Source organism: Lagopus leucura, unplaced genomic scaffold (assembly GCF_019238085.1).
Source record: "Lagopus leucura isolate 7727_CA_CO unplaced genomic scaffold, USGS_WTPT01 Super-Scaffold_100009, whole genome shotgun sequence".
NCBI classification, from domain to species: domain Eukaryota; kingdom Metazoa; phylum Chordata; class Aves; order Galliformes; family Phasianidae; genus Lagopus; species Lagopus leucura.
The window spans coordinates 12,864,873-12,925,820 of record NW_024962266.1 but is presented as its reverse complement, the minus strand read 5'-3'; the positions used below and the strand labels follow the sequence as shown (position 1 = coordinate 12,925,820).

Here is a 60,948-nt window from a genome sequence, read left to right as displayed (position 1 = left end):
AAAGCATTAGTATTTTAATAAGGAACTCATTCAGTGGTTTTCAACCTGAGCTTCATAGTGTGAATATTTCAGTCAAGTTCTTTCTAATGTCTTCTTACCAAATCTAGTAATAGGGCTTGCTTTGTGATGTAGTAGTTTTAATCATTCACATTAGTTTGTCTTTAAATGTCATCCCACTTTCACTGAACAATGGTGAGTACACATGCTGGAGGGTATGACATTGTTTAATGTAGTTGCTGAAGTAATCATGTGTTCATAGGTTTTGAAAGCACAATGCTGTTGCCTGACTCTTTCGGTGCTAGTGAATTCAGATTAGCATTCAGAGGCAATCTTGTTCTTGTAGTTCCTTCTGTGCTTTCCAAATATTGAATCTTTGCTCCAGTGATATAATTATGAACAGAGGGGATGAAACCACGTGACATGCAGTCAAGAGATATTGAGACATCATCTCCAAGTGAACAGATCTGTCATAACTGTGAGTGAAAAAGATGTGGGTATGGGCCCTTTGAGCAAGTTACTAAATGCCTCTTAAATATCTTTGAGTACTCTAATCCCTGGTATGATAAAAACTAGTGAAAGCCATTTAGTTGTTGATGAAAGAGTTGTGGGTGCCTGGTTCCAACAGGCAGTTCCTGAGTAGACCTCAGCCAGGAACCTCCCAGCAACCTAGGTGTGGCACTTAAAATCCTGAAGGGTATTTTCTACTGACCTTAATGGGTCATTTCTCAGGGCACAGGTTGTTCAGTTGCTGTTTAATGAGGCTCCTAAATCTTGCTGAGCACAATACAGGTAGTGTAAGTACTAGCACAGGATTCCCTGCAGCCATGGGCTGGGATGCTGTGTTGCAGCCCATCGCTCTCACTGGGGTTTTTTGAGCTGGATTTGGCCCAAAAGTCGCTGATCCAAGACCAACAGTGGTTTGGCTGTTGTGTTTTCCTTCCTGGTGTTGTGCTTAATAGTAAAAATGAATGTGATTAGCTGAAAGACAGCAGATGCTATTGTAATGTCAGATTTGAATAACAGATGTGAATGTGCTCTACCCTTGCTTTAAATGACATATGTTATTTATCATTAAACACTTTCTCATGCAGTGGAAACCTGGTTTCCCACTCTTTAAGAAACCACTTACTGAACAATATGCATAAAATCAGAACCGTTGTTTTATGCATATATATGACATCTAATACAGCAGTATATTTTGAAATACAGTATTATTCACAGAGCTTAAATGATAAGGTAATAAAACTGATATACTTTTGTCTTGTGTTTAGATAGAATTCAGAGTGATGCTTATTGGTTACGGGTCAACCAATAAAATGCATAAAGCTCTATTACTTTTGGTTGAGTATATGGCATTAGATTACAGATTACAATTCACTGCAGTGAAAACCACAATATTTTAGCACTTTTATTCTCACAGAAGCCACAACTGGTTTGCACTTATTGCATAGGTATTATGGTTTCAGTAAATAGTGTCTTGAAGATTTGTAGCCTTAATGAGATCTGAATAATACATAAATCACTATAAAAAGAAAACTGCAATACAAAATAAAAAATAACCAAACTTGTAGCTTGTGTCCAAGCTAACAGCTAATTTGTACCTTAGTGTGATGGAATTGTGCTTGATAATAATAAGAATAGCAAGTCTGCCTTGACAAGATTGCAATTCTAGTAAACAGAGGGGCTGCTTATGTCCCCTTAGCTATAGCAGAATGTACTCTGAAGACCCCCTTCTACTGAGTTAAGCTGTTTTGGTGGGAACACATGGAGGGAATTCACCATGAGTACCCCAACTTTCCCCGTGTCTCAGAAACCCAGTACCTTGTTTCCCCAGGTACAATGGGGTGCCTGTAAGCACGCTTACCATGGGGTAAGGGTCTAGGAGACAAGGGCAGCTGTTGAACAGGAAGGTTCAGTGAGAGGTTCTGTCGGTCCCTTCTCAAGGAGACCGTAACAAACTGGAGAAACATAAACTAGCCTCTCAAAAATGAACACATTTCTTTGGAAATTGAAAGGAAATGCTTGATTAGAAGGTGCCATTTTAAAATCAGAAACCTATTTCCATGGAGGATACATTGAATATCTCGTGGAAGTCACAAGAGAACTCTGGGGGCAGAGATGATGTTGGAGTTTGTACTGTTCTCTAATTGTAATCCGGTATCCAGTATGTCAGCAGCTCCCTCTGTGACTGCAGATGGTTCTTGTGCTTTGGTAGATGCTGCTGGTAGCTGTGCTGGGAACAAAATCTGGCATAGGCACAAGTCTATGGGGAAGAAAATTCTGTTCTTCTAGAACCAGAGGTCTGAAATGAGGGAGCCCACAAACTTAGGCTGCTTCCTTCATTGCCACCCCAATACTGTTTTTTGTGGAGTGGTTTTGGGGACTGTACTCCTCAAATAACCACCAATTCAAGATCTATCCAGGTAGCAGCATATAAAGGCAACACTGGCAGTCCTCTCTCACATAGGAATGTGACTCCAGTGCTGGCTGAGCATTTGCCATTCAATTTCAGTAACTCCTTCAAACCAGTAAAAATGCCTGAGACAGGTTTGACTGCCAAACGTTACCGGCTTTGAAGTCTGCTGGCGGGTAAAAGCTGTATGTCGGTGACCTACAAAAACATCAAAGTGTGTCAGGCAATACTGCTGCAAGAATTGGAAGCCAAAGATCCAAGAGGAAATCTTCAAAGATAATATGAATAGACTGCAAAGGTAGAAGATGTACGGAAAATCAGTAAGTGATCAAGGTCAGACAAACAAAAAAAATCTGACTAGAATACAACTTGGAAAGGAAATAGAAAGGACAAATTTGCACTGTTTCTTTATCTTCTCATGTGTACATGTTTTGTGTAAGCAACAGCTATCTTGTCTTCAGGATAAATACATCAGTACATCCAGAATATAAATAAATGCAGTTAATTCTTCAAAAGGAGACCAATAATTGATATCAGTGTCTTTTTCTTCATGTACAAATGTAGCGCACTACAAGTTTTTAAATAATCTGGTATATAGCAGTGTTAAAAATATCTGTTGTTAAAAGGCATCATCATCATAGATCATCATAGATCAGATTCTTCATGTAACTTGCCAGAATCCAAGTGTGGAACCTACAAGTCTTGGTGTAGGAAACTTACTGGGATGTGGATTAATCTCACTAGTAAGTCTATCACTTCTGGAGCCTTATCTCTCAAGTAAGGAATTTTCAGCAATGAAAGTGTAACGTGAGAAAATAAAATTACGTAGAAGGAACTTTGGAATGGAAGATAACAGGAACATAGGAATGATCAGGCTGGGTAAGATCAAGAATTCAGTAATACCAATATTTTGCATCTCATAATAATAATGTTAAACTAATGTTTAAGGAAGGTAATAAGGACTGGACAGGAATATCTACCATTTTCCTTGAGCTTCGTGCCATTTGCAGCTAAGAAATGTCTAGAGCCAAGCATTATTTCTGTATATTTAGTAATTGTCATGGAATTCTTCTCCTGTGGACTTTTGCAGCCATCTGCTGAGATCATGTAAACTTCTAGAAACACCAAAATCTTAGCAGGGAGCTTCACAGCTTAAAAAAAAAAAAGTGTTGTGTTTTTTAGTTATTTGGGGGGCATATAGGTGGGAGAGGAAGGGTATTATTTTTGTTTTGACACTTGAGGATCACAGCTTTGTACTGAAATTCAGCCTGGGTTTCTGAATCTGGCTCCTGCTGCAAAACCTGATCTGTGAGTACAAGCTCTGCCAGAACAAGCTGCAGGAATGGGGCCTCCACCATTGCCAATGCACAGTGAGTGAAACCAATCAGTAAGGAGAAGAAATTAACAGCAGTGTATGACCCTGCACATCAAAATGACCAATGGAGGATATTTTCAAAATGCGAAATGGGACATTTTGAGTGCTGTGTGTGGCTTAGTATGGTGCCACAGGGCTTTAGTTAAAATTCCATTGTTTTTGTTCTTTTTTTTTGCTTTTGTGAAGTTCTGTTTTCAATTTTCAATGTAGCAGTGTTACCAAATATGGGATAATCTGCTGCCGCTCTGGACATGTGTCACTGTTTCTGCACTGGAGATGGAAACCAGAAATTGATTCTTCCCTTGCCCCGTGGGAAGTACTGATTCCCTGTAGCTTTTGTAGCAGAGACAGAGAAGCTTATAGGCAGGTGTTATGTTAAATCAGAACTTTCCTGGTTTGCACTCATAGAATTTAAAAATAGAAAGATTGAATACAACAGACAAAGCTGGAAAGGGTTAAGCTGTTCAGATTGTCTGCTTTAGGTGGAACATAAAACCTTTTTTTTCCTTAAAGAGGAAAATAAACAGTTCACTTATCCCTAGGGTGGTAGCAAGCCCTAACAAGGAAAAGCAGGACACATTCCTTCCTTCCTTTACAACTAGTCACTGAATTGCTCCCAACACATTCCAGATCTGGTAGGATAACTTAATTGTCTTCACCTGCAGGCCAGTGCCTGAATTCCTGACAGTTAATATAACACCTATGGAGTGAGGCACCACAATTTCTTTCTGATGAAAGTTTGTTATGCACCCACTCCCATGGTTGTTAGTATTTTCATAGGTTCATTTGCATCTGAAGACTTGGGAGTTTCTTGGGTGGAACTGTGTCTATGAAAGTTTGAGCCTAGTGCTGTCATCAGACGAAATTTCTCACCGGAGACTTAGAACAGATATACGAAAGGAGAATTGTTTATTGTAGTAAGTTGTGGTTAGGAGTGAAATTTTTAATTGCTTCCTTTACAGTGAAAGATCTGTATGGAGAAGGGAATGCTGCTGGTTTGCTTTCGCTGGTGGTGAAACAGGAACATTTCTGTAATGATTCCCCATCAGGTGTGCAATGTTTTCCCATAAAACAGGTGAAATTTTGCAAATTTGTTCAGGCAGATTAAGACCATAATTGCTGTCCCAGAATATCCTCAACTTGTGCTCTGGATTACAGTGCCACTTTTCTGCAGAATGTCAAGAAGGGTCCCACAGTGCAAATCTCAATGAAACGTAGATCAGGAGCACACCAGGAAGCTTATGCCTTTTCCCAAGCAAAGAGCTAAATAATTAAACAAGGAAAATAAAACACTTGAGTGTACCAACTCAAAGCAATTTGTTATGTACTTATCCCACTTCTACCGTCACTTCTGAAGCGTTTTATCAAATGCTTTGAAACACCATCGTGGCAAACAGATGTAAATGTTTCAGGTAAAGACTTAGCAGCTGTTTTCAGTGATATTCCATGCTAGGAAACATTCTGATAGTTTTGAGGAGGCATCAGGAAGCTCCCCTATACTGTGCTAGCACAATAATCAGTGTTAGCTCCAGCACAGAGAAGAGGCAGTTCTTTATTTGTAGAAATGAATACAAAGTAAGAGCAGAAGGTCTTTACGGCTTGAAAATGGTGGTGAAGGTAATTTTGAAAGAAGTAAAAATGTGCATGATTGTAACTAGGATGATACTCAAAGGAGTGAGAACATTAGCAATATTTTTACATATGTTTACTTACTGATAAATCTTATTGAGTGGAATAATGGTTTAACATTACTTTTGTCAACTTAATGAAATAATTGCATTATTGGGAGACAAGAACAGAGGGAAGTTAGGGAGGGGGGAAAAAGTTCTGAATACAGAAGAGCACCTGTATTATCCTGATATGCCTCCAGGCGTTAATCCCAATTAGACTGAAAGCCTGCATAAATCAGAGCCTTGAGTTCCCATTGATAAACATATTCCCAAAAACTGCATCTAGTTTTCACATATTGTGTACTCTTGTATATTTTGTGTATCAGTAAGTCTGTATTTTGAGCAATGTTTGGAGATATTGCCAGTTCCTGTAGTTAGTTTCAATCTGAGACAAGAAGAATCTTAAACATGTGTAGGACTCTTGCTGGAGTGAAATTAATGGTACCATTTTCATCTTAACTTTATAAGGTTAACATGTGTGATGCCCAACAAAAAACGTCTGTCAGTAGCAGTCACTTTAATTTTATGTTACTGTTAATTCTCTGAATAATTAAATGAACTATTTCAGTTACGTGGGCTTTCTCAGGAATGCTTTGGGGGTATATATAAACAGTTCCAACATACCACAGAAATGCAATAGCAATCTCAGGTGGCCTTTGGTCTCCTAACTACTGAAACTTTAAAGCAAATCGACAGAGACAGAGATTGCTTTAAATACGATGAAAAATGAAGGAATATGCTCTTCAAATGGATGACTGATAAAGGAAAAAATAAGCCACCTCTAATGCGTACACGAGACTTGGGACTGAAGGTGAAATGAATGCAGACTGAGAAAATAACTAACGTGACTTTAGGATTGAAATAGTCTGTTACGATTACAGCAAATTCAAAGGTTGCCCTCCGTTAATTGTGTAATACTAGAGCTCATTAGTCCCGTTGATTTACACACTTAGCATTATGGCGCCATCGTGTGGCGCAACTGATAAGTGCAGGACTCCTAGCTGCCATCAACCGGCTGTCACTGCCGCCGTGAGCGACCACAGCCAAGTTCAGAGGCTACTTGACAGCAGAGGTTTCACGTCTCTCTGGCTTCCACAGTGACTACCCTGTCTAAGTTCCTTATCCATGTGAAGATCTTTCGAAGGGGAGGGAACTTTCTCGACTGTCCTAAAATAGATTTAAATACACTGCTCAACCCATGGTTAGTACAATTAATAGAAATAAGAATAGAGGAATAGGATGTGTTTGAAGGAGAAACTCACATTGAGTGAGCTGCAAATCTGCAGGATGTGGCGATGGAGAAAACTAGAATATGAATATTGCTGCATCAATTCCATGAGAAATACTTCAAATGAGTGTGAAGTCAGGGTGGCACACGACAGGAGAGCAGGTAATACACTATCTTACTGCAAAAAGGAGGGAGAGAACAGAAGTTTTTCATCTCTGATGGGTCCTTGAATGTTGTGTGCAATGAGTGAAGGGAATGTTGCAGCTCAGATGTGTGCAATAAGAGGGAATGATGTATAATCAGGTATACAAGTAGACAAAAGTGTATTGGACTTGCAATTATGTTTGGGGGAAAAAAACCCAAGCATTTTCTAGGCAAAGGTAGTGTGACACATTACCTAAGTGATCGCTAATTATGCACACTGTGTGATGCTTAGAAATTTTTTAACCAAGTTTGCAAAGTTGATAATTTTTATAAGGGCTATAAAACAGGCAATGAACTGGTTAAAAGTGATAAGGCGTTGAACAATTTTTGGGAGGTGAATCCAGGATAAAAGAAAGCTATCAAACTTTAACGTAGTTATTAGTGACCCTGACATGAATGTTATCAGTGTTTTGTTGACCAAAAACTAGAAGGTATCATTAATATGGAGGAGAGATGGGGTAATTATGCACAGGGAAAAACAAGGTTCACCTCAAGAAATGGAGACATCAAAACAGAATGAAACTCTAATTATAATAATAATTATTATAATTATAAATCTCTAAACTCAGAATAAAACAATATAAACTACAGAAACATATCTTGAAGAATAGTAACGAAGAAAGTGCTATAAGATGACACTTTTTGGAAGTAGCAGAACAGGCTGATGTAGTTGACGCGTATAAAATGTGATAGAGTAAGTAAATCTTGATGTTTTTACAACCACCTGAAGTATTTTCCAGCAGAAAGAGGAGATTAACGCTGGTATGAATTCAAAATGGAATGTACAGTAAGCCCATATGCAGAAATGACTACTGAGGTGACCAAAGGAAGAAAAAGGCTGAGATTAGATGTGACATCACCATTACACATAAATGGTAAACACCAAGGATGAAGATTTGCTAAAGCGAAAGGGCAATGATGGTGAAAAACAAGTAAAAACTGGCCATTTGTAAATTAGCATCAGAATCTAGATCCTAAACCACATGAGTAAATCTCTAGAACAAATATCCACTTGGAACAAAAACTATCTGGAGGGAGACCCAGAACCATACACTGTATGCTTTCATGCATGGAACCAGTCTCTCTGGAGTGCTACGGAGTTTTCTGGTGGTTTCTCTTACAGAAATATCGAGTGTTCTGTAAGCTGCCAGCCCAGCTTTACCTGCAGTGGGTCAGGTATTGCCAAAGACTAGTTGGACATGTTAATTTATGAGAGCTGCCAGGAAGATGCCGAGTGATACCTTCAAAGCTAAGAACGCAGTTAAGAATGATATCTGTGCTGGAATGAATATACAGTGAAGAGTCACAAGTGTAGAGTAACAGTCTGTTTTGATGGCACAGGTTGAATGAGAGTTTTGTGCTATTTCAAAGTTCTTGTTTGCATTAACACTGCCTTGGGAAAGCCTACAAACAAATCAAACATGAAGAGCTAGATTAGGTTCCCAGCCCAATAATTCACTACCATGTATACAATACAGTTCTTTAGAGTTCTTTTATTAATTAGTATCTGGGAGGAAAACCCGAGCTACTGTGTTTTGGTTGTGTGTTAAAGTATTTATTTCTGTAGGAGGAGACTTTCTAGATTCAAAGTAAACTTCTGAGCATTTGTACCCCCTATTTCACGTTTGTTTGACTTCTTTTTTTCTACTATTTCTCTCACAATTTTTTTGCTGTTAGATTTCAGCTTGGTGATGGAATTCTGAGAACGGCAAATTCCAAGAGCACAAGTGGCAATAACCTTAAAATATTAGTGTGAGGCTCCCCATAGGATTGCACTTTGCATTTAAAAGGAAGATGATGAATCTAGAACACTTGGAGATGAACCTTACAGTTAGATTATTATCAAGAAGTTTGAAAGGTAAGTTAAATTTTATTGAACCACTGAAGTATATATTTTATAACCACAATTGAATGAACTTGGTCTCCATGTCTTGCTGTTGTAACTGGGAGGTCCCATTATCCACCTGGAATTTCTAGGAAATAATGGCTACGATTTTAAATTAAAAATGTAGGAACTTTTTCTTCCTTCCCTTGACCTTTTTTTCCTTGTTTTAACCCTTCTTGCTCTTCTGAGGTTTTGGTTAATACTTTGTTTCCTTTCTTTATGGAAGGCAGAAGTCACAGTGCACTGCTGCTCATAAAACCTTATTTTATTCACACATTCAATCTTTTCCTCACAAGTTGACTTCCCAGTACCAAATGCACAGGCAGTGGATGTGCTATGCTACAAAAGCCTTCATATTTTCCTTAATGTGAAAGAAAAAAATAAGAGATGTGTTTCTGAAAGTGAAGGTCCACCAGTAACTGGAACAACTGCTTCAATGTGCAACAGCAACGACAAAGCTGTTGAACACCTGCTTGAGAAACAGACATTTCAGTGGTGTCTGAAGTAACCTTTGCAAACTGCCTACAGGGACTGCTCAGTACTTACATGTCCTGATCTAGTGCTTGCTTCAAGCAACTTTATTCATCCTCCTCTTCTCAGAACTGCAGAGCTTTTTGGACTGAAAGGCATTTCAACAGTATAACCGGGACAACATAACAGCTGCTGATTTATTCAGATCATCACATAAGTCAATCCTGAATTACAATTTCAGATGTTGAAAATCTAATACACTTAAAGATTGACACAGGTGTACTTGAAGGACAAACGTATGGTGCAAAAAAATTTAGGAAAAGAACTAGAAAGATAGAGTTAGTTTCTTTTGGCTTAGTTAACATAGACCATCATTAGAGGCCTGGTCCATATCTAGTATTTGCTCACTTTGGATGCCTGTTTGTGCTATTCCCAAGTTAGCAAGAGATCAACTAGGGTGTGAACATTCAGTGCATTAACTAATATGTGATGATAACATGCAAACTTGCCCTTACATGTGGTAAAAACTCTCACTCCAGATAAGAGGGCAAATTGGCAGATGACATCTGACTTGTAGTGATGTAATTTGGATGATGATTTACTTACTAGTTAAACTGTGTATTTTCTATTTATACATTCTGCATTAAGATGAAGTTTGTGGGTTCAGTCTTGCTGAGCTGGAGCAAAGAATTTTGCCCTACCCTATAAACTCTGCCCTAGCTGGCAGGCAGGAGAGGACGAGCTTTCAGCTGTGGCTGAGGGTGTAGCTCTACGTAGGAAGGAACAGAGAATTTTCTCACGTTGGTTAGACACACAACTTTGTGCCTTAAGGCTGAAGAGTAATACGATTTCTTTCTGTTGGAATAGGATAAAACTTCACTATTTATTTTTTTTTGTATAAAGAGGATTAATTTTCTGTACCAATAGAAAAAGTTTGGCTATGTATCTGTGCATATAATATTTATGTACACATGCATATGTGTATTTTTGTCCACAGAAACTTTTGATTTTTTTTAAACATATAAAGCACCAGCCTATAAAGCATGAGGGTAACAGTCCTGATGGGCAATTACATTTAGACAGCTTTTTCATTTCTTTCACTGATTAATTCAGTTTCAGATTATAATTTTCTGTGGGCATGAGCTATACTAGAAACCATGTAAGCAGTATCGTATCTCCAGCTGCTGAACAAGTTAATGCATGTTTGACTGCAAGTGCTGTCTTGGGCACTAGTAATCTAAATAACTTAATATCTGTTGTTAAATACAGTATCAGTAGCATCACAGTACTATTAGTAGTTCCAATATGTAATATTAATAAATTTGTAATAAAGACATTATTAACATATCTTAGTAGCAATATACTAAATGTTAGTAAGTAGTAGTAATAGGAGTAGTGTAACAGTCAGGTCCTTTTACAAAAGAAACAAAAGCTATACCAGCACTCTTTCTGTGTGTCTTTGTGTCAAGTTCTGTATTTCTTTAAAAGTTTGCTGTTTTCTTCACATTCCTCAGGCCCACCTTCTGCCTTCTTCTCTGCTTCTTGATCTCATACTTAACAAAAGCACACTTGTGTCACATTTCTTATTTTTACACAAGATTACAGATTTTGATACCTATTCTACAGTCTCTAAGGAATGTGTTTCTTCCTAACTCTTCCATACAACTATGAGGTTCACCATGTTAATAATGTTATTTTCCTTTTCCCTGATCTTTTCCATTCCTCTCTTTCTATACCATCTTTGCTGAAGTCAATCTTGGATGGTCCCGAAGGTAACTTCCAGTCTTGTTCTTCAAGATTTTATGATCTTTAATAAGCAATGAAGTCTCTCTTGCTTTCCTCAATCAAAATCAAAGATTTACTACTCACCTACTTTCTATACAGTTCAGCTGAATTATTTCCTGTCATTTGACAAGTCATCAGTCATTCATGATTCACACCTTTCTTTGCTGCTTCTTACGCTGTTACTAGTGCATTCCTTTTTAAATCTGCGAATGAATTCAAACACTTACAAAGAAAGCAACTAGATCTCGTCTATACACTGATTACAGTTCTACACCAGCACCTCAGTTATGACAACTACTGAGAGTCAGAGTGAGCTGCAGAGCACTAGAAAGCCCCTGTCTTTTCCACTGGTCTTTTTTAAAAATTATTTTTTTTTCCCCTGGTTTTTTTCCTGCTTTTTTCTTGATTTTTCTTGTTTCTCACTCCCCCCAAAATGTTGCTAATTCAAATAGTTGGATTCTGCATGTGTGGAGTAATGCTGAATAAATCTGCCACAGCGGTGGTCTAAAACTGCACAAGAGCCCTGAATTGATGCTACAGCAGGATGCAGCATTTAATTACATCACTTCATACATTTTACCACTCTATTGCTGTCTCATTCAGTGAATAGGCAGTTATTTAGAGTTCATTTGAAAAATTCACTTCTAATTGCTATTTAGCTCTAGCCTTAAATGAATGCCATTCAAATACTGTTACATTTAAAAATGTATTATTATTGTATTATTTAATGTAATGTTACATTAAGAAATGTAAAAAATGCTAATTATTTAAAAAAAAAACTGTTTAAGCAAGCTCCACTTAAATTGCAACTACTTAGCAGCACAAAACACTTCTGCAAATGCATCTCTAATACACATTTCTCTTAAAAAAGGGAAAATGCATTTAATGGCCAACTTTGTGTGTGTCCTGGTGCAGCATCCTGAAGTGATTCCATTTAGCTGCCTTAGCTGCAGAACTATCATTTTGCTTCCCGTTGTCACCTACTCATATGTTGTCTCCTAAAATATTTTGTAATATATGACAGAGCAGTCCTGTAGGCAACAGCCTCCTTACCTAGACAGTCCTGATCTACTGACTAATACAGCTTCATGCAAGAGCTGCACGTGAACTTCCTGTCAAGTGTCCTACTACATCTCTACCAGAAACTGCTAGCTCAGGTGCCACAGATTCCTTGTCCAGACAGTTCCATCTCACATCTTACTAAATGTATCTTACTAAATGTAAGTACCTTCTTTCAACCTTTCTCCTTTCCAGTCAATTAACTCAAAATCCCTCCTTTCTGTTTACCACTTTAGCTCAGTGTCATCCTACTATTTCGTAACACACACCTAGTCTGATCTTCTTGCCCAACCATTTGATTCCCTCCCAATACCAGAATCATCGTTCAGCCCCTCTAATCTCCTTGCTCAACTAGTCTCCAAACCTTTCTTCCACAGGCTTCCCAATCAGGGTGTCTCAGCCTTCCTCTCTACTTACTCTAGTGCTAAGACATCTCAATTTATATGGCCTTTTTTTCACTGATTTCTTCTCAAGCAATTTGTTTTTCTTCTGGTCTCAGTATTGTCTCATCTTAATATGTTCCTTTCATCCCTTATCTGGTTTTATTCTCCAGTCATTCAGATCAATAGGATTATTCTTAAAGCCAACAACTGTTACCTATGCTCAGTTCCTGTGCCCAGCTGTGTTTTGGTGTGGCACAACCATTACAGGAAAAGCCTTTGAGCTTGTGTAGTACCTGATTAACAGATAACTGACTACTCAGTCCACAGGGAGGAAGAGTGCAGAGACTGAAAAATGTCATCTGTAAGGAAATCTGTTGTGAATGATTACTTTATAGGTTGATATACTTAGCAGGAGCTGAGAGAGATCCAAGCCTATTTCATGATGGTCTCTCCAGCCCTGCAGGCAGCTCCTGGCCAAGAACTGTCAGAAAAGGCACAGAAATCTGTTTTTCAAAAGTCAATAATTTGGCAGTGTTAAGCAAAAAAAGTGAAAAGTTTATTCAATCATATTATGAGGATGTTGTGTATGGATTGTTAGTGTATAAGCCATTAGGCTCATAGACTGTCCAGTGTCTCTAAAATAGCTAATTAAAAGTGTTGCTATAAAAATTGCCAGCTTGTGAAACAATGGGTGGAGACAGGAATTCAACTCCAGAAACCCACTTCAGTTACCACATTGTTCCTCCATTATCTGTCTTGTTTCAGCAAGGTGAGTGTGTAGCAAAACTGTAATTGAGCAGTAACAAATGCTCAACAATAAAAAAAAGTTAAGAAAAATTCTCCAAAAAGTATTGCATATGGAGGAGAAAATCTAATTATCCAAAAAAAATCTGACCCAGAAAACAATGATTAACAAATGCAGCATTGATCAAGAATGGAAGTTCAGTGTAGGTGACAGCAGTTTTTAGAAATATGACAAGGATAAGAGTTTGGCAGAGTGTAAAGACTGGACTCATTATTAATTTCTTGTAATTAAGGAAATAGAACTACACACAATGTATTAAAATCTTTCTTGTATTACATTACTATCCTTTCTACATTACCGATGTTAGAAACCAACTATAACAATTCAGGTTTCATTTAAAAACTTCTTTTCCACTTTTTGATGGAAAAAAGAATCTTTTTTTTCTTGCAAACATTATTCTAAGTACAATAGAAAACTGAAATGGATTCTTTCTGGCCTTCTATCTTCTGTATCTAACAAAACCTAAAATAATACAATATTTGAGATAAGTTAGAAATAAATGTTGAGCAGTGATGTAACATAGCCTTTGCATCTCCAGAAGCTGTACAGGTCAAACTAAGTTCTGATTCACTTCTGGAAGAAAGTAAACATGCTGAACAGGAACCATTTTTACACCTACCTCACTCGTTCCAAAGAAGATGGGCAAATTAAGCACAAAGAACTGGCACTTAATAAAAGCAGAGAACTGCATTTTGGAGGAAAAACCTAACTCTACATTTATTTCACACAGGCTGCCAAGGAGAGTGATTCATGATAGAAATATCAGCATTCCAAACATCACTGTGAACAGCACAGTGAAGGCATTTTTCCGTTACAATCTCACCATGTTATTCACAAATTTAACTTTCTGTCCTTCCCAATCTTAAGTTCCTGGGGCCATGCAGGAGGTGGGTAGGGAAAGGGCAAGAACGGTGAAGAACGAAGAAATGGAACCCCTTCCTCTCCCTGTTCAGCAGATGAAATAAAGTTTATATCCATTTCAATGCAGAGGCCCCACTCTGCAGACTAAACTCATGGTGTAATTGGCATAATATTTCAGGGAGGTGGAGGTGTGCTTTTTTTTTGAGTGGCAGATAGCATATCCGCATTACTTCACCCCCACTGGTGTTTCAAGTCATGTGAAGTGACGAAATGTGAAATGGTTCCATCTGGTTGGTATTAGTTATATTGGCCAAGTTGGCTTTGGCATAATCCATATCTTTATTCATCACACATATATACACTGATAAAAATGAGACCTAGCTCAGCTTCAGATGAATCCTTTCCTTCTGTTAAAAATCATGCAAGAAACTAATACTCTGGCACAACAGAACTGGCAAAATCTTATCATTTAACACTGATGCCTGCATTAGTAGAGTATTCATTGATCCCCCACAAACTATTTCAAATTCTAAAACTATAAACTGAAAGAGGCTGGATAAACACAAGAGAACGCAGATTTGACAGAAGACACCGTATCGGTCCCTGGAACTGACCTTGCTCTACTAGTTAGTACAAGTGAGTTTTCAAATATCACAGTAACATCAAACAAGTGAACAATCTTGCTGAATTTATATGAACTTACATGTCAGGCAAGTGCAAGTCTACAGAATGGACACCAGCACCATAGAAACTACTTTCAAACTTAACTTGTACCTTACAGCTTACATCAACTTACATAAATTAATTTCATTCCTCTGCTACCTGTCACAACACTTGTAAATTGCTCTCCCTGCTATTAATGTTACTGAGCCTACAATAAACAACATGGTTTTCATTTAATTATTAGATATGTTGTTCTCAGAAACCAGCTGGTTGCCAAGTATGCCAAGTGCCAACAGCAAATAATACAGGTTCTTCCTGTTCTAAGAAAAAAGAAATCAGAGCATCTTCTCATTTGTTAACCCAGACTCCATTTAAAATAGCTGTATTCACATGGTTACCAGTTGGACGAAATACTCCATACAAGTTTCTAGCACTCCCATCTTAAATCTATTCCCTAAAACTCAACAGGTTAAAATCAATATTGAGTCAGGATATGATTTGAGAATCTAAACCGTTTAGCAATTTTATCACTGCTTTTTATTAAACAGACATTTAATTTATGTGAAATTGAAGCACAACATATTTTGCCCAAGCAAGTATTTCAGGAGTTGCACTGCAAAAATTGTCAGGGAGTGGATCCAGATTAAAAATTAAAACCTTCCAATTTTTACCTGTCCTCCAATGTTACTTTTCTAAATTATTTCATAATCTGGTTTCATAAACCAGTATAACTGAAAATATGGCACCCTGTATGGAAAGCAGCAGCTGGGCTGAGAAGTGCTTAGGTGAGTACTTCTGCTTAACTCTTCAGACAACAGACCATAGTAAATGGTAAATATGGTAATGGTAATGTAATGGTAAAAATTTAAATAGTAAATATGCTTTTTCTATTCCTAGACATTTCAGTCTTCCATAGCACAGTCTCAAGTTTAAATGGCTTTCTCTCTGAATGTTTTTACATAGATAATGAGAAGTTTGAACCATACCATTAACCATATCAAAAGCACAGGTCTCAATTTGATATTGCTTCTTCAGGGAGGCTATGCATGCCATTATTAATACAGATGACACTCTTGGTAGTTTGCTTTGTTTTCTTCTAAGCTCTGCCTTTTACATTTGAGATACTTCTGAACTAATGTTGTCATTATCTGCTGCCTTGGAAAACTCTTCCAATTGACTTGTACCAAAAATGCTGAGAACACAAAGTGACCACAACATGTAGAGTACTGAAATACAGCATATCTCAAATTGCAGAACAAAGAAGGAACTTCTGTCACAAAAGCATCTGATCAGTGGGGATGATTTTACCACAGATATGCTCCCCCATGAGTGCTGTTGGAAACTGATTAAATAATGGATCAATAAAAGCCTCGTGTTTCGGACTAAGTTCTACTGCAAAGTTTTTTTGATAAAAAACAACATTGAAAAATGAAGACAGTAAATTGAACTGTGAGAGAACTCAATGCATGAGACAAGTTTCCTAGAAGATGGCAGGCATTTGTGAAATTATTTAAAACAAGGTAGAAGATGAATGAAATACAGGATGTGGTTCTGGGTAAACTCAAAAAGCGGGGTAAGGACAGAAGATAAATGTAGCAGAGCACAAGTCATGCAAACAACAAAGGTCAGCATGGCCTAAATAGATGGACATTGTGTGTACACAGTGTAGGGCTATATTTGAAAGATGGTTCAGTGGAAGGGTACAACCAACCTAAGTTTATGGAGGGAAAAGGATCTGTAAAAAGTCTCAATACTACAGTGCTCTTGATCCCAGCACAGACAGAGATGAAAAGTGGCAGAGATGAAAACTGTACCTCAAAGAAAATTTCTAGACTTTCCTTTTCATAATGATTTGAATATATGACATTTTATTTGATGAGAATATTACTGATTTTTAGCTTTTCCGATTTACCTACTGTCAAAATATCTGAAACTTCAAAAACAAACAAGTAAATAAAAAACCCAACAAACACCCACCAAGACAGGGCCCTCAAATCTCGGCAATGCAGAGAGCAAAATTTTGATACACAGTAAATTTCATAATGTTTTGCGACTCTGACGTATATTTTCCAGAGGATCAGAATACACATGGGTTAGTTTACACCCATGTACCGATGCTTTAAAGCACAGAGATTACCAAACCATCCGACACACACAAGTCAGTGCCAGAGAACTAGATCGAACAGCCCTTTCTCCAGCGCTCTAGAACATGCGAACAACTTGTTCTGAGACCCCAGCGTCGGCACCAAGAGACAAACTTGCCCCAGGTGCGACGACAGTGATGCCGGCCCGGGTGCTTGCGCTGGGACAGGAAAAGCACCTACGAGTAGAACAGGTTCCGCGGGGGCGGGCCGTGCGGCTATGCCCCGGCAGGGGAGGCTTTTCTATACTCACACTGGCAACATGTTCCTCTCTGTTGAAAGTTAAGCTTGGCAGCTCCTCTCAGGGCCCTAAAAGAAAGACAGTATGGCAAAACTGACATGAAAGTCTTCCTGGAAGGGTTATTTCGCGCTGCCTTTACCCGTGTACGACAGTGGGAACTCACACGGGCGTACAGCTGCGCAACGAGCCGCAGGAGCCGCCAGGCCAAGGTGCCAGAGGGAGAAGACGGGAGCCGGGCACGCCGCACCCTCGCGGCCCCTCAGAGGCGCTCTCCCGTCAGCCCATCCGTCCCCTTTCGTCCGCTGCTCGCGGGGCGGTGCGGTGGCTACCGCTGCGGGGAGATGGGAGAGAGCGCCGCCCGCCGCCCTGCAGCGCTGCCCGTTGCACGAGCTGCCGCCCCGCCGCTCTCGAGGCGAGCCCCAGCGCGGCGCCGACAGCGCGCGCCGGCAGGCAGACGGACAGCCTCCCCCCGGCCGGCGGAGGCGAGGCCGGGCGCGCCACGCCCCTCATCCCGGCATTCCCTGCGCCCGCTCGCCACGGCTCGGCTCGGCTGCGGCTCTGCGGCTGCACTCGCGCCATGGCTGCCTACAGCAAATATCTCACCGTGCGCCATTCCGCCATTGTCGGCGGCACGGCCGCCGCCTGCGCGCTGCTCTGCCTGCTCAACAAGCGGCGGGCCGCGGCCCAGCACGGGTGAGCCAGGCGGGGCGCAGCGCGAAGGGCCGGGGGCGAGCGGCGGTGGTGCGCGGGGCCGGGAGGGACGGAGCGGGGCCCAAAGGCCGGGCCCGGGGCTCTCCCTGCCGTGGGGCTCGCTGCCTCCGACCCTCGGGACCGCGTCCTGGGGAGGGGGCGGCATCCGCTGCCCCTGCCTGTGGAGCCGCGGCACGCCCCGGCTCCGCTGCTCGAATTATATTCGCTTTCTTAGCTTTCCCATCTGCGAGCTCGCGCTGAGAAAAGTTAAATGTTTAGGTTTGTCCTGTCTGTAGGGGAAATAACGGGCGCGGGTTATTCTGGTGCCCACCGACAGCTGTAGCAGAGATAGCGCCTGCTTGGGTTACCTGTGAGGGCGGCCCACCTGTGTGTGAGTGCTGGGACGGGGGTCTACTGAACCCTGAGGAGCACTGGGGTACCAGGACGTGAGATGGGTGGAGAAGGTGCTCCACGCTCAGCCCTTGCGTGGTGCTGGCAGATCTGTGGATCTCAGTTGCCGGCCGTGTGCTGAAGACCTGGCTGTACAGTTAGATATCTTGTAATTGCTATAACCCTGTCCTTGTGCTAAACACAGATGGTGAAATGGACTTGCTCAATAGACTTAAGCAATTGCATACCTGTAGTTAAGCAATGACCTAGTGTTATTTTACCTAATTCCTTTCATACAGGTGATATCTTCACAAGTTTCTGAAGTTAGGTAACTGTCATATAACATACATAAAACGTGAGCAACACAGGGCTTCTTGGAATTTGTTATGTTATGTTGTTTGCATGGGAGTGGAAACAAGATCCTGAACTGTTGATGATGGTTTGTTCTTCTGTCCAATTCATTGGGAAGGGTGATATTTTCCAGTTATCTCTGCTGAATTTAGTCAAACACCTTCTATAAAAAGGTGAAAAGCTGTATAGATGAGCTTGAAAGTGGTAAGTTGAGAGGGTTACTACAAGACTTTCCTACTTAGTGTATTGTAATGCTGTCTATAAGACTGGGCCAGGCAGACATTCTAGGAGAATCTAAGTTTGTACTTCAGACTGAATGTGCTTTTGAAGTGAACCTTTTAATTGTCCACACTTTCCTTGCTTTCTCTTTGTTGAGGAGTTCTGGGTTATGTTTGGTTTAGAGCATGCCTTCAGCTGTAGATTGAGGTCAAATGTAGTTTTGAAGTACACTTAATATACTCCTGAAATACATATAATGTGGGTCCTGGGTTGTCCCTGAACTGTGTTGCAGGTTTCTTGATGTTGATCTGCTGGACTCAACAAGAAGAGTGCCTTGAGAGTGAGAGTTGAGAGTGAATGTAATGAAACTGAATTCTAGCTTAAATGTTGGAAATTGTGTTTGGATTGTATTCCTCCTGTAGGAATCATGATTTTGCTACATACAGTGTTAAAAATCTGAGTTATTTGTACATATTAGGTGACCACGCACTATTATGTTATTGTCTGCTGTAAAGTGGAGATGATTCACACATTTAGCAGTTGAATGGAGTTGAGGTGGTCTGACCTAATATGACCTATACCTTTTTCCTCTATCTATACTACAGTTATCCTCCTACCTCTTTGTTACTGCTGTAATCTGCCTCTCTTATGCTGTTTTGCTTTTTCAAATCTATCCAGAAATGCAGTTTCTAAAATAAGTACCATGTTGCTAGCTAGTTTGTACCTATGCAACTACTGCTTTAGGCTTTTGAGGTGCTTTGTTGCATAGCTCTTAATACTGCTGTTATGCTGGGGCTGTGAATTCCAAACTCTACATCCACCATTCAGTTGTTTCATAGCCAGCTATGCTGTCCTTTTTCTGAGGGTGGTATTTGCTCATCGGTCCTCCTTCTTTTCTCCACATTTTCCTTGTGAGGCAAACCTTGCCAGGAGCATTATAAAATGCTGCCTATCAAGAAGAGGCAGTAAGCAAGTTACACTGCCTACACCACAAAAGCAACCACATATTACTGTTGCCTCATCCTCTTTTAGTCTTGTTAGTTTAAGTGTCTTTCATTTCCTAATGCTTTGTTGCTAATGTAAATTATAGCATACTTTTGGAAAGGACTGTCACTGTGCCAAATTTTTATATTCCATCATACTTGTGCTGGTATACAACACAGACATACAATGCTGACAATACAAATAAATCTGCGTGGAATAATAGTTAAAAATTTCTAAGGCCTGGCATGCCATCTAATTTTTGTGTCTACTTTGGGAAGATGGAGAAAAGTGGCTGTCCTGAATTTTACTTTTCTGTAAGGAGAAGAATTTTTTTGTCAATCTAAATAATCTAGATTGTGGCATATTTGCAGCTTGAGGCTAACTGAAGTGTGTCAGTAATGGCAAACTGTAGTGTTATGTATGTGAATGCCTTTGTTTACCTTAGTATGTAATGTGTGAAAATGTTGTCTTGTGTGTGTCACATGAATTTCAGCTTCTTGAATTCTGGAAGGTGAAATTGTATGATGTATATCAATATTGTGGACTTGAATGGAGACTAGCATTTTGCTGTGGAAGTGCAAAATGTATAGGCAGAACTTACTGTCAGTATATTTCCTTACACGTATTTCTATCTCATGCTGATATACTATTATATCATGTTTCCCTGATATAAATGTCTTTTTTTAAATGTCTACTGGAATGCTGTCGTGGTTCTCTATTACTGCTGGCCAAAATTGAGAAGTAAAACAAGATAAAATGCAAATTAAAAAAAGCAACACAAGTGACTGCCAAACATAGCAAGTCAAGTGTGTGTTTGTTGAATGTGTAACACAACAAAACAGACTTGCCTTACACAGACTTCTGAGATTGTGTGTGTTACTTTTGATAGGGAATAGTCAGCTACAGAAACTACTGTAGGAGGAACAGACAACTCTCATTTCGGCTGTCAGGCAATAGGTTCGAAGTCCAGTACAACTCCTATCAAGTAGTGAGGTATGAATAATTAAGCTGGATGTTACACTAGCCTACCTTAGTAGGTCAAAGATCATGTAATTAGTGTTAGTTGGCTTAGTCACAGCTGTTCTTCTGTAGGACCTATTACATTGCTCATCTGTTTTGCAGAGCTGAGAGGCTGTATCTCTTGCAGTTGACAATAAATTTTAACTAATTTCTAAAATCCCCCAAAATAGCCCAGTACATAACTGCTGGATTGTAGTAAGAAGCTCAGTGGTATTGCACATTGCTTTCTGTGCTTTAGTTAAGGCAGTAAAAATGCCCTGTTTTTCCATTTGTGTTGCTCTTCTCAAAATCAAGTCTGTTTCCTTGGAAAACATTTCATTACTTGGGAGGGAGGAAGTTGTTACATGTAAATGCAATAATGACCTGAGCTGTGGTGTTTGGAGTGCTTTTATAGTGGAAAAAAATATTGTCCTGTTTGGGAAACTACATAATTCTGTGTATATAGTACAGGAGAAACCAATCATGACTTTAATTTGTCAGGAGCAATTGTTACAAGTATAAAGGATTTCTGCGCTGATGGGTTTTTTGACCACTGAAAAACTCACTTCCATTTAGGGGAATTACTCACAAAAATCTGCATTAAAGACCAGTGTTTCTTTTCCCTCCACTCCCTCTGTTGAGCGTTGGAGAAAAATTTGAAGAACAGAAGAAAGAAGGAAGACCAATGGAGGTCCAATCAAGTAGTCTTTGTACTTTGTCCTCTCTCTGCTGAAATGACAGCAAAAAGTTTAATGCCCAAGACCTTGGGCAAATGTCAGTGAGCAAGATCTGAAAAGGCTGGTTTTTGGAGCTGGTGTTTTCTTTTCAGTAATAAACAGTACTGAAATAGGACTACTCAAATAATCTGTAGCATTTTCCTAACTGATGCTGTGTTCTGGTGCATTATGAGTACTATTTGGCTGCATGCAAACACAAACAGCAAATATTTCCTTTTAATATCTGCTGTTACTATGGGATAGCAATTTGTTGCTAGGAATTACTATTTTAATTGAATGCAGATGGCTTCAGATTTACTGAGAATGCATGAATGTAGTTTGTAATTTATATTTTTTGTGACATTAAAGAAACCAACCCAACCAGGGACTGAAACAGCTGTAGCAGTTTGGTTCATGTAAACTTTTTTCTTCTTTAAACGCAGACTGTAAGCTCATATTGGATACTGACAGTCAAAAAAAATGGTAAATAATGAAATAGGGTTATACACAGTATAGGACTGACTGAAAAAGGAAGGAAAAAGGAAAACCTATGCTGTATAATGCTTAAAGTAAGATGAAGTTATTTTTCATTTGCAGAAGTCTAACCCCACGTCTTACGAGCTTTGTCTTACATGTTAGACATCACTGCCTAGAACAAGAAACTTAAGATTTGGTTGCTTTAGAAATAAAACCTTAGTGGGTGGTACGTAAGTGAGCTGGTTGTTTGTGACTCTCTCACTCTAGTGGGGATTGTTCCTTAGTCTCTTTGTAGTTGGAAGCGAAGTACTTGCACAGATGGAGAGCGTATTTGGATTATTTTCAAAAAGTATTGAACACATACAGGTTTCTGCTGGAGAAGGGACCTGAAAGGAGTTTGGAGCGACGAGATTAGGGAATGAGAATAAGCTGAATATAGTAGGAACTTTTAGTATATGGAAAGTGACAAGACGTTTAGAATCTGCTCCTAGATGCAGTTGCCTTCCCCTATCACCCAGTACATCCATTAAAATCCAAGTGGATGCTGGTGTATAGAAACTTAATTTTGTATGCATTAAACCTTTGAAATCCAAGTGATTTCTCCCCCTTTTTTGAAGAAAAAAAAAAATGCTTAAAGGAAGAAAAATATTTGCCTGGAGCTTCAGAGATTGGATTGGTCCAAAGTGAGGAGTTGTTGATGCAATGAATGTCAAGCAGGCTTTTACACAGGTCAGCTTAGGTGATGTGTGACTGCTGCACTTTGCTGTCACTGGGCTTTTCAGCCTTCTTCCTCTCAGGGAGTGGAAGTTGGTGTGTGTCAGGACTGCCCTTGAACTTGACAGTGATTCATGTAAGTAAACTGGAACTGATAAAAACTTGTTCAAACATTACGAAATCTAATACAGAAGTTAAAACCTAGTGAGTGACACCTGTAACTTAAAACAAGTCTTGCTTTTTGTTATTCAGTGTTTTTTGCACTTAAGATATTATTTTCTTTCTTATTCCTTCTTTCTTTAGGCTCTGAAGATGTGTGTGTGAGGTCCATGCTTGGTACTTTGCGCATGCTTGGTACTTTGTTCCAGTGTGGAGATGCCAAGACTGACAAAAAAGGTTGAAACTGTATTGCAGCAGATGGCTAGGTTGCTTTCGTGTATGTGGAAGCTTTAAAGAGAACTTGAGCTGCACAATGGAGAGGCTAAAGAAACTATCAAGAAAGATTAGGCAGCGACAACATGGTGCTGTGAACCAGAACGTAAATGTGACTGATCAGTCCATTGCTTGCCACTTCTGTGTTAACATGAAAAACAAAACAATTCACCAAAACATACAGATGGGATTACTAGAAGATGTATCCAAAATCTGACCTTGTAGGGGGGGGTGGAAAAAAGCCTCCCTGAGGCTCAGAAAAGCTGTCTTCAGCTGGAGGGCAAGGAGACAGGAGGAGCTGGGTGACTCAGGCCTTCTCCTCGAGTTCAGACTGCATTTGTTTTGGGCCTGGGTGGCTTCTCTTTTATTAAGTTGCTGAAAATGGCTGTTCTCTAAGCCAGGATCTAGTACATGAGTGTGTGACAGTGTGCAGCAGGGTTTTTTTCATGTTGCAGGAAGGAGGACAAAATCTTTTTCTTCTGGTGTAGCTGAGGGAGAGTGACAGCCTCATCTTAGGCCAGACCGCAAGCTTATGGAAAAACAACAGCTTTAGCCTTTTTCCTTTGTCTTACTCTGTTACTGAGATGCAGGCTTATACTGAAACTGAGATTTTCCTCTAAAACAGTGCTGCTTTGTTGCCTTCTGAAGTGCTTCTAGAAACTTTCTGAGCGTTAGTGGCGCAGCAGTCAGAGCTCAGCTTCCAGTCCCTAGCTGCCTGTGACCTTTCAATCCCTTTCTGGGTCACCTGAATGCCTTCTCACATTATTTTTGGTTGTGCTGCAACTAGTTGCCAATGTTGAGCCAAGAAAATTGTTCCCTTCATTTCTGTGTGCTCTGAGGGTGCACTGTATAAATGTGCATCCTTTTGGATTGTGCCTGCTGCCCTTGACCCAAAGTAACTGTGCTGTTGCTCTCTTGCTCTGCGCTGGGTATGCAGTGTGGAGCTGTCTGTCAGTGATTACACTGGGAGGTACACGCTGTGTTTCTCAATACAGCTGTTAGTCCCTCCCACCATAAGTCTCTGCAATTGTACTCCATCTTTAGTTGTTTGAATTGCATTGTCTTTGCTGTGTCAGAGTGTGACTGAAAATGGACTGAAAATTGCACCTGTATTCATGCAAGGGCTGCAAAAAACACGCACAAAGATTGCTCAGAGGTAGCAACTGTTTGAAAAGTTCAGTTTCTCTCTATAGCAGAACCTCTTCCTTTGTGCTGGGTTTAGCAGAAGCCAGATATCCTATAGAAAGCAGGTAGCATGACGTGAACTTTGTAGCTTCTTTATAGTTAGTCACAATATACTGTTTTCAATCTCTGATTTCCACTTTGACTGTCATTAAACTGCAAGACTTACTTATCTGTCTTTATGTCTGCAATTTCATGTGGTTACAATCAGCTCAGTGTAGATTGCTTCCATGGAACTAATGAACTTTAGCCTAGAAGGAGACTGATATTTCAAGAAACTGTAATTCTTTAACTTTCCTGTTTGCTAACAAATAGCACAGAACTACATTTGCCAAGTAGTTCCCTTTATGTAACCAGACTTGATGGTCTCTGGAAGGCTTTTTGCAGTGCTTCTGAAATCACTTTCTTCTGCAGTAATACTGAGAATGATCCTTTGAGCAACCACCATTGTTGTATGTTTCTTTAAAGAGAATAGTTTTACTGATAAGGGAATGCAGAGGCAAATCCAGCACTGCTTCCTTTCAGCTGTCTGAAAATGGCTCTTGCTTCTGTAGTTCTCATTACCCTAGCCACGTCAGCCTCTGTGTGGACACTATCTAACTAGGTTTCAGTGTCACTCTGTGGTGAAGTGAGAGAAACTGGGCTAAAGACTGAAAGTAGAGCTTTTCTGCAGTTAGTGGCTGCCTGGGTGACAGTAACACTGACTGAATGGTTGTGAGACAGTGCACTAACTTGAGTTGTATCCATATCTTTTTCTTCCACATCACCAAATCAACCTTCATAGTTCTGGAGCTTCAAAGCCCACTGATGACAGGTGTACTAACTTGAATGAAGTGCCTTGTAGTGCAAACTGAAGAGTGGGGTGTGTGGGTTAAGTAATCTCTTAAATGAACACCGCAGTATGTTCCTCCTCTGGAACACTCTGTTCCCAGCAGCCCATACTCGTGCTGCTCAGACTAAAGCATGCCCCCATACCAGGAAAAGTGCAATAGAGGAACTGGGCAGCATGTAGCAGTCACCCTTCCAGCACTAAGGGCTGTGCTGCTCTAGCATTAGGTGAAGTCTGAAATAACGGGGAGCTGAATTGGCTCATATGTTGGAGTTTTCTGCTGCAACCAGATAGTCTTGCTGTATTCTTGCTGACTAACTGAGGGTGTTATTTAGTCTTTACACTCAGTGAGAATGCAACCAGAATTCTCACACAAACCTCTACAATAGGATAATGGAGTTGGGAGTAGTGCCAGCAGGTAGCAGCCTGAGAAAGTGGGACTTCTGAGAAGGAAAGTGCCTGGAACAGAATGCAGAGGAGTTACAGTGGAGTCTTTTGTTGCAAGCAAAACAGTTTTACTTCTGGAAATGACACTGGACTAATTTTGTTAATGTTGAGAGCAACTTGGATCTCTTGAGCCCTAGATGTTCTGCATCTCAGTAACCTGTAGTTAGTCTGCGGTTGCTTCATTTCTAGTGAAGGTATTAGACTTGTTGGAGCGTGCGTGATTTCTTTTTTTGGAAGAAAAACATCATTACAGCTCCATTTTCATTTACAAATATGTAATTTTTATCTTAATCTTTGTTTCTGTGATTCTGTGATTACTCTGTGAATACAAATACAAATTAAATGCAAGTTCACAAATATGGCTGTTTCTGAACAGTTGTTTTTCTTTAGTGGATAATCAGTTTCATGCGAATTCAGTTCCTTCACCTACTGAATTTCTACAGTTACTGTAGGAGAAACGTATTAAATACTTCAGGTATTCAGCTGGACTTCATAGTCTTAATATAGTATTATTTTGATATATTAGTATCTGATCATTTTAAAGCAGCAGTGGCTGTATATTGAGTGCTGTGACTTCAAACTTTGGCAGACCTTGAAGTTACAAAGGTAGGAGTTATTGTAGGGTATCTTGAAGAGCAGCATGCTTTTATTTTGCGCTTCTGCAATTCATGAATCATGCAGGAAGATAGCCACTTAGTTTGATCAGTTATTAACTCATAAGAGTAATGCTTTTCTCTTTCTCCCAAACCAGATGTGGCCATGCTCCTAAACTGATCCTTACTTTAGGGCTCTTTTTTTTTTTTTTTTTTTTTGCCTTAATAGGTCTTTTGTACTTTGAAAAATTAGATGTATCAAGAAGGAGTGAAATTTCTTGTGGCAGCAGTAGGTCGCTCCTGCATCACCAGGCTGTAGTCTCTACCTAAATTATTTCTTAGACTCTGCGTGCTGTTACCATTTCCAAATGTTTCCTTTGTGTTACATCTCTTCTGAACTTTTATTATTTCTCACTGGTCTGCCCTCTACTGTGTGTCATGTTCTTTACTCTCTATTTTGCACAAGTAGTAATAGGAGATTTTTGCCTTCTCCTTTCGAGCTTGTGCTTCATCATTACCTTTAATTAAGCTCTTCTTAAGCTGGCATCTCTTCCTTCTCACTTTCTGGTCTCCTTTTTTCATGTTCTTCTGCTGCCCTGCCTCTTCCTTCTTTGTAATTAAGTTGTTTTGCTTCATTGGTCAATGACATTGAGGTCTTCCCAATCATCATAAATTGAAGTAGACATTTTGTCCTAGGTACCCCCTTTGCAGCACTTAAAAGCACAGGTGTGAGATGATGCTGATAAAGTTGTGGATAAGTGTTTACAGGACAGTGTCTGCGCTTTGGGGGAGTTGGAGGCAGAAGGAGCAGTGCCTTGCTTACTCTCTGCTTCCCTGGGATTTCCTACCTACTGGCTTGAAACTGTTATTGTAGTTGGGCCTGCTGTAAATACTTTTATTATGATGTTGGAGAAATGTTACAATTTGGTGTGGATGGCTGTCACTTTTAAACTACATAAACGTGTAAACTCTCCCACTGTTTTCACATGCTTATTCAATGTTCAGAAAGAAAGACAAACTGTAACTGTCTTAAATGCCAGCTTGCTTTTTTTAAAGGGCAAAGACAATACTTTTGTGTTCTTGGGTGATTGTTGGTAAGTGTTTTTCCTCTAACCCCTTTGAAAATGAGGGGAGGAAAGAAAGGACAGAATGAAAAATGAAAACCAGAGCACACCTTTGCAGAGCCTTAGTTTCACAGGATCTTCTTCCCATGCAGCACAGGCTATTAAGCAAATAATCTTTATGAATAGCATAATGAGTTATTTGAAAGTCAAATATCTTGCAAAACAAATCTGTTTGGCTTATGTAGACAGTGTGAAATTGAAGTTGGTCTGCTGAACCTGCATTCAAGTAGTTTCACTTGTGGTCACTGGAGCCTTGTAGCCAGACCTACTAAGTATTTTTATTTTTTTTTTTTTTTAGAGATGTAGAAACAGTGGGAGTTGGTGGTGCAAAATAGAAGGTGAAGCAGAACTCGAGATAAGAGGGAGGCTTAATCTCCCTATATGAAACCAAATTGTAGAATGGATAACTTTTCATGTGACAGTGTAAAATTAGCAAGTAAGTTTGATACAGGTATTCCTGCTGTGAGGACGCTATGCTGCTTTGTAATAGGTGGTAGAGATGTAATCTACAGCTTTTCTGTTTGTCTCCCGTGTGTAGAGATCAAGAAAATGCACGTTAATAAAAAGTGAAATATTTTATTTTTCTTTTACAGTAGAAGAAGTGGAAAACAAGCCTTGCAGTGCAATGAGGTAATTATTTCTTCATGTTATATATATTTAATAATTGTAAGTGCTATTGATCCTCTTTTTGCTTTCTGTCCCATAATTGCAGCTTTGGTTTGGACACAGTGATGAGTATGATGCAAGTGTAGTTTGAATGACACCTTCAGACTTGTAATGGTGAAACAAATGGAAGAATCAGAGTAATCGCATATAACTGAAGTTTTTGTTAGTGCTTGATGTGTGCCATATGCTTTTTCATCTCTTTGTGCATCATGAACATTTAAGGACTAGTTCTCTAAGTTTGATCGTACTCTGAGCAATAAAGAGCTACCAGTAGAGTTCAAGCAATCAGTGGTCTAGAGAAGCAATAGGATGTGGCCTTAGGAATACTGGCAGATGATGTCTTCCAGAGACAAGCAACTTCGAGATGGCAAAGTGCTTTATAACTTGTTTTAATATTTGTTTTATATTACATTTGTTTTAATGCTTGAACTAATGATTTTGTATCATGATAACTATTTCCTATTGCACCTTGTTCTGATAGCTTAGTTCCTACTTAAGATTTCTGTTAGCTGTTAATGCATGCAATCCCAATTGCTACGTTTCTTTTAACTTGTGTGAGCAAGTCTTGAAATTGGCAGGAAAAATTGCAAAAAACTGCCGAAGGAAGATAGCTGTAAGTAATGCAGCTAGGGAGAATATCACACCATCTAAACATGTTTTACAGAAATCTCTCTTTTGTTGTTCTGCTTGTTCTATGTGGAGCAGAAAGAGGGAAAGAAGGAGCGAGCGATGGTGGACAGGTTGTTTATTGCAAGGATATGTCGAATCCTGAAAATAATGGTCCCTAGAGCACTTTGTAAGGAGGTAAGCATTGCCTTGAGTAACAAAGACAAATGGGCGTTTTTGGAGTTGTTTTCTCTTGTAATATACCTTGCTAGAATAGGGCAAAATTGTAGTGCATACTTTAAAATGGCAAAAAAACACGTAAGTATAAAAAGCTACATCCGCTTTCAGTTATTAGAGTGCTAAAATGTGATGACTTTTATCCATTTTTTAACTATTATATATCCATTTCTGTTCTAGACAGGTTATTTGCTACTTATTGCTGTAATGCTGGTACTCCGCACATATTGTGATATTTGGATGATTCAAAATGGAACAGTCATTGAAAGGTATCTATTAACTGCTTATTTTAAAATATTTTTCTTACTTTTAGCAGGGGAGGGTAGTTTAATTCAGGCACTTATTGCGTATTAATGTGCCCGAGTAACTGGCATAGTCATAATTTCATAGCTCCTATTATTTTGAAAAGGAGAAAAAAAAAATTATTGTTCTGCTCTTGGACACTATTTTTAAATCAAATGTGCCTCTTGGTAAATGATTTTGCAGTCATATTTTGTACATTGACAACTCTAAGTCTTGTGGTGATCTGAATGTCCAGGGAGGTGCTTTAGAATGGTTATGTGATGGTCCTGCAACAAATGAAGTCAATGTACAGGTGACTGCATAGCAGAACTTGGGGGCATTAGAGCTAGAGGTGTAAAGTAAGTTTTGAATAGAATCAGAAATATGTAGTTCTGTTAAATTACAGATATTTTGTTCCCATAATACAATTGTAAAGAAAGATAATAGGGGGGCTATTCAAGATGATCCTTTAAAACTTACTGCTGCTGTTCTGGTGTTTAAAAACTGCTGAACTTGGTAACATAGGCAGTCACATACTCTGCTAATTTTCCATAGTTGCTGCAACAGTGAAGCTACTGTGCTATGCTGTTGCTGTGTTTTTGCTGTTTGCTTCAGAACTGGTGAACTGTTAGTCTTTTTAGTCGTTCATTTGCAATATTTCCAAATAAATGTAGCTTCTCATCAGCAACATTTTTTTTTAATTGGTTATAAATCAAATTGGCTCATCTTTAAGATGTAATAAAATTCTAATACTGATATGCTTCTACCTTCATATTGCTTTGTCTTGTCAGCTAGAAAATTCAGATTCTATTCTTTTGAAACTGTCAGCCAGCTGGTAGCAATAATATTTTGGCTGTCCAGCTTATCTGTTATATTAGCACCTCTGATCTTGTAATGTCGAGAACATGTAAGGAAGTTCAATGGCAGTAGTTATATCTTTATATCAGAGGATAATTTTGTTTTGTTACTAGTGGGAGATGATAAGAATTCTCCTGATGCATATTTTACTTGAGTTTGTCATTCTTGATCCTACAGCTACAAACCGCTGGTCTTCGCTGTGAGTTTTTTTTTTCCTCTGCTGTGTGATCCACTGACAGTTCCTCCATTTGAATACTACCAGGTTATAGTTTCTCTTGTAAATAACTCTTAGCTTATGGCTGTTTGCAGTGCTATCATTGGTCGCAGCAGAAAAGATTTCAAGAAATACTTGCTGAACTTCATTGCTGCAATGCCTGCCGTAAGTGCTTTTCTTGGATTTGAGATATTTTCTGCTATAAGAATGGCACAAATGAAAATTTGAGGAAAAGATTTCAAATGGGTGTCTCAGAGTCTGTGGGGAGTAGTTGCTTTATGTGAAGGTCTGTATTGAACAGATTTAATTTCCTGGCTTCATATGTGAGAGACTATTGGCACATTTCTGCGTGCTTGCTGACTTTGCTGTTATGTGTAGTTTTTCAGGTTGGTTTTGTTTGTGGTAGTTTTGGCTAACTGCACAGTATGGCACCTGTAGGACTGCCTAGTCTCGTTCTGTGAATTGGGTGATGTTTAGCAATGCAGTTTTAGAATTTTTTGATACAATTGAAGAACTCTTTTCAGTTTTCTAGCTTTAAATTTCTTACAACTCTTTTCTAAGACTTGGGTTTTTTCCCATTGACTTTTCCTTCAGCTTTCGAAAATCTGACTCCTGCTAGATTAAAAAAAAAAAAAAAGACAACACAATTGTTACTACCTAATAAATAATCTAGCTGTTATATATGGTAGGCATAATAGTGAATCAGTCATTAGGGCACTTTGGCCACATTAAAGGGTGGCTCTCTTAGTTTAGCAGAAAAGCTAAAGATTTGTTATCTGAACGTTGGTTAATGTTAGATCTTCTGATGTGATGAGTACCACAGAGAACTGGAGTTGTCAAAAATGTAAATGAAAACTTAATCAGTAATTGTGTGGACACCATATATTTGGTTTTAAGTAAGTTAAACAGTATTATTGACTTCCAGAGGACAATTCCCCTACTTTAAAGTGTTTGCACAAGCTGTGCTGCAGATGAATTGAGGTATATTGAATCTTGTTATCTAAATATTGAAATACCGTCTCTTTCTAGATCTCTTTAGTAAATAACTTCTTGAAATATGGTCTAAATGAATTGAAACTCTGCTTCCGAGTAAGGCTCACCAAATACCTCTATGAGGAATATCTCAAGTGAGTAACACCTTGTTAATGTCCAGTGTTTTTAAAAACTGAATTGATCCAAATTGAAACAAATCAGTTTAAGGCCATAGTAAGAAATTAGCAAGATGCTTAGTAGTTACATTATTTAGAAAAGACTTCTGATTGCATTTAGCATGGAAAAGGATGAGTGGTTCATCCAGGTTGTATATGGCAACAGGTGCAAAGATGGCAGAGTTGGCTCAAATGGACAAAAAAAAAAATAGGCTTTTATTAATAGGTGAGCTCTCAAAGTCCTTCAGTTGTTCTTGTTTGGTGCTAATAATCTACTGGCTGGATTGGATGTATGAATTTGAGTAGCTTCTTACGTTCTTCTGCACTAAATTTAGGTTGTCAGATGTGCTGTTGAGATGATCACAAAGATCTTCTAACTCAAAATGCAGCACCAGAGCGTAGAGCAGTGTGGGACTGAGATTCAGCAAGGGTGATGTTCTGGAGCCTAAACAGGAGAGTTGATGTGGGTCTATTCTTGCAGAAGCATAAACAGTGTTGACTCCATGCAGTCATTTAATGTCTGCATTGTTTTCCCCCTTATTGCATGATGTAAGGAATTTCCAATTATTTGAGATCGTAAGGTTATGATATCTCTTTTTTCTGCCTCTTAACCACTGTTTTGTTACAGGGCTTATACATACTACAAAATGGGAAATCTGGACAACAGAATAGCTAACCCAGATCAACTCCTTACACAGGATGTGGAAAAATTCTGTAACAGTGTAGTGGACCTGTACTCAAACCTTAGCAAGGTAAACTTTTTTATAGAGAGCTTTGAGTTATAGATGTGGTAAAAAAAAAATTTGTTTAAGCTATTATGGTAATATCTTTTTTCCTCTGCAGTTCCCATAACCTCTGCTAAAACCCTCTGATAGGTTGTAAAATTTTTCCTTAAATTTTATTTTAAAGAACATAATGCTCTTTTTAAACAGGTAAGCAGGGATGTGTGTGTACTTTCTCAGCTAGTTAGATTTCAGAAGAAGAATAACTGCTTATTCATAGTTAAATAGAAATACTACTGTGGCTAGGGAGGTGTGGCTGAGTGTATCTTCCTTTGTTTCATGTATGAAACTTTGTTTTTTGATGCAATGAGGTAAAATCACAATTACATATTCATATTATGTTGATATTCTAATGTTTTGTTTCCTCCATGCTTGTGTTACAGCCCTTCTTGGATATAGTTTTGTATATCTTCAAGCTAACAAGTGCAATAGGAGCTCAGGTAACTTGAGTGTTTTCTACATAAATAAGTTTCATCCCTTTGGTTCTAGCATTGTATCTGGAGTCTGAGAAGAATGTTAGATCTTAATCATAGTTTGATCCATTATTTCAGAGGATATACTAAAATATGCTTTAATACTTAGTGTTTTATAAACTTCAGTTCTTTTTGTCTTGAGGCAAGCAAGATAAAAGCTCTCAAGCTTAAAGAGGATAGGTTTAGAGGTTTAGGTTAACCCTGAGCAACCTGATTGATCTCTGATGTTGCTGTATCCAGCATAGGAGTTGGACTAGATGACCTTTAAAGGTCCCTTCCAGCTCTAAGATTTCTATGATTCTGTGGTCTAAAAAGCAGAATTTGCAGGCGCTCAGCTATCACAAAGCATAAGTTCTTTGTTTTCTTTTGGCTGTTGATTGGGAATTCCCTTTGGAACAGTGCCCTTTCTGATTGCTCTTATCTTGCGCGTCTGGCTTTTAAGGGAAAAATTAGTTTTCCTGTTTCTTTGTAACCTGTATAAAGAGGAGCCATTCCTTGGGTGGAAACAAAGGAGAGAAGATAGGAAGGATTTAGGAAACTGAGTGAAACAAGTAAGCAAAATGGGAGATGTAGATTTTCTCTGAATGATGATAAAAATTTGAGTAGAGAGCTGGGAGGGAGAATTACATCCCTAAACATGGAATTAGGAGCAAGAAGATCATGCTGGCTGCATGAAAGAGGAGCAGCACGAAAGGGACTGTAAGGAGATGCTAATACAGACATGTGGAAAGAGAGAATCAAGGATGTCAAGGATTTAATGCTTTCTGTGCATTTTGGATATAGATGTTGCAGTTTCCATTGGATTGTAAATCTTGGTTGCAAACCATTGGATTGAAAATTTTTATTCCCTTTTGATATTTACAGGGTCCAGCTAGCATGATGGCATACTTGATTGTGTCAGGGTTTTTCCTTACACGTTTAAGGAGACCAATTGGCAAGATGACTATCGTAGAACAAAAATATGAAGGGGAGTACAGATACGTCAACTCACGGCTTATTACAAACAGGTATAGATTTACTTGGTTAGCAAGATAGACCTGACAAAATAATTCTGTGGCGTAAATAGAGGCTGGATGTTAAAATATATTCTGAAAGACACTATCAGTTCTGAGTCTTCACATCTTTATGCAGATCATGTAATCATTTCTATTTGCATTGTATTCCTAATTTGAAAGAACAGCTGTATACGCGGTAGTTGTTCGAGGGCAAAAACTATTTCAGACAAAAAGAACAGTCTGTTTTATAGTTGACTCTTTCAGATTGTCATTTAAAAAAAAATGAAGTTTCCTTCTTTGTCTTTTTTTTAAAGTGAAGAAATTGCTTTCTATAATGGAAATTTGAGAGAAAAGCAGACTATTCACAGAACCTTCCGTAAACTGGTAAGACTTCTAAAAACACTTTAAGCAAAACTTTGATTATTTTCTCATCATGATTCAAGTTTATCTTTTTTTTCCTTGACATTCTTTTGAACCTTTCTCCAGTTTTATTTCTTCAGAAAAGGGCTTATCTAACACTGTTTCCATTAAGTTCATTTTCTTGAAACAGCTGATTTTTGTACCAGCAATCTTAAAATCAGTTCAATTATGACCAGCTTTGTGTCAAAGAATTTTTGCGTAGTAGTTAGTACTATAATTTCAGCTAAAATAATTATTCTAATGTAACTGTATTGCATAAACTGACTTTGAGGTTCTAGTCAAAAGAAAGATATTGTGTAGTACAGAAATGGATAATATCTTGGATTTTTGTAATATATGATCTCTTGAGAAGTTGTCATACACAGGTTTCTCTAAGAACATTCTGAATAATTAATAAACAAATGACCTACATTGAAAAATTTGTTTCTTATTTTGGTTCAGTATAACTGTATGCAGTTGTATATGCAAAAATAGAGTGGAATGAAAGTGGAGACTGCAAAGAAAAAGCTGAGAAATAGAAATGTCCTAAAATGTGTGTCTGCAAAAACATTCATTTGAAACTACTCCTAGTTTTCCTGATTAAGTCTTACTTTGCAATTCAAATGTGGTTTAACTCTTCAACACTGATTTTTGTCTGTTCAGCACATTACAAATGAAACACTTCAGTCTTGTCTTCCTTTCTACTTGTGTATGTCTCAGCCTTTGACTTCTTGTGCCTCATGTTTCTTGTTCAGAAACTAAGGGCCTTTTAGTTTATTTTTTATTTTGTATACCATCTTTTTCCTTAATTGTTTCTGTTCTTTGTTTTGCCAACTTTCAACACTTCTGTCCACTTCTCCACCTCTTTTTCCTTCTGCAGTTTTATTTCCTTGCTTATTTTGCGCTCTTTAATTTGGAGCTCTTCTAAGCCTTCCCCTTGGTTCTTGATGTGTACAGTTGTATAAATTAAACTGAGTTGTTGTTTATGCTGTTACTATCATCAGATTATAGATCTGTTTTTAGAATAAAATCAGGATGTAGTTTTGACTGAATGGTCTTTCTCTTGCTGCTCAACTCCTTTTTACTCACCACCGTTACTGACCCCTTTCTATGCTTAATTTCAGGTGTAGATTTTCTTGATCTAGAATGCAGATGTTTGCCAGTAGGGACATTGGTAGTAATTATCACAGGCTGCAGACTTTGTTAAGGGCTTTTGTGAAAAATACTGAAAAATAACTATACTTGGATTCAAAATTCAAAAAAAATAAAATAATAAAACATAGTAAAACAAGGACTGATAAAGTTTGATTTCTTTATTTCTGTAACTTGCCAGGTGGAACACTTACATAACTTCATCCTGTTCCGGTTCTCTATGGGTTTCATTGATACTATCATTGCCAAATGTAAGTGTTCAGTACTAATGGACTGTATTAAATAGCCAGCACTAAATTGTTTTTCTTTTAATTGCTTCAATTAGTATATGGGTTAATATTTACCCTTAAAAACTACAGATCTTGCCACTGTGGTTGGTTACCTGGTTGTTAGTCGTCCATTTTTGAACCTGGCTGATCCTCGTCATCAGAATAGTACCCATGCAGAACTTCTAGAGGTAAGCACAACGGAATTCAAAACAATATATTGAATTTATGTTTTGTTAGTTCATATAAAGAAACTTTATTCTACTCTAGGATTACTACCAAAGTGGAAGAATGTTACTGAGAATGTCTCAAGCTTTGGGTAGAATAGTCCTAGCAGGTCGTGAAATGACGAGATTGGCTGGGTAAGTGTAACACTACTTGCGTAAGATGATCTTTCTTGAAGTTATGTTTCTGCTGATTCTCATCTCATTTTAAGAAACAGGTAACTGTAGAATTAAAATGAGCTATGTGCTTTGTTCATAATAGTGTATTCAAAAATTAAAAATATTTTGCACTGGAAACGCTGTATTTGAAGACATGATATTTGCTTCCACTAAAAAGAAGCAGCGTACAGTTTGAATGGTTAGTTGAAAGGATGTTGGCAGGTACCTGTGAATCAGTTATGTGTTATTTTACCAAAATGTTTGGGGGTTTGTTTTTCACTTACAATACATCCTTCACTAAAATATGGAATATCTGACTGCAGTAGGAAAAGGTTCTTACAATCTCAGTGCAATTCTAAACTCTTCACTTCCTGTGCTGGTTTGATGAACATTTCATTTTGACTTTTTAATAGAATACTACTCCTCACATAGATTTCTGAAACTTCTAAGGATTATTTATAAGTTTTGTTTTCTTTAGTTTCACAGCTCGGATTACGGAATTAATGCAGGTTCTGAAGGATTTGAATAGTGGCAAATATCAACGTACCATGGTATCGCAGGAAAAAGGTAAATGGGCTGCATGGTGTGCAATACTAGGCATCTCTTCCTAATGCTCCAGTTTCTAATACATTTTTTCTTTAAATTAAGATGCAGATATGAAACAAGCTTTACCTTTGATACCGGGATCTGGCGAAATTATCAACACCGATAACCTTATCAAGTATGTTTTTCAAGTTCCTACACCTTCAGTATTTTTAACGTACTCTGTTTTTTTAGTCTTCTACCACTGTTTATAGAGCAATACACTTAATTACAGTAAGAAATTCCTGCTGTAGCATAGATCACTTATAAACAATTCCCTTTCATTACCATTTAACGCTTCTGTTCTGAGAGTCGGTCTTTGTTTTTCAATATTAGCAGGAAACATAATGCTTGTTGTATTCACTTAGCCTTCTTGGCAACATTTCCTGCTGCCTGCCTTTTTTTTTTTTTTAATGTGACATCAGTCCTTTAGAAAATATTTTGATAGCATGTTTTGTTCTTTGATGTAGTTCAGCTGCAAAAATCAGGAAGAAGTCTGTATTCATTTTCAAAGCACTTGTATGCTTTGGTCACTGATGTACTTAAGTAGCAGGTTGTTTTATTTTTTTTTGTGGCCTAAAGAACATAGGTGGATGTAGTGGTACTACTGAAACAAAGACACCAAGTAAGGCAGGTTAAGACATTAAATAGCTTCAATCTGGTTAGTGTGGAACTCAGATATGGGAGTATAGGTGGAGGGCAGGAGAAGGAAGTTGGTGATAGAGCTACTTAAAAAAAGCAAGCTAAAACCATAGGATGTTTTGGAGACTAAAGATTTAGAAATATTCAGAAAACAGATACATGAAGAGAACTTTTCAAGTGGGTCAGTAAACACCCAACAAACAAAAACAGTCTTAATTTTCTTAGCTGCTGATTGTTAGAAACTGAGGTAATGTACTGAATGAAATACTGCTGAAGTCATCTCTGTTCCTGAAATCTTTGCCTAAGCATGCAGTGCTAGCTAGCTTTAGGCACCTGCTCTCATTTTGATTTATTTTATTCTTAAAATGCAAATAGGTTTGATCATGTTCCACTGGTGACACCTAATGGTGATGTTTTGATCCAAGACCTGAACTTTGAGGTAAGATTTTAAATATCATTCCAATGGTATTGTGCTTCATTTTATACTTCAAAGTGAAAATGGTAAGTGGTCAGAGTTTAAAACAAAACAAAAAAAAAAAACAACAAAACAAGAACAAAAACAAGCAAACAAAAATGCTTGTATGATGTGCATATGCAAGAACAAAATTCATGTTTTTCCTTAATTTTGAAAAATAAAGGCAGTAAACTGTTGTTGCAAATAAAGTTTGTTACAAGTATGTTTTTTTTCCAGCTGCAATTGATGCCAAACTAGCTGGAGTAAAGAATTTAAGTATTGTTGGAAATTCTTCACTGATGTCAAAATCTGCTACTATGTACAAGCCTACAAGGACAAGAGTTTGTCTTATCATTTATAGCAGCTTTCAGTAGCTTTCAGCAGTACTTTCTCACTACTGTTTTAATGTTTTGTCTTTCCATTTTTAGGTTCGATCTGGTACAAATGTTCTGGTTTGTGGGCCAAATGGATGTGGGAAGAGCTCACTTTTTCGTGTTCTTGGTGAAGTAAGGAAACTTTCAAATAGATTTGGAAGAATCTGCAACAGAAACACAATTGTAGAACTTTTTTCCTCAAGTTTAAATCTTTTTCTTGTAGTTGTGGCCATTGTTTGGTGGACGTTTAACAAAACCTGTAAGAGGAAAGTTGTTCTATGTTCCTCAGGTGAGATAAAGCACTTTAACAGACAGGTCTTCTCTCTCTTCCTTTGATGACTGTTCATAAATATTTGACATAACTTATTGTCTGTAACTGTCTCAGAGACCATATATGACTCTTGGAACACTCAGAGATCAAGTTATATACCCAGATACTTTAGAAGATCAGCGAAAGAAAGGGATTTCTGACCAGGTAATAAGTGATTCATTTACTCATATTAAGTGAAACAAATGGTTGTGCTTTAGATTAAAAATACTGATACTATTAAAAACACTACATTTAGTTTGTTTCTAATGTTTATCATGGTCGATGTTACACCTGCATAGTAGGATAACCCTTTATAACTCTTCTAAATATATATATTTTTAAAGTTCACTGAAACTTTATTACTACTTTTTGAAAAAGGTGCTGAAGGAGTACTTGGATAATGTCCAGCTGGGTCAAATCTTGGAGCGTGAAGGAGGCTGGGACAGTGTTCAGGACTGGATGGATGTGCTCAGTGGAGGAGAAAAGCAGAGAATGGCTGTATGTCTCAAAAGCATAAGTACTTAAAAAATACAGGAAATAAGTTGAAAATGCAATCTGGATTTTAAGCAAATTTTGTGTATTAAATATTGATATTTTACTTAAAGAAGGAAACCCCAAAAAGTGAAGTATCTGAATATAGCAAAAACACATAGTTAAAGAAACAATTACTTTTGCTTGAAATGTAGTAAGAATGCTGAGCTTGTACCACTCCTTGCGCTTTGATTATGTGAAAGATGATTTTAAAATAATGGTTTTGCAAGTAAAAACAAAAAATCAATGATGTAATGTACAGCTCTCAATTCTCTGGCCGCGGTAAATTTTTGGACATCGATTTTAAGTTTAAATTGTCACAAGGCTGTACTGACTGCAGTCATGTATCCACATAGTTTCTTCGGTTTGCATTCCAGATGGCAAGACTATTTTATCATAAGCCCCAGTTTGCAATTCTGGATGAATGCACCAGTGCTGTTAGTGTTGATGTAGAAGGCTACATTTACAGCCACTGCCGAAAGGTAAGTCCTTTCCTTTTATTTTTCAATGAATTGTACAAGAAAGCATTCCTGTATTCTCACTGCTTTTAGTGAGTTTCTATTTTAGAAAGACTGGAGATAAAATTGCTAGCTATAGCAGTTGTGTCAGTCCTTAGTGAATACACGTATGTTTCATCACTTTAGTGTAATTATTTCTTCCTGCAGTAATGCCTCATGAATCTCTGTAGTAGAAATGGCCCACTGCTATTTCATTTCTTCTCACCTACTCAGTTCTGTGATTTACATAGCAAATAACCTGGTCGTCTTCCCAGACATTCTGCATGCTTCTAGGGTGCCTTGCAGAAAGATAATCTTTTTTCTTTGTTATTTGAGAGGGCCAGGCTGCATCTTCCAACTCCAGATAAGTATTCTTTACTACTTCAGAAAAAAACTTATATTAAGTGCCTAGTATTGTTTCAAACCTAGTGTGGGAGCTCGAATATGTATTATACAATGAAGTATTCAGGGTGTGCATGAAGATGTTTCTGGAGAACGCTCAGGGCCTTCACAAATCAGTGCTGCAGAAGAACTTTGGCACTGCCTATCCACTCTCTCATTTCTTCTGCTCTTGCATCCCTGAGATTGTATTACTAAGAAAATCTTTGTTTTTTCCTTAGTATTCATCCGTTGTTCTTCATGGCTAAGAAGAGCGAAAGAGTTTACATAGTTTACAAGAGTTATTTGAAATGTACTCCTAAAGACATGTAATTTTTTTCCTCAAATACATCTCTAGAATTGTATCTGTGGTTAAGAGGAAACTTGAAAATAGTATAAGTGGATTCTATCTTATGCGTAGTATAGAATTTATTGGAGGGAGAAAAAAGAAAAGCTCAGGGCATGCAGGGTCTCTTTGTGTGTGCTAGGGTTCGATAAGTGTTTTAAAGTCTCTTGGTGATTGAGGTGTACATGTGATACTCTGCATCAGAACTCTTATTAGATGAGGACTGCAGAATAATAGGCATTGTTTCTTGAAGTAATTTTGCCACATAACTATGAATACTGTGAACATTTTGTAAGAACAGTTTAGGGTGTTTTATTTCATTAAGACTGGAACGTCCGCTTGTTTTTTAGGATTACTGTTGCCAGGTGACTAATGCATATTGCTGAGAAACAGAGTTCCTATCTAATCTGTCCTTGCAGAAACAAAGACAATTACCATTTTATTGTTGGAGCCATTTGGTCTTGTATTTGGTACAGCTGCTGGGGATGCATAGTTAACTGAGTTGCAAGGAAGCAAAGGAAAATTGCCTTTAAGTTGTCCCTTACAAAGGTTATAATTAATAGCTTGTGTGGCCTGGGGATTTGTGACTTTTTTTTTTTCATGTTTAAGTAGACTATTTTAAATTATCAGCTATATTTTAGTCACCTGAAGCTTTATCTTCCTTGCCTTATTAATACCAAACGATCAGGAGCAAGAGAATGGTGAAATGAATTGGGAAAGTTGGAACTCTTTTTTTTTTTTTTTTTTTTTTAAAATTGTTAAGTTCTTGCATTAAGGCTGCGTATTTACACTACTTACTACTACACAGACTAGTGGTCTGGAAGCTTGTTTTTATGAATTTAACTTCATCAGCTGTATCCGGCTGAAAAATAAATACTATCTCTCCATGAGAAAAATGACATTAACTGCCTTATTTCCTTATTCATGTAGGTTGGCATTACTCTCTTCACTGTATCCCACCGGAAGTCACTCTGGAAGCATCATGATGTACGTAATCTATCCTTTTACTAAGTATATCTGTAGTTGGTTGAGATTTATTTTGATTTTTCTATTAAATTCAAGATGTTCACATCTTATTTCCTAGTAGGTCACGTTCTGTTTTATTAAAAGGTTAATTTAATAAAAGGATTATTTCATAATACTGTTGCAGTATTTGAAATATTCTTGTACATCTAATTATGAAAAGTTTTTAGCCTGAAAAAATAACCCTAAGCCAACAGCAAACCAACTTTAATGAGAGTTCAGTACAAAGTATGGAGAACTTGCTTTCAGAAGATACCTACCTCCTAAACCTGTACATAAATTTCTCTCTAATGCATAGACCCAAATTGTGTGTGTGTATAACAGGAAGGGAGGAGGGGTGGATGCTGAATTAATATAGAAGGATGAATGTTTGCTTTCAGTACATTGTCACAGTGGACAGAAGATGGACATTCAGTCTGGGTGTGACCTGTATGCTTTATAAAAACAAAATCTGTGTGTGTTTATGTACATTATGCACACACATACTTTTTTCTGCTAGAGGTAATCAAATTTAGTGAAGCACAAGGTGGGAAGCCCTGGCCAGCTGAATTCAAGATTTTATGTTGAAGCTTCTTAAAAATTGTAACTTATTTGTGCGCTTACGGGGTGGTAATTTTTAAGGGATTGATAATGTATGTGTTTTTGTTTCAGTTTTACTTGCGCATGGATGGCAGAGGAAACTATGAATTCAAGAAGATAACTGAAGACACAGTTGAATTTGGATCTTAAAGCTCATAAACTGAACTGCTACAGAGACTGATTACTGGAAATGTGTAGAATGGCAAACCTTGTACAGTAAATCTACTCAGCTTGTTTTTAAACAAATTAACTAGGATAACTTAAAACAAGCTCTTAAGCGTTTACTATTATGTAGGATATTGCTAATTGTGTATATGTTGGTTTAATTATTAATATGTACTAAGAATGTCTTTATTCTTGTGGTTTAAAAACCTGCCTAAATTAAATTGGGCTTAAATCAGTGTAACCTGATTCATCCTGGGATGCAAACCATTTGAAATCAGCTGATTTGACTTTTGTAGACTTTCACTCTTTTTTCACTCTTCAGTGAAAAGCCCTGTTAAAATTAGGGTTGCTACCTCTTTCTTGTTCCTGCAAAGCAGTCTTGGATATTTTGCTCTGTTCTATGCATTTTTCTGAGTTATCTCAAACAATGCAGGACATTATCCCATCTTCAGATCTATGCTCTGCTTGGTTCAGAAAGAGCCTTTTCCTTCACCAAGCCTTGTGATGTAGCCAATACACTTTTGCTGATGAAGAATGGACTGAACCTGAAAGATGAAACTAATTCCTTCTGCTAAGAAAATTAAGCTAGTGCTGTGCTGGGTTTTGGGTTTTCTTTTGATCTTTGTCTGTCCGTGCTGTCATCTGCTGCTCACTAATCTCATTCTCTTCTGATTTATTAAGACCTCTTCTATAGCTCCACCTTTTCTGTCAATGAAACCCTATGGTAACAAAGAGTTGAGAGGAAATTGAGGGTGGAAAGGGTTAATCAATCAGAAGGGGAAAAGAAAGATGATGTTCCAGCTATCTGAGAAAGCAAATAGTTCTCACAAAGTGTAGGAGCAATCATTCTTCTCTTGAAATTGGTAGAAGTTAGAAAAGACTGAGATCATTCTCTGGAAGATTACTTTAACAGACTGCTCTGTGTCCTGTGTGTGTGTTCAGTTTTGTGATGCAGCAGCTACTTTTCCTTTTCTTTCTCTTAAAAAAAAAAAAAATCATATCTCCTTGTGGTTTTGGCTGCTTTACAGATACAAATTTGAAAGTAAGTGATAATGGTACTTGATAGATTTTTCTAGTCTGTGAAGCCTAAAATAATGCTTTCACCCTTCAAATTTTTCTCTAATTTCGGTTGCGAGGTTTCTTGATTTCTGATTTAAAAAATAAAAATAAAAAATTTACCAGCAGTTCTCAGTGCTGTCTGAGTATGGCTAGTCCCTGCTGGATTTATTATTCTGGCTGCCAAATCCCTTGATGAATTCAAACTCTTAAATTGTTTACTGTAACCATTTTTCCCCCATACAAATGATGACTCTGGTGGCCATGAGATTTTGACAAACATAAATGCAGCAAGGTGAATTTTGTCATCAGAGAGTAGGAAGGTATAACTCAAACTGAATTACTGTTTAAGCTTTAAAACAAAAAATTGCAATACCTGTTCTACACTGAAGGTCTAGTAATTCCTTACTGTTCCACATAAGAAATAATATAGGAATGCATTATGTGAAGGCATGCATAAAATATGCAATAAATCTGCTCTGTGCATCTTTTATCACAGATTTAGGTTTAAAAAATGTCTCTTCATAAAATGGGAATGAATTTGGATGTTCTGCTGTATGTTGATTTCCTTATTTCATCATCTTTCATGTTGAGATGGCTACCTGTTAGTATTTTTCCTTTGATCATAGTTCTTGCCCTTAACTTTCACTGCTAGTACTCTTTGATAGTATTCAAATGCAAACAGCTATCCTAGTCTAAGAATCCACTGATCACAGTAGATTTGTGGTAGGATGCATCGAGGAAAGTCAGAGTGTGTCACATTCAGGAGCATAAGGTGCCAGAACAAATTTTTATGCTCATTCCACAAATTGAAAACAAATAGATGAATCTCATGTTACTAATTTTCTATTCACTCAGATTTGTGTATCAGCCTAATTTGTACTGTAGCAGGTAGCAGCATGCATTAAGTGAGGTTGTAATATTTTTTTTTTTGACTGAAACTGTGAAAATATGAATGCCAGATAGCTATTGTTGTGAAAATTGTCAGCACAAATGCAACAACTTCTCTTGGAAGGGTTGTTATACCAGCCCCTTTGTGTAACATGAAGCAAAAAAAAAAATATATATCAATTAAAATGAGGAAGTTGCTGTTATGTTTGTGATTAGGACAGACTTGGAATACTTCAACAAAATTGTAACGTTGACAAGCCAAACCATACACGGCACACTGATAAGGAACCCCAGCAACCAGTCCTGTGGTTCCTCACAATTCAATGGGTTGCTAACAGAGTTTTGTGTAACCTCAGATTTATTTAATAAACTAAAAAAAGTCCTATTTTACAACCAAGGAGAAATAATTTGACTTTATAGACGACATGGCATTCATTGACATGGAAGATGCTATATTTCCTTAGGGTCAGGACCTAGCGTTTCTGAATATACTGAGAGGGAAGAGAAAACATCCTGAGCTTGATTGCAAACAAGGCTTATAAAATAGTACAAGAAATGTTTTAGAATGATATTCTTAAAAAGCCTTATATTGAGGTATTTTGAGATAGGCTTGATATAAATGAATGTTTGTAAAACCTAATGAAAGTGATCAAGTCTCAATTATGTTGCAGAATTGCACTGTGATGCTGTATTTTAGCTCGTAAGTCTTTTTAATAGCACAAGTTGGAATTCTGTAAATTGGAATTCTGATCTATCTTGGTAAGGCAGAGTACTGAACTGTTGATGCTTTGAAGATGGTATTGGTACTAGTCAGGTGGCTGCATTTCAACAGTGGTGGGAAACATTCCTGTATGTAAATACTGTAAAGTGTTTTTGAGGGGAAAATGGCGCTATATAAATGTAAGACATTAAGTGCCTCTGAAATAATAAATCTAAAGATGAAATATGTTTAAGCTTTTTGTGTTTCTTGATGTATTTAGGATTTTTGTAACAATACAGAACATGTATTCAACAACTACTGAATTACTCACTGAGCTACTTGACTTGTGTTCAGCTTATAAAGGGTGTAATTCTGCCTGATATTCATCCAGGCATCAGCCAGACGATGCCATCCACTTGTAGGTTTAACAAAAATATGAACACAGTACTCAAAGATTTATAACTCAGTTGCTTTGTGTATATGTGCATTAATCTGTTCTAAATCTGCTCTGATTTTGACCTCTCTTTTTCTCTCCTACATCCTTTGTCCACTTCTTATCCCTCAGAATTTGCCTATGTTGGAAGGGTGTAGACTTGCGTAAGATTAACATAGAATCATAGAATCACAAGGTTGGAAACGACCTATAAGATCATCCAGTCCAACCATCTCATCACCATTGCCACCACTAGTACTAAACCATATCTCGCAGCACGTCATATGTGTGCTCATGTGGTAATTCTTTTGAATGCTCCCTGTTCCTTGTACTTTGAGGAAGTTATGTGCATTGTATTAGTTTTTGTTGTTGTTGTTGTGGTAGATATCTGACCCTATCAGTAAATCTATCATCCCCCTATCAGGATGCTTGAAACTGTGTAGTCTAAGAGTGATAGATTTACCTAAATGAATTGATAGCAGGGATGTTATCCTGTCATCAGTGCTTCTAACGCTAGCAGTTTTTTCTTAACTGAGACTAAGAATGTCCAACAAACTCATATATGTAAAGGATAGAGCTACCTTTGTAAGGAAGCCTCTCAAATTCAATTGAAAAATCAAGTGTTCAACTTAACTGAAGAGCTGAATGATGTTTTACATTATAGATGTGATATTTAATATTTTAATATTTTGAGCACTGTAAAGTTTGCTGCTTGTAGAATTTTGGCCTATCTGCTACCCAGTTCCTTAAAGTATTTTGTATGCATCAATACCAATTCTTCCTTATGTAAAGGGAAAATATTGATTTATGGAGCAGTGAAACTGAAACAACAGAGTTACTCTGGGAAGTGTTGGCAGTGTAAACTGCATCCTGGCCTGTAGATGTGTTGGAATGTTTCTTGCCTAAGAGGCACAGATGGTTTAGTAGGCACCTGGCTGATCAGCCCAAATGTAAAATTGAGCAGTGTTCAAGGGTGACTTGTACTATAAAGAAAATTGTGGAGGTATTGCCATTTTTTTAGCTGCATGCTGTATAGAAGTGATTAACTGGTGAGAATCAAAGCAGCAGTGTGGTTCTCTTTGTGGAACAGCACCATGATGCTTACTTGACAGGCATTTTAATCACGTCATAATTGGAACTGACAAATGAGTCACTACAACTTAGCAGAACTGGCAGTTTGAGCTACATGTTCCTTAAGCCAGAGGATTCTTCTGCGTAAATTCAGCACTAGAGTGAGAGAGAGAAAAAAGTCACTGAATTAATTGTCGTGGTTGTTCCTGGTTGTTTTTTTGTCTCCCTATAGGACTCAGCCCTCTGCAGACTCAATAGGTGCCACTGCATCCCTAATCTTTGGTATCATAAAATGACCCAGAAATGTGGAAAAAACATTAAGATGTCCTTCTATCAAGCTAGGAGATAAAAATCCATCATTAATGATTATATAGTGTTATCACAGATACTGTGAGATGTTTGTAGAAACTTCCACAGTAATGATCTCCTGAAATTCAACTGTGAAAAACAGTTGGAGATTGTTTCATTTTTTTTCCTGTAAAAGTTTTTCCAGTTTATCTTTGTCAAGAAGATAACTTCCTACAAGATCAAATTGCTGTTTACCAAGCTGCTGTATATTGTATAATGTATTTCTTCATTACCTTTCATCACCTGATTTATGCCAATTCCTTTCACAATCACGAAAAGAGTATAAACTTGTATAAACTATGATCTGCAGTTATTTGGAAAAGGGTAGGAGGCTGGTTGATTTTTCACCTCACAAGTTGTGGTTCCAGATTCTCACTCGTGTTATTGCTCAGAGTTTGCGAGGGAAAACTGAACAGGTAAGAAAATCTGAGATTTTATTTCTTAAGTGACACTTCAGGTGTTGATGTCTAAGGCATCTCTCCTTTGCAATAGACAGATTTGTATTGTTCCAAGTAGAACTCCAAAGCAGGTGGTGTTTTTTGACATACATCATCCATTCTGAAGTTGTCAACATGGAAGTTGCACACCTGGATTCTCATCAGTGCTTCCTGTCTGAAGTGACAGTAAGTACAAAAAGTAGAGAACTTTAAAGTAGAATGGTGCAGGAAGTAGCTTCATCTTATGCATATGCAAATTGGCTTTTTACCTTTGAAAGTATCTATTAACAATTGCTACAGATTAGTCTGCCTATTTTTCCTTGTGTGTTAGCTTATTATTGATGAATTAATGAGCATCTTTTTCCCTGTTGGGGAACAGACTGCCACTGTCACCATTCCAACCACCTGCAGTCAGATTTTATTGTAGTGCCTTAAACTCCACCTGAAAGATTAGAATCATTGCCCAGTAAAGGCTTCTACAACACGTATGCATTCTGAGAAAACTCCAAATCTTTCATATGCATTCAAATGTAAGACATGGTGGTTTTGTCTTCAAGCAGAATTACAGCCAAGCTAGTACAAAAGCAATTTATCTTTGTTAAAACCTTAGAAGAATATTGTCTTAAATGTTGCACAGTCATCTTTGAGCTGCTGCATCACTTTCTTTCCCTGTATGCAAAAGCAGAGCCAGACTATAAATAGTCTGGAAGCCCACAGACAGAAGCTATCTTAAGGGAATACTTAAAAAAGCATGATAAATTTGAAGATTAAATTGAAATCGTATGCCTAAATGTCCAATGCAATTCTGTGGGCGCTGGCTTTGGAAACTGAAGACACATTGCCAGTAATTCTATGAGGAGTGCAGCAGAGTAATAGTAATTATACAGTTGGCTTTATAAAATATGAGGCAAGGGGAACTTCTGTGAAATATGTCACTGCCAAACCAGCCCCAGCACTCACAGCGTCTTTAACTCTGGTTAGAAACTTCACTTTTGGTGTCCTTTGTTGAGTCTGTAGTATAAGACAGTGGCTTTTACTGGCAAGAGGAGCTGTTGTGCAATAGTGTCCAGCCCTGCTGCCTGTTTGCTTTTCCATAGACCAAGATTTCCCATCTGTCCTTCATTCTGGGAGACATGGCATCCACACATGATGCTGTACCAAAATAGAACTGGAAAAATGAGGTCAAAGCCAGTCTATGCAAAACCTAGACTGCTGAGACTACTTACTTGGGAACTCCACCTACATGACAGAGCAAATTTTCCGCACTAAAGTATCTTTAGAGTTTGGCACAAATCACGGCTAAAAGAAATCCTGATTATAACAAGTTCAGAGAATGCTGTTCTGGAAAAGCCACACTATATATGCAATTGAAGAGATGTTCCTCTACATAATCAAGTATGCCTTTTATTTTCTTAGATGTAAGCATTTATTGCTATCAGATACTAAAACTGCTTAATAGACTGAAAATCTGCTTTAATCTTTGTGAATCGTGATAAGCTGAGTAGTATGAAGATGCTTTTCAAAGTAAACCAGCCCTTTATTTACTTCAGCATGGTGTGCTGCTGTAGGAATGTCTCGGTATAAAAGCCACAGAGCTAAAAACAGCTGTGTCAGAAGCTGCTAATATGCCAGATGTCGTACTGCAGAATAGCCCTGCATACAGGGACCGATGAACGGAAGTGTTTGGGGAAACAGTGGTTAAGGAGAAGTGTGTGTTGAAGGCTTCTTAGAACTTCAATGCAATCTTACATATTGCAACAGAACTTCTCTGGAAAGCTAAGAACCACTGGCAGGTGCTTTTGTTTTTTTTTTTAATGTAACAAGGAATTGGGGACCAAAGTCAATTCTGCACATTGAAATTCTAGCCTTTCTAAACTCACAAATGCTAGGTAGATTATATGAAATCTAATTATAACTTTGTTAGGATAGTTGTGTTTATAACAGTCCTAAGAGTATTTTGGAAAGGCTGCTTGGATTTAATCCTTTGATGTTCACAAAAATCTTCATGATTAGGGTGTATCTGCAAACTTTCTTGCCCTTCTCTGAAGTGTTGGAATGTATCATATCAGCGGGATACAAAGTGCTTACATGGGTGCATTTCAGAGGCAGGTAGCTCCTGCGTACAGCCGTGTGTTTGTGTTCCTGAGCTTGTGGGTAAGTTATTGGTCCTCACGAGAGAAACTGCACAGACGAGCAGAGCAGCCTCTCACCTGAGACCTGTTCCTCTGGCAACTTCCTGTGCCTGTCACTGCCCTTGAAATGGGGGGAATTCCCCAAAAAAGTTTTTTTGGAGGTTGTTTGTGAAGCAAGCTTAGTAGAACTCAAGGCATGTGAAGCCCAAAATAGCCACTGTTACAAATCTAGTTGCATTCCAGCTGGTCTTTTCCTATTTGTGCCTTTTTTTTTTAAACTTGTCACCAGGCAGAGAACACGTTGTTCAGTGTATACTTGCACTGCAACGTAACCTGCATGGCTTTTACTGCACCATTTGTGCCCTGTGAGGTAGTAACACAGTTTTCAGTGCTCCTAAAAGATCACGGCTTCTCAGGGGATCTCAACCCATTCCGTAATAGTTTAAAGGACAGCGACAGGAATCTGTTCTGTGTTTCAGGTATCTTGAAAGCCTGGTAAGAGATTTAATGCTGTGTGAATATCTTTTGATAGAATCATGAAGGTTGGAAAAGATCTCTAAGATCCACCTACTGCCAATATTGCTCACTAAACCATGACCTTAATACTACATCTACCTTTCCTCAAACACCTCCAGGGATAGTGATTCCACCACCTCCTTATGCAGGCTGTTTCAGTGCCTCGCCACTCTTTTGGAAAAGAAGTTTTTCTTAATATCCAACCTCCCCTGGTGCAACTCGGAGCTATTCCCTCTTGTCCTATCGCTAATTATGTTAGAGAATAGGCTGACCCCCACCTTGCCACAACCTCCTCCTTTCAGATATTTCTAGAGGGCTCTGAGGTCTCTTCTGAGCCACCTCTTTTCCAGACTGAATGATCTCAGTTCCCTCAGCCTCTCCTCATAAATCTTGTGCTCCAGAACCTTCACCAGCTTTGTTGCCTTACACTATGATACTGAACCACTGAGTTTTCTGAGAATAAAGGAGTTTGGATTTGTGCAGATTTTAATACTGTTAAGCAAAGGGTAAATAAGTACTTGGTGGTGGTGGCCTTGTCTTCAACAGTGCTAGAAAGCTGGACAAGATATGTTATAACCTGAAGTCCTTGGTGAAGCTTGCAGAGTGAAATACAGATTACATGGAGGAATTCAGGAGGTATCCAGGGAGAGAACTCTTACATTTCCCACTGGGTCTCATTGAGCTGTTCAATTTATCCATTGCTCCTCAATAGTAGGAAAGAGAAGATCTAATAAATTTAATATGACCTTTTCCTTCCAGTTTTGGTGAAATCTGGATTTAAACTGAGGGTTGGCATGCTGGTCGTTTAAGAAAAATTAGATTGATAGTAACATAGTGGTTATGCCTCTTTTTTGCCACTTGAGGTCATCCTTTCTTAGTTCTAAGTAGCCTGGAATGTAGTACTGAATGTTCATTGCAGGATTAGCATTGTAGAGATGGCTCCTGGAGTATAAATCGCTTATACAGTGCTGCTATTGTAATCTCACACTATGAAAAGTAAACAAGATGTGTTTATGCTTCTACTCCGATAGAGATAGCTGAAGCAGAGACATATGATGATAGGGTTGCATCTTTGATTTATGGAAGAATATTGATATTTTATGAATAAAGTGGAAACATGGAATATGAGACTATAATCTCTGTGAAGATATGTTTTGGACATGAATGGTAAAGTACAAATGCAGCAGAAGGGAAATATGTTAATCAAGAATATACTCTTTTAATTAAGCTTAAAGATACCACCTTTTTTGGCAGAAGTAATGACTGTTTATTGGAGTAGGCTTTAAAATCTCCCTTGTCATTTTGTCTTTTATTACATTCAATTTTTAATTTAGCCTTAGGAGCACTGAAGGGCAAACTAAAAATGTGATCATACTGGGAGAACATCTATTCAGAGGATGGAGATTTTTAATTAAACTGCTCTTTTGATGAAAGAGTTTTGTGATTATAATAATGTCAGGGTACTTTGCTTTTTAAATATGACCTGAAGTAAGAGGGTAGGAAATGTGAAAAGGGAAAGAAAAAGGTGGTGTTGAGACTTACTGGAACTGCGAATATTCTTCAAGTTCAGATTATTGACTTCATTGTTAATTAAGAAGTCACTAGAAGTGTTACTTTTTAATGGTAAGTAAGTGCACTGAGACACTCAAAACAACATTAGGAAATGCTCTGGAAGTTTCTGATTTGATTATGGTGAGCAAGGGAAGTTGTAGAGAGTGAAAAATGTTGCTATGGTATTAATATATTCCTGATTGGTGATTAAGGAATATATATTTATTCAGATGCTATATTTTCATATGAGATCCTAATGAAATGGTGAGTGCATCTCTGGGGAAGAAGTAGTCATGGAAATGAACAGAGGATGGATGGGTAGGTGGAATGGAAACATCAGCAGTGGAATTTGGGGAAGTAAGGAGCAGAAGGTTTCTGAGCTGCTTATAGGAACAGAAAATTGAACACAAATGAAGTTCCATAATATGGAGCACAATTTTCTACAGAGGAAAAGATGTAATACCTGCAGCTGGATATCCAAGATAGCACCTGGCTGTACGAACCCTGGGGGCAGTCAATACGATTCTTTTTTCTTTCTTTCTCCCGAATATGGGCAGATTTTACTGAAAGAAATTGACCCTGTGGCAATTTTTTCTAAGAAATCGACTAATTCATTTACAGTTACCTGCTGAATGGCAGGAGGAGATGCAGGTGTTCCTCTGGGCCCTTTTGGAAGATACTGAAATGAACTATTTGGGTTGATTTTAGAGCTCGTGCCAGAAGAAGCAGGAGAATCTAACTGGCAGGAGCATTTCCCATCATAGGGTAGAAGGAAAAACAGTTTTGCAGTGCATCTGTCCTGTTCATTAAATCCTGAGCTTTTTTAAGTGGCCTGCTGTGTAACACTGGAGAGCACCTACAGCAGTACATAAGGAAGGGACGCCTTTCTGTCAAGGTTCTCTGTGTTAAGGATGTGAATGTGCTACGCAGGAGAGCAGAATGGTGTGGTAACACCAGACTGAATGGTTTGGGAAAGATCTTCAGATGACTAGTGCCTGTTTCTGCCCTGTCTAGCAGATTGTTCTTTGTGTTTGAGAAAGGAGTTAAAACACGCAGAAACCCACCAACAAAGCTCCAGCACAGGACTTTTCTCTCCTAGAGTGACAAACCTAGGCTATAGGAAGCTCTCTTATTGTAGCAGCTAACCACTGAGGAACTGCAAACTGATCAACTGACTCTTGTTTGGTCCTCTTAACAGCCCACTTGTTCCTGTGTATTATGAATTTCTAAAATTGTGCAGCAATCAGTACTAACTTGGAAAATAAGAGGGGAGTATTTCATAGCTGTTTTGTCCTAACTCAATGCAGAAACTTTGTCCTGCCACATGAACAGTGATCCAAGTTAAGCTTATAATCGTGTTCTTATTGTTTTGTGCCTCTCAGCAGCACCCTTCTCACACTGAAAAGCTGAGTCTGCTAGGAATAGATTGGCTAAGCTGTCTGCAGCCATATCTAAGTCATGTAAAGCTGTTCATTTGAAGTAATGGCAGTCATTTTATCGCCCACAGTGATCTTAGGGCTGGCAGAAAGCTAGCATCACATCAGCCTGTATTTCTTGTGTGAAGAAAAATTTGAATTTAAAGCAATATTATAAAATGATAGTGGCTTCTTACAGTATACCATGCTACATGTTCATTTGTACAAGTGTTATGTCAAGAAAGTGTGTTTCTCCTCTCGAAAGTTGGAGGCAAAGCAGAAGATGGGGAATTAGGAGTATGAGTATAATCCACGTGAAGGCAGAAATGTGCTTGTAAGATAGGCCAGGAAACTATAGTATGTAGGAAAAGCCTTCTCACATCAATTCCCTGCCTGGCTGGCCCTGTCCAATATTTGTAGAGCACTGAAGCTGGCCCTATGTGTGTGCCCTAGATATGATCTAGTATTTCTTCCTAATGACAATACTGAGAAAGTTAAACCTCTGCATTGGAACAGTTTGCATGGGCTGTGTGCACTGATCCACTGAGCTTTGCGGGAGAGGTGGGGGAAGGAAAAAGCCCCATTCTCAAATGTCTTCACAAACGGCCAGAAAACTTCAGAAATGGAATCTGTAGGCCTCGTGACTCTGGTTGCTGAGCATTGCTGAGGCTATGAAGTACTGCAGCTAGGGAGCAGAAATGCCATGGGTTTCCAAAACTTGTGCAGCAGTGGGCCGTTCTTACACCATTTAAGGCAGTTTGTAATCTGTGGGTGTTCTTTCTTTCTTTTAATAAAAACCACCTTTATACTGAAAGCAAATGAAAAATCTAGCTAATGAACCATAATTTATAACACTGTTCTATGTAGATAATTGAATGCATGGTATGGTTTAAAAAACACTACGCTGTTTCCTGTGGGCTTTTGTTTTCCTATGAACTTTTGCCTTTCCTGAGCTCTACTCTGAATGAAACTAATGAAGTGGAACAGGGGAGTAATGATGACAACTTTGGAATGCTTTTAAGTTTACACCCACACACTCTCATGCTTCTGATTGCTGGTTTAAGATTCTTTTTCCAAAGAAGGTTTATGCAGAAAATGTTATTAGAAAATGTTAAATAAATTAAGCATTTATTGCTCAATATTGAGTAAAAAGTTTTTTTTCTCTCCTTGTAAATAACAGAATTCAAGAACAAACCAAATATCTGTTAACTACTCAGGCATTACCACAGGACTCATAATCCATATGAAGGATTGTATTTCTGTGTGGTAAGAATAACAAATAGCAAATGCCATCTGTAGAAGTTGATAGGCTGGGATAATCGTTTGTTATCGGTTCTCATAAAGGCAGTTGGTATCCTCTTCAAAGACACAAACACAGCCTTGAGGTATACGGCCCATTTGTGTAAACTGCTTGATGCTTTTTTTTTTTCCCCTTTCTGCTTTGGTTATCCCCACTGTTACAGCAGCAAGAGACAGAACGTTGCAGCAGCTATCAGCTTTGGGCCATGCCCCATACTGCCTTGAGTGTACGCTAGTATCAAAAGAGGTGCAGGTATCAGTGTGGGGATCCCTAAGCAAACATCCAGATGGGCGTCCAATATACTTTCCATTAGATTAAGAAGCTGATCCTGAATAATCACTTCACCAAACAGAAAGCTGAATAGCAACTTGGGACTCTTCAAAACCTATCGTTAGTTCATGAAGTATGGCTTCTCATGCTTTTGTCCTTGCAGGTAGTAGGTGCCCTGCTGGTTTATTCCATATGGTCTTGGTTAGATTTCTGAAACTTGTCTAAACTTCAATTGCAAGATAAGTTTCCTAAACATATTTTTAACTTGAGTTCCAGAATGAATATTGTACTCCATTAAAAAAAAAAAAAAAAAAAAAGACAAAGTCTTGTTTTCCCAGTCACCTTTATTTCACTAGAAAAGTATAAATTACTATAAATACAGGTATCACCAGTATAAAAATTAGATTGTCATCTATAAAATAAATATTAAAACAGTCATAGCAAAAGGTACCTCTGAATCCCACCACCAAGATTATTTGAATCTATAGTACATAAACTATTGATTTACCATTTATTTTGAATAAAGTTCAAAATGCAGTAACTACTGCTACTTACTCAGTGTTTGCCTGAAGTGAGTTACTAGTCCCTCAAACTGTGAAGTGTTTACCCTAACACTTACTTGGGACCAACAGGCTACCATGTCTGTGGAACTGTAGGTGTAGTGTAATCCAGATATGCTTCCCATATGGTTAGCAGCTATCTAGTGCAAGAGCATTAATTAGTGGTCACCAATACACTTAATTTGTTTGCTTAGCACTGATTGGGTACACCCAAAGATAAACAAACCAAGATAGTTTTATCCAAGAAGTGCAGAAATAGCTTCTTCGTACCATCTGAACTAACAGATCATTTCACCAGTTAATAATATCATAAGAAAGTCAGATAAGTAGAGGTTTTGTTTCATAGAAACAGAAAAATGGTCCTTTTCATTAGCAAAGGACATATTTTTCAAATGCAGTGTTTCTTCCCCTCATGAGTACCGTAAGACTGCTGGCTCAGTGAATCTTATACTTTCGGAGTGCTTGGCCAAATCAGAGATTCATTTGATTCTAGCTGAGAAAAATGCGTGAGTAGGGTAATCATCTTGTCATCGGTCACCACAATATTCTTCCAGCCTCAGACACTGGAGACAGGGCCTTCCTGATATCTGTGGCTTTTTTCTTTTTTAGTCTGTCACTGTCTAATGGATCTTTGAGTCCACCAAAAGTTTTAGCTTCAAATTTCCTGTACCAGAGAGAGGCTAACGGCTCCATCTTTTTTTCTGCCTTTGTATCTTCCACGAGTATCCACAATAGTTTTTCCTTAGACACCATTAAGTGGTTCTTTTTCTCGTGCAGTTTTTGCTTTCTTGCGTTTGCACAGGATCACTGCTAGGATAATGGCGAGAGCAATGACTGCAATTGCCACCACTGCTATGATGATAAAGACTTCTGCTCCGTATTCTGTAGAGTTGGGGAAAAAAATCCAAGGTTCAGTTATCAGAGATGACGTCACACTGCTATCAATTCTTACACTGAACTAAAAAATGCTTTCTGTATTTCATGGTACCATGGAAGTAGAATGATTATCCCAATGTGCACTGAATTTGTTTTAAAATGAATTTTTTGAACTGAGGTAAAGCTTTATTTCATGTGGTTCACAGTAGGTTTTAATCTAGACAGAACAACAAAATACCAAGTGTAGGTCAAATCATTCCTTCAGTCTCTGCATTATCTTTGTGAAACTAAGTTCGTGTGGGTATTTTTTTTCTAGGTTAAAAGCTAGAAAGTACCAATAAAAAAGATCCTTATTTAAATTGTAACATAGAATTTAACTATTTTGATATATGAAAGTGTATACTCTAGATAATAAAGTTAATTAGAAAGCAAACTTCGTAAGAGGTTCTCTACTTAATGTCCTAGTTGCTTCATCTAATAGAGAGGAAACAAGCATGACAGTACTGTGATATTATTTAATAAATGTTCAATACTTTGTACTGAAAAAAGTGTTATTCAGGCTGGAATAAAACTGGCTGATTCACAGTGTGCTCACATATTTAAGAGAAGTCAGTCTGTCAGCTAATATGGCAGTGTAACACTAAAAGAAAGTCTTAGTTTCATCATCTGCTTTTGAGATAATACATTTCAGTTCAAACTACAAATCAGTGGAAATGCTTGTCAGTCAGATTTCCAGCACTCCTATGCTTTAGAGATAATCAACCACTTGCACTTGCTATGGGATCATTTGTATGGGGAGGATCTGAGGGAAACAGTGAGGGGAAAAAAACCCAACCACACAAAAAGCCAAACAACAAAAAAAACAAAGCCGAAATGTAATGCTAGACCTGAAACCCTCGTGACCAGGCAACAGCTCAGACGATTTAAAACTGAATCAAGCAGTTTAGCAAAACCCTACAGCCAATTCCAGCCAGCTAAAGAAGTAGCTACGTAAGTTCATTTCTTAACTTAGGTGTCACACTTCATAGAGTTATAAAATATATTCAAAATTGAAGTGTCTTTCTGTTGGAATGCAGAAGGCAGAACAACACTCTTCAGTAGATACATACCATCTAAAGCAGTTCTTTCTACAGTGGTACAAAGCACCATGCTTTCTTGACCATTACGATTTTCTCTGCGAGAGGGAATGATTCCCTGGATGTAGAAGCAGTAGTTATTTTTGTTGTCAATGCTTATATCAAACGTATGGCTTTTTGTTGTTGCATCTTTCTGTAAAGAAAAAAACATTTCTCATTTCAGGTGCTCTGCGAAAATGGCCGTGCTTTCAAGGTAGCAGAAAAATTGTATAGCTGTTATATATCTACAGGATATGCAGAAAAGCAGAGTAAGGCCTTACCTTTCCAGAACTTTGATCTTTCCAGTAATAGAGTTTGTATTCCAGGTCATGTTTGAAAATATCTCGAACACTTTGAAAGCTTCCGTTAGGAAACATATATGGTGTAAGTGGATCTTGAAACACAACGTTCAGTTTGGAATCTTCTTGTGTGTGGTTTTGGATCTTTGGTTTTCCAATAATGGCTAAAAAAGCATTTTTTGAATTAAAACACTGGCATCACCTTTTTTCCCCACTCTTGGCTATTCTGTACTTCTACCGTTTTCTACGTAATATGCTCTTTTCCTCACTTTACTCCCTTCCCTTCTCAAACAGAAGAGTTTACTCAGCCAAGGCAGCACAGGATTATTAACAAGTGTCTGTATCTAGTACACAATGTTAATAAAGTGGTGTACAATGCAGTAAGAAACAAGTAGTGACTAAAATCTTACACACTGCTCTGCAATAAGGAGAGAAAGCTTTATGCCTGAATGTCACCTTCTAAAATATCCATAGAATCTACAGGAGAAAGCTTTAGGTCAAATCCAAACCTTGTTTAAGTCAACGGAAATCATCTTGAAAGGAAGCTAATGAAAAGATTTAATTGGGAATTCTACTTACTCTGATTATAAGGTGTGAATTTTTCAGAGCTCGCAAAAAGTGGTTCTTCAAAGTTATCCTCCACCAAGGATTTTACAGATAATACATGTGCTGTATAGGTCTCCTTTACATTCCGCAGTGCATCAGTAACATCACACTCTGTTTCTGTAGTCATTATGCATTTTTTTTTTGGTATCAGATGTCTCCCTGAAAAGAGTAAGAAAGAAGCGTCAACACTTCCCAAGAAGACTCTCTCAAGCTATTTATACATGTTAAAAACATTTTTTCCATTCAAACTGTACAGACTTCCCTCAGTCAGTGGAATGGCCTTGCAGTATAGTAGGCTGGGAAGCAGAAGGGAAAAAAAAACCCACAAAAACAAACCACAGTTCTGCATAGGTATATTTCACAACACATTGTAGAAACAAGTGAAGAAAAACCATGAGCCACAGTAATTATGGAAAGATGCCTTTTGAGGTTTTCCTTCAGTTGATTTATGAAAACAAAACAAAAAAAAAACAGGTATAGAAAACACATTGAAAATGTTATCCCTGTTCACAGATGTGTCTAAACATCATTGCCTAAAAAACGAGTTGTCCTGGGAAGCTCTGCTGCCATGTACAGTAATTGCTTAATGTAACAGTGCCTGCTCATTTGTGTCCCTTGTGTTTGCATTTATGCAGGCACAAATGTCACTAAGAACAAAACATTAGCAGCAATTTTATTTGCAGTATTACATTACAGAAGCAAGAAAAAATATTGTAAGAAACACTACCTCTATGAATTTCTCTCGATTCTAAAGAATAGAGGATTTACTTGAGAAATAATGAATAAGCCATAAGGAAAAAAAGTTTTAATGGCTGCTTTGCATCCTAACAATGCTTTGAAAAAGGACAAAAGAGATCTGATCTTGGTGATCAAACAAATGTACATGAAAGAGAAAGAAAACATTTTAGTGCAAGTCGTCTATAGGAACATCTTGTCTGAAGAAGTTCCTCCATATCAGAACTATACCTGATTCTATGCTAAACCTTGGGCAAACAGACTTCAATATTTCGTAAGCAAAATAAACTCCAGATTCATAAAACATTTCAACTTGCACGGTGCTAGATAAGGTTCTGTGTCCCGCACTTGTCTCTTTGTAAGACTGAACTCTTAAGCTAGGTTGTGCTACTCTGCTAACAGCATGCTTTTAAGCCTATTCATTTAATTGCTCCCTTAGCCTAAAGAATAAAAGAGCACATTAGACCATCACGTTGGTATTTCATCCATTAGTCATGAGACTGCTCTCATTTCTAGGCAACTTTTATACACAGAAGAGACTACAGCACCACATCTTCATTACAAGTGGAAGAGTTGATACTCCCTTCAGGGTATGTTCATTAATGATCTATGAATTAATACGAGAGCTAAGAATGGCACAGATTTATGGCTGAACTTCACTGAAGTTTCTGTGCAGCACAGGTGTCAGACACTTCACACAGGCTAATCGTTTTTATGGCTGTAGTATTTCATAGTTTCTATAAAACTTGATGACAGAGGAAGTCTTGACAGAGCTAGATGAACAAAGGTAATTTTCAGAATTACCAAGCAAGACTAAACATACGTTATGGTGAATCACTGATTAGAAAATTCACATTTATCAGACACCTCCTGAGACTAAAGAACAAAGACTGAGTTCAGACATAAAAAGGTGAATGTGTCTAATATATGGCACGTCAGATCAGACGTCAGCTTCTTCCAGTACGCTGGCACACGTCTCTAGTATAGCTGGAACCACACCTCACCCCAGGACTGAAATACCAATCTAAAGCTCAGCTTCCCATTTCCGAAGTGGGCAAAGCCAGAAACCTGAAGCAGGTATTGCTACGGTCAGACATAAAGAAGTGCTAGCAGTTGGGTTGTCAATTTCCTTAGAAGTGAGCTCTTTTCATGTTAAATTCTGTCTCAGAAATAACCAAACACTCCAGACCCATCTCCCTCAACTGCCATTGATGTACACACCTCCATGTCACTTACCCATGTATTTCCACGGTGTAGAAGTAACCCGATGGTTTTGGTTGCCATTTTAGTATGGTTTTAAAATTGACTGAAGACCAAGTTATATTAACTGCTGTTGGTAGTTCTGGGTTGCCTTTAAAAAGAGAAAAGAGTGCCATTAGCCACGTTACACGTAACTGCTGGCTGCCTGCACTCACTGTTTAGGTAAAGGCAGCACTGCTGCTAATCACTACTTAGGGGAGTTATTTCAGGCGGAGAGGCCCAGTCCTGCCCTTTGGGCTCACGCTGTCTCACCGAAGGAATGTGCCCTGGCAGAAGTGAGAAACATGAGAAGAAAATTATTTTCTTTCACTGTTGTTCTAACTCCGAGCTTGCTGAGGTAACTCCAGATGAGTCCTCACTTTAGTTTTCGATTCAACACCCCTTAAGAACTTAGAGATCTTGAAGACCCTTATGAGAATGTCCAAATCCCAAACAGAAGACCCTCACGTGAGAGTGTCCGAACCCCAAACAACAGCAGTGCGGTTCACAGTCCCTTGCTGTCTCTAATGCAGAAGGCATCAATCTCGGTTCCCCTTCGATTTATTTTGGGAAGATAAACTATTCAGAACTATTCAGAACGCTGTGCTGCCTTGAGCACGTACATCTGGGGGCCTGCCCGGGCCGAGGGGACACTTCGGGGAACTGCCCCGGAGGGAAGCGCGGTGGAAAACCCCGCACGGCGGGGCGAGTCGCGACCCCCGCGACCTCCGGGAAGCCAGCGCTGCGCTAATCCATACCCCGTTGCTTCCTAAATGTGGCCTCCTTTGCCGCTCCGATTAGCTCAGACCTGGCGACAAGGGAAACGAATCTCGCCTCTCGCTCCCGGTGCCGCCGGGAAGCCCCGCAGCTCCCCGGCTGCGGACATCAGGACGCCCGTGGAAACAAACCGCCCGAGGCGCACGAGCGCTCCGCCAGCAGCGCTGAACGACGGGTCCGCCGCTGCCCCCCTCCCCAACGGCCACGCGCGAAGTTTCTGGCGGAAAGCAAAGGCCGCCGCGCGTGGCCGCGGTCCCTCGGGGCCGCCCTGTCACGGGAGCTGAGCCCGCGCCCACCCCCCCACCTCAGCCCGCCGCTCCCCTCCCGCCATCACCCACCGGCGGCGGCGGCCAGGCGGCACAGCAGCGCGCTCAGCAGCACGGCTCGCGCTCCGGCGGAGGTACGCGGCATCCTCGGAAAGCGGCTCGGCGACGTCGCGACGGGGATAAGCGCGGTGAGCTGCGGCCGGGACGGTCCTTATGTCTGGGAAAGAGGCGGAGACTCCGCGGGCGGTGCGAGCGGCGGAGCCGGGTCCCGCGCGGGGTCAGGGAGGACGGGAGAGGGGCTGTCCTTCAGCGTTCCGGCATCGCAAGGTTGCGCAAGGCGGGACGGGGGTCTGCGAAGGGACGGCCCGCCGCGGGAAGGGGCCCGAGAGAAGGGGCGGCTTCGTGCCCAGAGCCACCTGGCGCCGTGCTGCTGCGCGTCCCCGTGCCCGCGCGCCAAGCCCGGCTCCCGTCCGCTGGCCGCAAGGTGGGATGCTGGTGGGGCCGGGCGGTGCTCCCGCCGAGCTGGGCCGGCTGGCTCAGGTCTGCACCTTCTGCTGCGCCAAACGTCTGGCCGACCTCCGCTCAGCACGCAGAACACGACTGTTGGGCTCGCTCCTGTCAGGATAGACAAAAAATAACCCCCCCCAAAAAAGCCCCAGACACTGGGGATTTGTACCTCAGC

General features: G+C 38.7%; 2 protein-coding genes and 1 long non-coding RNA gene across 3 annotated transcripts; 1 reads left to right on the top strand and 2 right to left on the bottom strand.

The window, feature by feature from the left end:
* Positions 1-4,693: 4,693 nt before the first annotated feature.
* On the bottom strand, positions 4,694-17,490 carry LOC122181632. Its single transcript, XR_006179515.1, has 3 exons — positions 17,348-17,490; positions 17,197-17,252; positions 4,694-5,051 (listed from the first exon to the last, which is right to left on the bottom strand). It is a non-coding gene; the product is annotated as an uncharacterized LOC122181632 (long non-coding RNA).
* A 229-nt stretch (positions 17,491-17,719) lies between these two features.
* Positions 17,720-41,969, top strand: ABCD3 (ATP binding cassette subfamily D member 3). Its single transcript, XM_042873809.1, has 23 exons — positions 17,720-17,877; positions 27,925-27,961; positions 28,703-28,801; positions 29,021-29,109; positions 30,290-30,359; positions 31,224-31,321; positions 31,971-32,094; positions 32,508-32,564; positions 33,462-33,604; positions 33,907-33,976; positions 35,325-35,394; positions 35,503-35,600; positions 35,680-35,771; positions 36,271-36,359; positions 36,441-36,513; positions 37,392-37,455; positions 37,899-37,976; positions 38,068-38,133; positions 38,230-38,319; positions 38,533-38,652; positions 39,063-39,167; positions 40,837-40,893; positions 41,581-41,969. Exons 1-23 carry the CDS (start codon positions 17,762-17,764, stop codon positions 41,656-41,658), a joined length of 1,983 nt encoding a protein of 660 aa, XP_042729743.1. The 5' UTR covers positions 17,720-17,761; the 3' UTR covers positions 41,659-41,969.
* Positions 41,970-54,119: 12,150 nt separating this feature from the next.
* Positions 54,120-60,426, bottom strand: F3 (coagulation factor III, tissue factor). The gene is made up of 6 exons (XM_042874190.1): positions 60,339-60,426; positions 59,221-59,335; positions 57,223-57,404; positions 56,626-56,807; positions 56,339-56,498; positions 54,120-55,235 (listed from the first exon to the last, which is right to left on the bottom strand). Exons 1-6 carry the CDS (start codon positions 60,409-60,411, stop codon positions 55,096-55,098), a joined length of 852 nt encoding a protein of 283 aa, XP_042730124.1. The 5' UTR covers positions 60,412-60,426; the 3' UTR covers positions 54,120-55,095.
* Between the last annotated feature and the right edge of the window lie 522 nt (positions 60,427-60,948).

What these genes read in the sequence shown, in the direction of transcription:
- F3 (XM_042874190.1), bottom strand. Translation starts at nt 60,411, where the DNA reads ATGCCGCGTACCTCCGCCGGAGCGCGAGCCGTGCTGCTGAGCGCGCTG. An exon ending in AAGATCAAAGTTCTGGAAAG is followed by an intron (nt 56,499 to 56,625) that starts GTAAGGCCTTAC and finishes TTTTCTTTACAG; the next exon opens with AAAGATGCAACAACAAAAAG. An exon ending in AGAAAGAACTGCTTTAGATG is followed by an intron (nt 55,236 to 56,338) that starts GTATGTATCTAC and finishes CCAACTCTACAG; the next exon opens with AATACGGAGCAGAAGTCTTT.
- ABCD3 (XM_042873809.1), top strand. Translation starts at nt 17,762, where the DNA reads ATGGCTGCCTACAGCAAATATCTCACCGTGCGCCATTCCGCCATTGTC. An exon ending in CCCATGCAGAACTTCTAGAG is followed by an intron (nt 35,601 to 35,679) that starts GTAAGCACAACG and finishes ATTCTACTCTAG; the next exon opens with GATTACTACCAAAGTGGAAG. An exon ending in TTTACAGCCACTGCCGAAAG is followed by an intron (nt 39,168 to 40,836) that starts GTAAGTCCTTTC and finishes TTATTCATGTAG; the next exon opens with GTTGGCATTACTCTCTTCAC.